This window comes from Sitodiplosis mosellana, unplaced genomic scaffold (assembly GCF_009176505.1).
Source record: "Sitodiplosis mosellana isolate CC-2019 unplaced genomic scaffold, AAFC_SMos_1.0 Smas_scaffold_1, whole genome shotgun sequence".
NCBI classification, from domain to species: domain Eukaryota; kingdom Metazoa; phylum Arthropoda; class Insecta; order Diptera; family Cecidomyiidae; genus Sitodiplosis; species Sitodiplosis mosellana.
In genome coordinates, this window is record NW_022595244.1 from 15,401,316 (window position 1) to 15,464,073 (window position 62,758).

The 62,758-nt window shown below is 37.6% G+C and overlaps 1 protein-coding gene across 4 annotated transcripts; it reads right to left on the reverse strand.

Annotated features, from left to right (window-relative positions):
* Positions 1–18,420: 18,420 nt before the first annotated feature.
* Positions 18,421–60,147, reverse strand: LOC129566790 (uncharacterized). 4 transcript variants are annotated; one of them, XM_055443035.1, is made up of 6 exons: positions 40,133–40,245; positions 39,987–40,037; positions 19,669–19,758; positions 19,511–19,557; positions 18,958–19,230; positions 18,421–18,876 (listed from the first exon to the last, which is right to left on the reverse strand). In XM_055443035.1, the coding sequence occupies exons 2-6, from the start codon at positions 39,988–39,990 to the stop codon at positions 18,499–18,501; spliced, it is 792 nt and encodes a 263-aa protein (XP_055299010.1). In that variant the 5' UTR covers positions 39,991–40,037; positions 40,133–40,245; the 3' UTR covers positions 18,421–18,498. The 4 variants fall into 4 exon arrangements, 3 of the variants coding, with proteins under 3 accessions (XP_055299010.1, XP_055299001.1, XP_055298993.1); XR_008687781.1 differs by lacking the exons at positions 39,987–40,037; positions 40,133–40,245 and adding an exon at positions 59,944–60,147; XM_055443026.1 differs by lacking the exons at positions 39,987–40,037; positions 40,133–40,245 and adding an exon at positions 42,189–42,387.
* Positions 60,148–62,758: the final 2,611 nt, after the last annotated feature.

The window sequence follows — 62,758 nt, forward strand, 5'->3', positions numbered from 1 at the left end:
GCATGTTGATCACAGCTTCTAACTCGGTTGAGCCTTTCTCCAGATGAAAAACTAATGATTCTTCACGCCACTTTTTATTATTTACGTTGCTTTTTTATATATGTTTGTATAGTTTCGATATAAACTGCCCCAAACTTTAGTTGTATCCATCGCAGTGGTAAAACCAAAATTGCTCTTTTGTATTTCTGACACAAACACTTCGTCGAAACGTAAGTCGAATGCTTCGTGATAATCAAGCATGTCCCCAATCGTTACGTTCAATGACGCATGTGGTATTATTGATTCTTTTTGTTCGTGGGGTAGCTTACGATACAGCTCTATAAAACTTGGTTCGTCATTACACTTGGTTAAAATAACGGATAAAAACAGATATTGAATAAAAATGATTGACTTCATCGTTGATGTGTGTTCAAATGAAGACTTCTTTTACAAATGACTTTAATGTTCAAAACAATTCACTATTTAATATGGACAATAATTTTGAATCAACGCGACATTGACCAAAATAAACAATGAATACATATCGGGATTGGAATATCATAATAAAAAAGACGGAAATGAGTGTCAGCAAATTTCACAAGCAAATAAAAAACCGATCCTTTATAACCAAACAAAACAAATCTACCATTTAATTGTTATTTTAGCGCTTCAACTTTTCGGTATAAACATTTTACAACATCTACTGACAGCAGGATGATGCAATTGAATATGAGTTAAATGCAATGACCTATTTATACATATTTATTTGCATTTACATTGTTTTTTATTTGGTTATCCAGCTACTGCAATATAAGCCAAATTAAGAACCCATAAAACTAAACTATTCGTATGATTGGAGGATTTGAAGTCCAAAGCAATGTCTTTTCTTTTGCATGTTTATTTATGCAGATAGTCGAGATGGCAGTGTAACATTATTGGAATGGACGTTTTTACCGAAGCATAGAGTTGGCCATTCAATCGACGGCTTCATTTCAGCACTTCATTGTATAGTGCTTTAGATTTGTTTGCAACAAAAAAAACTTCAATGGATTCGGTGAAATGTGTACACCAAAACATTGAATCGCCGCATCAATTTTAACTAATATTAACGTGCAATATCCAATGTCAAAAAGCTATTGAGAGAGAAGCACTGGAATTTATTGCATTTTGCTAGTTTTTATGCTACATTTTTACACCTGTGCAATTTGCCGGTCACTCCGTTTCGATGTTTTCTTTTTCTCTTTTTCGCTATCGCAATAATTTAATGCACGGCATTAATATTCATCACATGTAATAAAAATAAATGACGTATTACACCGCACACACAGATTTCATATCGTAAGCATGAATGCAGAGAGTGGAGAGAGAGAAAAAAGCATACACAGCTGAATGAAGAAGAGTGCTCGCACACAGCAGTGAGCGTTAGTCAAATTACGTGACGTCGCTCATGTACACAATGTCGTCACTGGAATTATTTTTGCAATGGGGTTTTTTTTCGCTTCGCTTCTCTCTCAATTCACGGTCCTTCTTTTTAAGCCGAAACTAAAACGTTCATACACTTTTTTTTTAGACTTGACATTGTTAATGTAAAATTATTTGTTTTCAACCATTTTTCAATGAGGTAATTTATGTACCGAGTATTGCTACATTCTTCGAACATAGTAATTCTCTGGAATTTCATTGTGCCTCGCAATATTGAAAGAATCTATAAAATAGAAAAATTGTTGGAATAACCGATAAAAAAAATAGCCGACTGTAAAATTCCCAATGCAAACCAAACCAAAACCTGCGGCTTTAATTTCTTGTATTCGAGAAACAAATGCTCAGACGGATCGAAATCAATTCTCAAATCAACATTGAAAATTCGTTTGCTTGAGAATATTCGAAAAAGAACGAACAAAAAAACTCTCGTTTTTACTTCAGTTCAGGTAGAAAATTGAATGTTCGTCAAGGAAAAATCCATCCGAAAGTCGTAACCTTTCAATCACATTTTCATCGAGTGCAATCCATGCACAATTTGAATAATCGAGACGTGATGGTTTCCGTTGCTGTTGCTTCGCCGGCGAACGTCGAATTCAATTCAATTCTTCTATTTCGACGCCAACGTCGCCGTCGCCATCGTCGTCATCGAAAATGGTTTAATGAATGTTTTGTCATTGTCGTCGTCGTCGTCGTCGACGACGTCGTTGTTGTTGATTAAATGTGAAAATGCAATGTCGTAAATTCTATCAACTTTTACAATGCGATGCTTTCTCTCTCATGCTCACTTTTTGCGAATTAAATTCTCCATAAACCATCAGCCACAAGGTAGATTCCCCCCATCCATCACCATATTTCAATCGTTTTCATGAAATTTTGCTACTGCAAACGTTAATTTTCTCCACATGAAAGCGAAAAAAGGGAGAGAGAGCGAGAGAAGAATTCATCACCAGACTAAAATGGAATAACGCACAAAGCAATTTCAATGCAACAACCATCATCATGGCATGTGAACCTGCATGCGACTGAGTTTGAATATACTATGTGCATTTTTGTTGAGCCTCCGGCAACATTCTTGTACTGTTTCGGTCGATGTGCAACGAGAGAGAGAGAAAGAAAACTTCCAAACCGAAAAAAAAGAGAGCAAAAAAGAGATGAAACATGCGGTACTTTGTATTACGCCGATCCATAAGAATTGAATGAGGAAAAATAAACTGAAAATCAGGCCCGATATATACACATACACACTGAGAGAAAGAGAGTCGAGATTAAATATTGTGCTTCTATTATGAATCAAACGAGAGAGAGATGAATGAAATTTTTTTCGAAAAAGCAGCGACTATGACAACACAGGGAAATAACAACAACAATAACAGCAATAGCAACAATGCCGACAATAGCGATGAAAATATAAATTAAGAAGCAAAAAAAAAGAGAACGATGTAGAGAAACCAAGTTCAAACAATGGCCGGGTAATACTATTTGGGTGCTGTGTGAGTGTGTGTGTGTATGTGTGTGTTGCCTCTCTATTCGATGATGTCGATAGTGTTCATTTATGATTCTTGTTTGAGGTTGCATTTTGTTGCTTTTGTTTACACGGAATTCGATTGTGTTCAGACACTCGATTCAATCTGACGAATTTGTTGTGCTCTGAACTAAATAACATTTCTCATTTTTCTTCTGGGAACTTTCAGTTTGTTTAATCTTATCTTGTTGATGCTGAGATAAAGTTCTGTTCGAAGCAGTTCATTTTCGATAAATGTCGAGATGTGTTTCAATTTATACCCGCACCCAAATAAAAACGAGAGAGAGAGAGAGACGAAAATAAAAACCATAACAAAATGATTCTGTCCTTAAAAATTGAAACAGCGATTATTGGGCAGCGATGCGTGGCAACCACAGAATAACATTTTGGTTTCAATGAAATCGTTTATTGCACTCTTGCTGGCACGCGGTCGAAGCACAACCAATCCGAAATAACATCGTTTCTCTTTCGAACGACGTCACCACTGTTTTTTTTTTGCTTAAGCAGTCACATAACAATGAAACGGCCAATGCAAATTTTTGACCATGATTTTATAAAATGAATCTTATGAAATGTTTTAATTGTAAGAAGAATATGGTGGTTACGTAAAATATAAAAAGAAGTATGGAAGCGTATGATAATATCAATGGAAATATGTTGTTTGTGATAGAAGTCAAAACAAGTCAATGTTTCAATGAAGGAAGAGATTGAAAATGACGAACGAGAGTCGATCACGTTGAATAGCTCATTTTTCAAGTATAGAAAAAAGAAACCGACGCATTAAATGTACGCTAAATATAAAAGCGTTAACGAGTTAAAGCGATGAGGTAAATGACATACGGTCGATGGGTATTCATTTCGTGTAAACAACAACACGTAAAAACACATGGAAAATTTGTACATTTGCACGCGCTTCTTCTTGTTTGGATTTGTTTTTATCGCTCTGAAGCATAAAGGAAATACTTGCGGTCGGGCCCGGTTTTGATGATGGAACAATACAGCAACGGAATTATTTTGTCGCTTGTTGAAATTAACAGGCGAAAAAAACAACAACATAACAAGCTAAACAAACAAAAATAGACCTACCAACGCTACAAATAACACGCAAACAACGTCACGTTGAGCCTCACATTGAACTGTGACACCCGTTTCATTTGTAATGCAATGAGCAATTTTAATTTTCGTTACCAATACATTCATTTGAATCGAAATCAACCGATGATGGTAGATAACAGGTATAAAAGTCTCTTCCATATCAATTAAACTGGGTGAATCGTTCGCATTTTCATCGTGTGTGTGTATGTGTGACCACTGACCATTGACCAATGTAGAATTTGCACGCGATTGCGACCATTGATGACTAATCGACGTTTAAGAATTGTCAATGTTTCCATTTTGTACTGCTCACCAAAAAAAAAAGGTTTTCGTTATCGTCACTCTCTCTGCCCCAAAATTCCAACTGATTATTGCCTTTCATTGCTTCATTTCATTCTTTGTACGCAGCAAACAAGCAAAAAAAAAATAAAATTTCATGTTTCATTTTCAACGGAGGATTCACCAAAGAGCATGACCCAGGCGTTGATACATGGAATATATTACATGCGATGGCATATGTTACGTACAAATAATGAACAACCGAAACCATCATATAGTATAACTTACTTTCTGCTTGTTGTTCATCGTGTGCATTTATGTGGAAAAAATGAAAACAAAAGTACTGGCAGATACAACAACAACAACAACAACAAAAAAGTACGTATAATTCAAATGATATTCGATGTTTGGTGTGGGCAATAAAGCACGACAAAGTCTCAATAGCTCAAGAAAAGGAAGATGAAGAGAAGAACACAGCAAAAAGTAATAAACAACATGAATAAGTGCTGAGGTGTCAGTTCTTTTTACGGCTCATTTTTCTCCATCTCTTCGCTCTGTGCTCCCGCCCGCTCAATGTCTTTTCAATGGATTTACTGTAAATATGAAAATTTGTTTACTTCTCAATGTTGATTTCAAATGGTTTTGTGTTCGTCCGGCTTTCAGAGGCACTCATAATAATTATCAACGAATCGCATTACCCAACTCTTTTACCTACTACTACTGCCTGTGTGAGAGAGTTGAACTGGGTCTGACGAAGTAAAAAAGGAGATTTTGGTACGTAGCTAGTCAACACGTATATTTATGTCAATCTGTTGTGGTTGTCTTGTTATTTGGTTCCTTTGAGGACTTAAACATACCCATTCTTAATGGAAATGTTTAAATATTATGAAGAGACGTCTGACACCGATGACGATATGGCAATGGCAAAGGCGATAAAGCAACAAGCCGAAAAGGGAAGCACACACACACTCTTTGTCTTTTCACGTATATACACACCCCAAAATGCAATGAATGAGTGAATGAATGAGAACGAAATGAACTCACAGAATGGAACGGAACGGAACAGAACTACACTTTTGTTCAACGACGACGACGACACCGAACTGTTGAAGTTTGCTTTTATGCATGAATTTTATGACATTTTCGCTCTATCTCTATCTTTGCATTTTATTTTTTTTTTTCCCCATTGGCAAAACAAACGACAAAACACACACGCTCACCGAATAATCTGGCAATCCAAAAGAGAGAAAGACATGCAAAATTGCAGATTTGGCCTGGCTCCGGGTCTGATGATTGTCGGTTATTGTTTTTTTTTCACTCACAGTCCATCGCTTTTATGCTGTGACAAGGAAATTCGCCTTCGGTTGCGATTAGAGCTCAAACATGCCGCCTCATTTTCAACTCAACAGTCAAAATCTTCCATTCGAACACATCGATTTCAGTAAATACTTCGAATTTGCCGATATGTGTCAGGTCAGTTCGGCAAAAATTCAATCTGTTATTGTTTACGTAAAGCTCCAGCAAATCCATTGAAAGCCGACAAATTGAACAGAAAACCAATTGAGTGTTATTACTTCGAAAGCGTTAAACAATCTCATTACAGGCGAACGATGGTTTTTGACCATGCTCTTCTCTCGTATCAATTAGACTTGAGAATGACAAGATACACCCAAAATTATGACTCTGTATTAAATACTGTGTATTTCGAACATTCATTCAGAAGCCACCTAAACTTTGCCATTATTAAAATTAATACATGTCGCTATGGGAGTTCACGCGACCGAAAGACTTTTGAAGAGGTGTGAATTTTTTTTCTTTAATTCCAAGCATAATCTTCGAATAACACTGCTTAAAGGCTCAATATAACAATTTGGAAGAGTGCAATTTTCTTGGAAGCTGATTTTGCGTGAGTTGCTACTCTCGAGATTCGAATACCAATGAAATTTAAGCGCATGCAAACGATGGAATTTGTCAAAACCAATCTCCACCGACGAATACATTCTCGTCGTGTTGAAAACAATTCCAAATATTCATTTCATTTTGTTTTGCCTTATTTCATTCTGTAACGGCGGACAAAAACCTCCCTAATTTGACGGTTTTTATTCTGAAAATTAAAATTTAAAAAAAAAACAAAAAAAAACCAACCAACCACCACTCCAAGCCGATCGAGAAGAGAGACAGAGAGAAATAGACAATTTGAAATGTTAATGAGAATTATGAATTTTTCGTGTTTGTGGTCATAAATTTAAGCGACCGCAAGTTAAAACCGCATTGAATGTCACTTGTAATTTGATCATATTGAGCACTCATTCGGTTTTTAATGTTTGGTTGCCTTTGTTTTGTCTCATTTAATATGCATTTGGGCTGTGCTCGCCACCTGATTCTCTATGACAGGTGCAACGTTCAAAAGCCAATCTTGACACGGCCAATTCCATCGGGTCGCTGTGCACTGTACAAATAGTTTCAACGGTTCGTTTTTTTCCCCATTAGTTTTCATATTCTGGTACTGTTGCTGTTGCTGCTGCTGATGCGGCTGCTGTTGCTGCAAAGGCGCGAGAGAGCGTGATTGTCGGCAAGTTTCTTTTTCACGAGTTTTATTCAATTTGCTTATTGTTTAGACTTCGTTGATATGAATGTGTACAGAAGGTATCGCCGGTTACTAATAATACCAACAGTTAACTGAATAAAAGCGATAAGAAAGAGCAACAAATGGAGAAGAAACCGAGAGAAAAAAAAGCAACACAACGAGCACAGAACAAATGCTGTTGCATAAAGGTACACGAGTGCTGTGTGGATGCACTTCTGGCATAAATTCGAAGCCGGTGAATGAGAAGATGATGATGAAAAACGCGAAGAAAAACTCTCGAAAACCGAAAACATCTGTCGACCAGTGGCTCGAGTAGCAACTGTGATCGCAGTCGTTGTCGACGACTTGGTCGTCTGGATGGTTTACTTGCTTGCATTGCTACTGGCATCGCATCAAATGCATGCATTCACTGCTGCTGCTTATGTTTACACAACGAGTGAGAGACAGAGATCATGAGCGCAAGACAAGGGCACACGACGACGACGACGACGACGATGAACAACATTCTTTTTTTTGTCCGCTCTCATGCCTCATCGCTTTTCCATTCATTCGATTTTGATCATTTTCCGTATTAAATCACGTAATGGAACACGTCGTCGACTTAATCGATTTTTATTAACAGGAGTTTCCTCGGCGATTTGGATACTACTTAATGACAGCAAAGCGCAAGTAATCTTTAAACAGGAATCGTATAATGTTGTTGCGCTTCCGCACCAGACCCAATCGAATTTGATAGATTCGTTGTCGGCAAAGCCCTTAACCGTATTAAGTGAATCGTTTTGAAGAAAGCATCAATTATCTCATTTCCCAATCTCAGCTCGTTATCTATGGATGTACGATCCGGAAGAATTTGCACGATTAGAATACCGTTGATTTAATTGGAAATTTTTTTCTCTCTCTTTTTCGAATCAACTGTTTCGGTTATTAGGGCAAAGTAGTATTCAGACAAACAATCGACAATCGGACACTAATTAAAAAAATTAATACTCATCCATTGAGTGGTTTTCGAATAAAGTGGCATTTCATCTGTCATCTCTCAACCAACTTGAGATGAGATCCGTTCACAGGCTGTGAATCACAGCGAACTGTGACGAAAAACCAAAAACACTTTTGAAATGCGTAAGCACTTTGTTCATTTGAATGGGCGACGCTCAATCGTAAGTCAAGTTCTGTTTCTCATATTGGCTACTTCAATCAAAATGCCAAGTCATAAAAAGAAACCTTCGTATAAAATAATCAATTATCAATAAAAACATTAATTTGTTTGCCAATATTACAGGCATTATAATAAAACTTAATGACCAGAGCGCGTACGGTTATCGATGGTGACGAGGAATCATCTCCGGAGTCATAGTAGTAGCTTGGGGAAAAAAGTGCCGCAAACAAAACAAGTTCGACGGAAGAAGAAAAAAAAAATTCAACGGCAACCGTGTGCGCAACGAAATCGCTTGAACTCATGAAGATGATTGCGAAAAAGAGAATGAAGAGCAGCAAACGAAACGGTATAGAATGAAACAAAATGAAAATCGGACAAAGACATCGGGGCAAACGAGGTGCGCGCGAGGCCATATAAACTCGAAACATGCAAACGCAACAGCAGTAGTAACAGCAAATGTATATTCCCAATACCGATGCGATGTGCTGCGATGTGTTGTATGTGGTGTTTCGGTGTAGAACAAGTGGTCGCGTGACAGTTATAAGCCGCTTACCTTCGTACTTTACCCATATATATATATATACATAAAATGCATGCAGTCAAGCGCCACAGACACCAAAAATATATACATTTCCAAGTGTTATTTATTTCAATCGGAATTATCACAATGCTTTTTACTTCTGTTTTACTACTCGCGGTGCATATTGCATGCAAATGCCATTTAGACTTTCTAGCCCATAAAATTGACGATTTCCTGAACCAAAAGGCTGCTCCAGAATGCAGTTTATCTACGATGTTGACCTGAAATAGTCAGCCTGAAGTGCAATAAAAGTAAAAAAAAGAAACTTCAACCACACAAACAACATTCTTTTGGAGAAAATTTAATCACTTCCTAAGACCAAACCAGACTTGTTCACTTTCAATTTTTATTGGCAAACGCCAAAATTGTGGCAAAGAAACATCGAACAGAGAAACAATGAGTGACGTCAATTTGTATAACATAATATAGGCGAGTGATATAAAACAAGGTGAAGTTTGAGTTCGATAGAAGTGCAAAAGATCATGACACAAAGCAGAAACAAGCCCGACAATACCGAATTGTATGAAAACAAAAAAATGTGTAATGCATATTTACGATATTGTTCGATAAATAAATTTCGAGCTGTTGGCACACCATCATGCACATTTCACGATAACACGCTATCCATGCGCCAATTCTTTTTTTTGTTCGTTCGTTCGTTCGTTCGTTCGTTCGTTTGTTTGTTGCATTCAGCTCTACTCAAACGTTGATTATTTCCATCGTTTCGAGCAAACATGTTTTGTGTGTTCAACATCAATTTTTCATATATTCAATAAATACTCGATGCGGAACCATTTTTTTCTTTCAGCTTCGTGGCTATTAAATAAATACCCACTAAAAATCTTGAATTATTTTTTGTTCCAATTTTTTTGTTCGTTGTTCCGAAGTCACTTCTCTTTGTTTCAAGTGTTTTGGCTTGGCTTGGCTAGACCGCGTTTCACTATCAGCAAAGAGGCGACCAAATGAATTTTCTCGCAATAATTTCGGTTAATTAATCGTTCAACAAAACAACGGAATCAAATGAGGCAACGCCACATCGATTATATTCACACACTAAAAAAAATCGGCGAGCATTTGTTTTTCTCAATCGATAAATAACAAAATCAATTTTTGCCATTAAATTGTGCGCGTCGCACATACACAGTGTGCAACACACATCGGGTGTACAACAGAGCGAGCGAGCGAGAATCACACTATATGTATCAGGGCATGGGCAGCAGAATAAAAGAAAAAAATCCAATTCTATTGAAATGCGCGTGCATTGGTATAAGCAAATGCCTATTAAATCGATATATGTGATACAATAAACCGCAATGAATAAATAAACAAAGCAATAATAATCGGTCGCTTCGTACTAGCTCATAGTGTATAGTTTTTGAAGAGAAAATTGAAATTGGAATTGGCTATCATTCCGATGGAAACGACTAGAAAAATAGAATTAATGAAAAAAAAAACGGCAACAACAAACATAATAAAAACAGAAAAAAGCCCATCAGCTACTTATGGCACGACATACGTACTATATCAGCGATACGATCCGAACCCAAAACCCAAATTTGAAGCTAAAAACTTTTCGGGCCCGAACTATATGGGAATACTTTCCGGTATCAAAAACATGATGAACGCTATCAATAAAATAGGGAAAAAACGGGTGAAGAAAGAGAAGAGACAGAGAGAGAGAGAAAAAACGCATGCATCAATCTATTTGTTTGGAGTCGATTATGGTTTTATGGCTATGGGCGAGTAACAGTCCATCGCTCGCTCGTTCGTTCGCTCGATGATAGAGAGAAAAATGAAAGTGACTTGTGGAATTTGTGAATATATGTATATTTCTATACAAACATCGTGCATGGTGGCTCGCGGACATAAAGTAGGCCAAGCCATGCGTTAGCTTGCGCGAATACGCGTTTGTTTTCTTTTCGGCAGTGCTTCTTGTTTCATCGGCGTGACCGTCGTCGTCGTCATCATCATCGTCGTAATTCGTTCGTGAAATCTTCTGTCATTTCACATATAATTTGCCGCAGTCTCATGTAATTTGATCATCGGCCGAATTTTCTACTTTTTCTGCTAACGTCATCCAAATTACTTTTCATTTGGAAAATTGCCAAACGACTATTATCGCAGCCAACCCTTGCTTGACATTTTTTTGTTCAATTCGATAGCTAGAATTGATTTTCCACTTTCACGCGATGGAAATTTTCCACTTTTCCGACTTGAAGCAGTCAAAAAAAACAAAGCTGAAATAAATGAAGGTAAACCTTCTCACATTTTGATTCATTTTACACCTGTTTTATTGCTTTGAAACTTTTTAACAACCTGCAATTTTTAAGCGTCGCATTTAACCGATAGTTTTTTTCCTCTTCTTTCTTTCGTTGGTCATATCAATTTGTGAATGTCTCTCTTGACGATTCACATTCGTGTGGCAGAGAGCATTAATTTTTGTCTATGCGTTTCAGCGGTGCGCCAGAGTGAACAGTTGTGTATGTATCTGGGTATTGTATGTGCGAGTATAGTTTTGAGTTCGCTATTTTCTTTAACTTGCTTTTTTTTCGTTTGCTGTGTTCGAGTATGCGATGTTTACGCTACCTTAACATCGTTTGTTCGCATTAAACATTTAACGTTGCTTCATTTCGCGTCAACGGTGTCAAGGTCACATTTATTCACACAACGAATTACCACCGAATTGATTGTATTATTTCTTTATTGCATTCTTTTATTCTATGCGACTTCTACGCTAGCGTGAACACAATTCTATACAGCAATGTCTTTATGTGAATTCCGAAAATTCTGCCGCCCAATTATATATTGGATTTGTTCTCATTTATTCCCTTCATCCACTTCCAATCTGGTTGTTATGCGTGTGGTCTAAATAACAGCGAAAAAGGGGCACATTTTGAAAATTTGGTACAAATATTGATTTTCATTCAGACGTACATAAATCTGTCTCGATCAACCTGTCATTCGGATTGTTTGTGTACGCAAAAATAAAAAAGTAGTAGCCGTTGAATGAGCGGCGTCATTTGACATTCAATGGAACGACGACATCGATTGCACCAATGAGCGTCATTCAATGTGTGGCCATAGTTGTTGTTGTTTTGTCATTGCGCAAAAATAAAGCTTCGTTTGATTTGGCTAGCGCAATCGAATGGAGATTCAATTTTAAGAAGTTTACCTTGCTCATGCAACAAACGAATTGACATAAAACTTTGATTCGAAGTTAGAAATAATTCATGCAAAAAAAAAGTTAGTAAGAAATGAAAAAAAAACGGCAGCCATGATATTCGCAATTGGTCTCGCTTTTCGATTGCAGGCGAATTGAAACACTCAAGTGACATATTTTGCAAGTACGGAGACAGAAGAGAGAGAGAGAAAAACACAAAGATAAATCGGTGTCGTGATGTTGACGTCGTCGTTGTCGTCGAGCTTTAATGTGAGTGTATGCGAATATAAACAACTGGTTTTTGAATATGTATCTTTTTATGCGGCATTTTCTGTCTTCTTCGAAAGGTAATGTTATGGTGTTCTTGCTGGTGCTGGTGCTGGTGCTGCAGTCGCTGCCGATTTGTGTCGTTAGTTTAATGTTGTGTGCTTCTCACTTCATTCCTTTTGGTGTGTTTTTTTTTCTTCTTCGATCTTTAGCATGACTTCATCTTCTTCTTCGTTTTTTTTTGTGCACACAAATGTTATTCTTTCAGTGTTTAGTCGGTGAGTCGTGGGTTCATTCTGAACCTCTTCATTGTATCGCTTGCGCTAACTGCTTCGTCGTGATGTTCTTTTCGCTCTGTTTTCTTTGTTCCTCTTTACAAACGTTCAATTTGAAACGTCTCGCCAAAAAAAGCGTCAATGGCACCGCTTCAGATCAGACTTACTCGTTTAATCGCTATACCATCTAATTGTATTATTTGATATCCTCACGTAGAGCAGCAGCGATGTGGCATAAAAGTTGCGTTGCGCCTTCGATATTGCGCTGACAAATGTTTGTTAGCTTTTACATTCGGGCTGGCTCGTTTAGTAATTCATGAAACAAATAAAATGTTTTTCGTATCGGTTTGCCCCGTCGTCTGAGCTGAACGCCGTCTATAGTCGCCTGAATTCATTATTTAACTGTGTAGCATTTGAAGGTTCAAATACTTGGCGATCATAGTCACTGCTTGTAGACACTTGAATAGTCGACAAAGTTTTTTTTCTCTCTCTTCTGTTCTTGATTATTATTCGCAGTATTCTAGTACCATCGCCGCCGCCGCCAATAGTGATATGCGTCGCACTTGATTTATAGCAAAGCCACGCTCACCATTTTTGATCGATTGCAACGGAATGAAGGCACACTTTAGCACGACCGACAGACAAATTTCTCAACAAACACACACATAGAGCGAGCGAAAAACGTCACGGCATTTTGACATTTATATCACAATGAATATGGAATAGGATTAGGCCGTAGTTTTTTCTTCAATTTTTTTTTTGCGTTGTTGCATGGATTCAGTCAATCTGCTTTGTGATTTCATTTTCCCATTTTCATATTCACTATTCACTCACACTAAACGTAATAGACTCGAATCGTATTTTATTTGCCGAGAATTGCTTTTCTTCTCATGGTCAGAAGCATATTTGATTACAACAACAGCAACCAACGGAAATATATGCCAAAATAAACAACCAATTGCAAACATTTCTACTTGGCGCCCCAATTAAATTTATTTTTGGCTTATCCATGTCATTTCGTTCCACACACACAATGTTTTGTAATAAAAAAATATAACAGTCTCATTGAGATCACCTAGAAAGAGAGAGAGAAAGCGAGCTCGACCAGAGAGAAGAAAAAAAAAATCGCCGACAACAAAATCGAAGCGAAAGTGAGCAATAACGATTCGCTATAAAATATCGGGAAAAAAATATACAAAGTAAAGTGAAGGCGATATGCCGAACCATCATCATTCCCGTTTCCATTTGTCGACCATGGAGAGAAGGAGAACGAGTATGTACTTTTCATAGAATAAATGAAATTTTGCTTTTTTTTCCCTTTGGTGTGAGGGTTTTTAACATCGTTGTCCACAGTTGTGTGAGCGTGGCCCTTCAGCGAAAAATTTATGCACAATTTTTGTACACAACAACTGTTTGCGTTTGCACAAACCAAAATCACCAATTCAACAACGTAGTACATATCGAATATCCGGTTCGGAAATTTTTCCCCTTTTTTACGATCACATTTATTTGAATTTTATTTGCTTTGCAGCTTTTATTTTATTCTATAAAATTCCACTGAAGCATTTTTCGGGAGTTTGGGGTTGACTGGAAGAGATGGAGAGAGAAAGAGTCGAATGTTGAATGTTCTGCGCAAAATGCCCAACGGAAAAGAAAAAAAAAACATTGAAACAGAGCACAAAAAATACTCATTATTAGCTGAATTACGGAAAGCATTTTGTATCTTTATTGCATTTATTATTTGAATAAAACGAACTTTTATGGATTCATTTAATTCCATTTTAAAAACCGTTTCAATCATTTTGGCGTTTTTTCCATCTCTCTCTCTCTCTCCTTCTCGTTGTCGTCTCCTTTCATTGAATCATTCGAATGAATGGAAAATTTGGAGTTTTAGTCGTTTTTGGAATGTGCGTAGGTTCCTTGTGAATATTTTCCATGTTTTGTGTGTGTGTGTTGCGTCTATCTGACCACGACGATTTATCCGACGCATCATCTTCATCTCATTATCATTTGCATTAAACAGTTGGTTTCGTTCGCTTTGCCTCTCTGCTCTGTCTGTGCCTTTCTCTGCTCATCTCTCGGGAATCTTTTCTACTTACAAATAAGACACTAAACGTAAATATTCAATAATAAATAAAAGCGCCCAACGGCATCGACACTTTTATGTACGGAATTTATAGAAAATCGGCGCCATCAAGCGTCACACAATAAATATACTACCAAGTAGATACAAAATAAATATAAAAAAAAGCATCCAAACGATATGAAATGGAATGAAGTGTATAAAGTAACTTTTGCTACGAAGGCAAATTGAGTCGCGCCGTACTCGCACTCGTCGTGTTCACTGTTCACTCTCTTGCTGCTGCTTCTACTGCCGTTCATTCTCTCTTGTGCACGCTCGCATTCGATAGTTCATGTGCTTTAGCGTTCATAAGAATTAAATGTGCACACTGGCAGACACACACACTGAGGCGGGCGCACGGGCAAAACAGTGAACGAGCGGACAACAGCAGCAGCAACGGCAGCAGTACTCAGTTTGGTTTCACACAGCCATAAGCATTGATGCGCATCAAAATGTACGTCGATTATGTAGAAAATGGTTTTGTTGTTGCTTTATTATGCTATTATGGTTTGCGATTTTGGCACGGCTTGTGTTGCGCTATGTTCACGTTCTTCAACGACGAAGTAGCTCTTTTCTAGCGTGTCGTGTCCGGATGATGTTTTTGATATGCGACTTTTTTTTCACATCGTTTACAAGAAAATCGAATTACGTTTTGCAATCTGAATGTTTGCTGCTGCTGCTGCTGCTGCTGTTCCCCTTGCCAGCGATTAGATGGTTTCGATCTATTGTTATTTATTTTTTTTTGTTTTTTCTGTACTTTCCACTGTTTACCTTCAATCCAACGACGCGAACGTTGCGATGTCGAACCAAATCTCAGCGAATAATTCTTCAAATTGAACGCAGTCAATTCTTCTAATGGTTGAATAAATGGAAATGAGCTGGGGCAGTTCATTGGCAATTCAAAAGAAGCAGATTCAGATGGATTTTATTAAGTAATCGTCGGCTCAAAGGTATCAGCTTGTCATAAAAACAAAGGAAAATTATCAGGTAAACGATTATCTCGAAGATTAATGCAAAGACCTTTTTCTTTGCTAATTATAATTGTGTATGATCAATTCGCTTGTGAATCCGGCTCTTGTTTCACCGTTTGTTTGTTTTTTTTCTCTTCTTTTCTCTTCTCTTCTCTTCTCTTCTTCGAAAAGTTTTGCCCTTTTTTCCCGTCCCAAAAGACATCTCGGCCTTTATACGAGCCACATGGAAATGTTTTAATATAACTTTTATAATGTACTTAGTGTTTATGTATATGTTTTTCTTTCTCTTCAGTTTCGTCGATGGTGCGACTTTGCATAAACCGAGTTCGGTCGGTCGGTTGGTTGGTTGGTAGATCCGTTTGCTGGATTTTTGCATTTGATTTGCTCTTTGTATTCTTCGGATTCTTTGTTCGATTCACCACTTAATTCGTTTCGACGGTTTCATTTGCTGCTACTTTGCGTTGGCTCTCTTGTCTTGTTCTGTCTCGTGCGCGCGCCCGTACGCCATACGTTTGCCATTGTTTGACGGCGACGACGACGACGACGACGACAGCGGTGGCGGCGGCATTCAAACCGTACACGATACGTACAAATGGAAGAACGACCTAGCCGTTGACCTGTTTTCCAAGGATGAAGCAACGGTTATTAATTTGGATTTCTTTTCTTTTTCTTGCCTCTTCTTCTTCTTCTTCTTCTCTTCGCTCTATTCATCGTTACTGTTGTTACCACTTCTTTTTTCATTTATCTGTCGATTTCTGTATTTCTACTGTGTATCTGCTGTTGATGTTACTCGTGCTCGTGCTAGTGTTTTGAACTTATTGTTCGCGCAACGTGGTGATTTGTGTGCCTTTTACACCAGCGTCGAATTGGTGCTAGTACATGGCATGGAATCAGTCAAAGAAAAAGATGGAATGTCACGATTACCTTATGCGCGAGCTCAACCATCAACGTCGGCCACAATTTCAATCAAAATCCACACACATGTTCCACATGACTAGCGACGACAATCATGTCGAACGAAATCGTGCAATTTAATCGAATCTTTGCATATACATTTCAATTCAATGGAGAAAAATTACGCTCTGTTTTTTTGCGTTGCTCTTGTTGTTGTTGTTGTACACATATTATTGTTGCCATTGCTGGGCTGTTGTTGTTCGTTTTCAACAATAATTCTTTTCTAAAAATGGGTAAACTTAAATCGCTTGTTTCGCTTGAGCGCACGCTTTATACGCGCGACATTATGTGTACATATTGCTTGAGAAATCGGTGGCCGCGAGCTCATACATCCAATAGTATGTGTTAATTTGTCAAATCAACTCATTTGTCGCTAGTGTAACACACCGGCACAATGTCAATTTAGCACATCGCATGTTTCCATTGTGGCAATCAAGTGGATACAACATTTCTTTCTGGTTCTGGTGCGTGTGCCATTTTTACCTATAGTAATACATTTTATTAATCAACTGCTAAATGCTTCAGTACATACATCAGGCACATACACATACACAATTGGCTGGCGCAAATGTGGCGCATGCGATATTCAGTTTTGATTAACAAAACCGTCCAACATGAAAAATGCCATTTATTTGGTAATTGACTTCATATGTTTTGTCAGCTCGGGCTTTCAATTCATCAGTTGACTGTATAATTGATTAAAACAAATGCCAAAGTGCTCATCAAAGCACACGGAAGTGTGACACTCTTAATTGCCAGTGAACGAAAACCAATTTAAAACGAATCATTTTTATTTTAGCTCATTCATGGGATTGAAATGAGATAAGCCAAAGGTCATAGCAATTTTTGGTCAAAGTTCAAATTTGGCTCGAACACATTGTTTTTCATGTTTTGTTTTGATTTCTCGCGAAATAACTCACGACTCTGTCGAAAGAACTTTTCGCGACAGATCGTATTGCAGCCATTCACAAGTCGATGCATGTTTTCAGTTATCAACTGCACCGTTTTTTACGATCTGGAGTTTGTTTTTAAAGTAGAACTCTACAATTGATTTTTATGTCAGTTAAAATTTCTTAGAAACTGATGACTAAAAATGATGCATAAAGAAGAAACAAAACGATACTGCATTGCTCGATGCTTCGCATGAATAAGGACAATGCACTTTGAACACGTTGAAGAGAAAGACCAAACCGCATTTGGTAATGAAAAAAAAACAAGACGGTGCAGATTCTTGAGCGGAGAAAAGAATGCACGGCCGATACGGAATGGATATCGAAATCTTACTGGGTGGGCCGAAATGGTGTTTTATGAGCTCTAAAAAAGGCAAACCTGAAGATTAACACCAAGACAAATGATGCGCATCATCGTTCATTTTAATGGCAACGTTTCGCATTAAATCGGACGTTACTTAACACCACAACTGACATCCAAAGTGCTTTTTGTCCACTGTGTTTTGGTTGAATTTGTTGCTTTATATTTTTTAGTTGACATTCTCACACATGCGAAAAAGTTTCGCAGCTGGCTCCGGAATGAACAGATCAGCTCGGCAACATCGAAACTAAAATGAAATGGACAAAAAAAAGTTGTTCGGCTCACATAATCCCTGCGACAGTATTTTTAAGCCCCTCTCGGTTAAAATTTATTAATTATTCGTGACAATGTGACATCTGACTCTCCTTCATTTTTACACAACGAAATGGAACCGAAATCATTCGGGACACACATAGGTGGACAAAAAAAAAACGTTATTCCTCATCACTAAATCATTAATAACATTTTTTGTTTACCACATGACAAAAAATCATAGCAACTGCATGGTGATGTTCAGTGTTCACTACTTGGATATCCTTTTTTTTGGTTTTCGGTTCGATTTCTTGCTTCGGTCATAATAAGTTTTATGTAATGAAACATTTGTGGAGCATTATTTTTTTTTTAAAGTTTTATTCGTTCATATTGTTAGCTGGATGTTGAGCTCCAATATTAACAGCGGTAATGACATACATTTGAATTTAAGTAAGAAAAAGACAAACGAAATTTCACGATTTTGAAGAATGAGCCTACGGAAAAGTTCAATAATCTTTTGAATCGAACAATTTTTCATCTCCGATTGTCTCATACACCGATTTTGTTTTAATAGCAACAATGTTTTTGTGGAGATTAACTGCTAGCTCGTACTTGGTGAATGGTGATATTTTACGATAGCGAAAAAAACTACAATTTATAATCATCGCAAACTTTTCATCACACATTTTAGATATCGTGTCAAGAGGAACTTGATCATTGATGGAACGATGAAGCTCTGAAGATGATGGGAGAGATCCATTCTGTTTTTCGGATGGATACGTTTTGAATGCAGTGAGATTGAAATCCCGTAGAATAATCTCACGAAATATTTGCACGGCACATAGGTCTTCACACAAATGTAAGTACTCTTGCCAGTCCACGTTCTGCAATAGTTTTGAAATCAATTTTACATTTTGGTTTTGAAGTTTTAGAGTTATCGTATGCATTCAGTCAGTGTTGCTTACGTTGGATGGAGCAGAAGGAATATTATTATTGAATCGTCCATTATGAACAGCCACAAAATGTCCTGCTGAGCCTCCATACATTTTTTCATACTGACGAGACATTTTGTTGATCGTTTCATCATCCAAGGATCGATTTTCATTGTACATTTTGATGGCATTCAAAGTGCTGTTATCTCCGGTCCATACCGCATATGCTTCAATGAATTTACTCAGGCCAGCTCCATAGATAGAAAAAGCACTTACATTGGCCTCAATGGGTGGAGAGGTGGAATCCTGTTTTGGTAGAAAGTAAAATTTTGGACGAATGAGTCAAAATGAATTATTTGATAAAAAAGTATCCTTAACAATGTTCTCCATGGTAAACTGAAACTGATTTTCATCATGAAATTTCTTGAATTGAAATAATTGTACATTCATTTATTCGAAATATTCAACTTTCTGCAGAAAATTTGCAACTAGAACAGTTTACATTATATTAACTTGAAATTTGGATGAAAAATTAACTCAAAATTTGTTAAAGAAAATGAAACAAGTTCATTTGAAACACACTCACTTCATTTCCGGTGGAAGTATATTCCGTACCATTCTGTAGTGCAAGACCTTTAAACATATATTGAAAAATGGTTCGTCATTCACAATTTTGTAAACTAATTTTGACATTGTTAACATCTACTATAAGATATTATGACTGTTCAACAAAATTACACTTACTTGATTCAGTAACTTCGTTTACTTCAGTGATTTCAGTGGAATCAAGGGGTGCAGCTAGAGCACAACCAACAATTAGAAAAACTATTGCCGCTGAAAATAAAATTGATTCCATTTCTTTAGTTTAGTTTGATGTTGCAGCCTCAACGACCGAAAAATACAAATGGTCATTTTCTTCCGGAAAAATATGTCAAAAGTCGAAGATAAAATCAACATGGACGTTAACGATGTCGCCAAAATGTTCAAAAATATCATGTTAGTGTAGCCAGAACGAAAAGATAAACACTCGGTGCGATGTGCAGAGATACTGTATACAAAATACATTATTGGGCTTATTTGTGTTTATTTGCAGCTCTGTGTGTGAATTTGCATTTAAGCTGGGGATTAAAATATTTCATCAGGTAAGAATGTGTTTTCATGCTACTCAACAATTTACCTGTTAAGTGTAGTAAGTAACATTACTTTGCCAATAGTGCACCAAAAACATGATCGATCAACTGTTTTTAAGCACTTAGTCTGAATTATAAGAACACATTTGGTAGATACCCGTGTGCAAATGAAGTGACTGACAGTCATTCAGTTGTATGTAGCTGCAAATAACTAAAACTGGCTAAGTTGATTTAATTCAAAAATGTTGTATAGAAACAATCACTTTTAGTTATTCTTTCAGCCAGTCGTCTAATTTCGGACTTTTTGGCTACTAGATGACTATAACTGAAGTTGACTACAGTCGAATATTTTGTTCGTGATAATCACTTTTAGTCAGTAATAGTCAGCCAAAAAGTCCGAAATTAGGCGGCTGGCTAGTCAGTCACAAATTTTTCACACGGGTATGCATGGTATTTCGAGAAGTTATGCATTCTAGAGATTTACATTCAGAGACTTAGAACATTAGAGTTACTTTATGTTACAACTACTACATGTAATTGTTTCAAAATTCAGGGTAAATTTTCATTCAAAAATTGAAATAAGAATTCAACGAAAAATGGAATTTCACTTGTGCGTCAAATTCACGTCCAGTGTGAGCGTGGGTGAAGCTATGTCGATTGATACAAAAAAGTGGACTCTAAAAGGTGGTATTTAACGTCGGTATCATTTTTCATCGACGTTTACTAATCGTGTAAAGAAGAGTATAGCAACAACACACACCTATAGAATGGCTTCATAAATATCTAGTCAATCCTCATAGAATAGTTTATGAATCAATGGAAATAGTAAGCAATCGCGTGTATCAATCATTGTTCAATCGACATTGGAACCGCTTTCAAAATAACTCTTTCAAATTCCTTGATACTAATGGCTCCTCGAATACGTTTGCAAAATATTTCAATCTTTTCTTTCAAACAAAATACGGTAAAAATCGATTTAAACACATCATACACGTCACCTCAGCTGATGTCACTGATTTGTACGAACATTGAGATCATCTTTTGACGATGTTTGTATATTCAATTTCCTGTGTTTCCGAGCGTTTTGATCAATTTATACCTTTTTCAAACGGAGCCAGATTAATATGGATGGCTGTATGATATTTCCATAGCATTTGCATGAAACAATTACACCGAAAAGAATGATGTATTATTTACGAAGAATAAAGCAGTTAATCTTCAACAATGTCACAACATTCAATCATTCAGTCGATATAGCATATGTTATTATGTCTGTTGTCGTATACTTGTCACATCGAATCATATACATAAGTAAATTATCGTGCTGTAGTAACACCGATAGTGGTTTCCGGATAGCGTGTGTGTACCTTATCAATTACGTTCATGCGTGATTCATTGGGACTGAAAATGTTGAAACGTAAATATACTATGTTTACTACATCGTTTAATGTGATTTGTGAACATATTCGCCCAAGCTATTGACGGTTTAAGTGTTTTTCACAAATTCTTTTCCATTTCATTGCTTAAAAATAGAAAGATGGTTCACTTTTTCAATGGTATCAAGGACAACATGAAATCGATTTATAGACTGTAATAAGATGTTACATGTCATATGTAAATTACGTAACACTTCCCACCAATGAATCACAATCGCTCTCATCGGAATCTCATGTTGTTCCAGGACGTGTATGATTTTATTATCATTATGCCGAACCGTATCAAAGTGAATTCTGAGGTTAAGTTTCTTGCAAAATGCTAAACCAGTTGATCCATTTCTGGGTTGGCTTGCGGTTTTACATATATAATAAATACATTTGATTAACGGGAAAATAATTGCAAATACCGCAATCGAGAAACCAAATAATTAACGTACACGCATCCACCAACCGCGCAAATACTGCTACATTAGCTTTGCTGAACCATCGATATTTCGTTCATTTCCCATCGATATTTTGAAAATGTATTTCAATTTCGCATCAATTAAGCATATTGTATTCATAGATTTTCGGGTATGATATGTTGAGAGGGAGAGAAAGAGAGAAAGAGAGAGAGAGAGAAAAAAAGCCACGAACGAGTATGGAGATAAAAACAAACGAAACCACCACAAAAACCCGAAATAATTTGCTGAAAAATGTTGTGGCACGATATGCTTTCAAATTCTGTACCGTATAGATAGATAATCGTGTAATATGGATCGCATGAGTGGTTTCTGGGGAGAAAAAAGATCCCATTAGCAAGCACATTTAATTGTACAGCTATTGCCACATTAATCATATATTCACAAAATGTATGAAAACCAATAATCGTACAAAAAAAACACACACACACATTTGAATGGCGCATAAAACGTATGGCGTCTGAACGTGTTTATTCATGTTTCATGGAATTATAATGAATCTGTTTTTCTTTCAACACACATATCTTTGCCGTTCATGTTTGTTTGGTGTTGTTCTTGTCGTCGTCATCGTTAGTTATCGCAAAAGAAGAATTCGAAGCACAGAAACCGAAGGAAGATTTTCGGTTTCGCACAGAGAGCATATTTAGACAGGCGCTGTGGCGTTGGCATTGAATTTCCGTGGATACACAAAATTCGTCGAACGAAAAAAAAATACAAACGAACGTTGAGTAGATACGTTCGTTGCCAAGTAGCAAAGCATTGCGTGCAAAGTTCATACACCAATATTCCAAAAATCCATAATACAAAGTTCCTTTTTTTTCCGTCTAGGCTATTGATATACATGCAGTTGGCCCTGTCATTTTGCCACGAAAAATGTTCTTCTTGCGCTCTGCGCATTGAACTGACTGGCTGGTTGGCTGGCTGTGTGTTTAACGTACTCGGCCGCTTTGCGTTCAACATATTTTCACTTTGTATCGTGCGCCACTTCTTTTTTCTGTCTTCGGTTTCATTTATCGTTGTTCGTTTCATTTTTGTGAAATGTATGTCATTTTTCTCTATTTCCAGCTAACGGTTGTACTTTTTCAACAACAACATCATTATTCTTCATGTGTGCGATGAAATTTATGCACATTGGCTACGGCTTATGTAAACCGTTTCAAGTGAAAATCAAACACAATCATAAAACGATCAAAATATTTCGCCCAAAAACAAAAACAAAATATGAGCAATAAAACAACAAAACGAAAAAGAAAACAGTGGCTGTGATCCGGAAGCCAAAACCACACACAGTAATGAAGTCACAATCGAATCAACGCAACAAAAATGTGAACAATTCCACCAAAAATCCCATTGAAGACGCTAAATAATTTACACATAACAAAGATCTTGATAGTATCTCAACGACAGTTTGGACTAGTTTCCACTTTGTTTCTTCCATCATTAATTCTGCGGCTACCACTGCTGCTGCTGTCATGGTATGTGTATGTTTCGATTTCGTACCTAAATGTGTACACATTCTCTCTAGTTAGCTTCTTATATTCTGCGCTTAATCGGCATTTGCTCCATATTCATTGTTCTCTGTTTGGTTTCAATGTTGCGCGCTTTGTTTGACAAACAACTCTATTTTTTTCTTCTGTTGCTGTTGTGCGATATTCAATTTTTTCTTCTCTTTCTCTTCATCATTTGACACGCCAAACACACATCAAATGTCATCACTGCCGCTGTGTTTTTTGTGTTGTGTTTTCATTTCACAAGTAATTCGTCTTTTGCTCGAGCACACTCGTTCAACGGCAGTTCACAATGGATGAAAGTTTTGATGGATGGCGGCATGATTACATCAACACGCCAAATTGATATCGATAAACCATAACATTCAAGCGAAAGAGACGAAGAATGAAAAGCAACAAAAAAAAAATACAAATGAGCAGCACACGAAAACAAAAGTCGGAGTCTCAAGTAAATAAAAATTGAATGAATGTCAGAAGTTTTCGAAATACTTTTAATGAAGTTTGGTTGAAAGGTTCGACGTTGGAATTTTTCAACTTAGATTAAGATTCATGCCAGTTTAATTGATTTAATTGAGCGGAATATTAATTGCTCATGAGCTGCTGCTGCTGCCCAACCAATTTATGCAGTGGAAAAATGAGTTCGTTTTTTTTTGTGTGAAATTTTTTTCGTTTAAGTTTTTAAAAAATGCAACCCTTTGGTTTGGGCGCTCACTTTTGTGACCATTGACCAGGTCCGAAGCCAAAGCTGGCAAAACGTTTGTCAAAACAAAAAATTCGATTTGCTCATGCATACAAGCGTTCTACATTAAACTAAATTCGGTAGTTGAGTGTTCCTTTTTGGCTTTTCAACGTTCGTGCGCGCACGCACGTGCGTTAGCAAGTGAGCACCTCATTCCATTCGCAAACAATGGCACGTATTGTGATTGTAACGGGTGAGTTTTCTTCAACGAGACCGTCATAGACTCGTGAATGTTAAATGCAATGTAAATCGTCACAAGTCAATTGGAAATGGAATAATACAATAATTACATAGATCGTGAATTGATGGATTGAACATGCGGTTAGTGGAGTTTGTTGTGGGTTTGCTTCAATTTCTACAATATACTTTGTTTATTCTTTTATTGCACTTGATGACTCTTCATTACCGTCATGAGTGTGCGTTGTTGTGGGTGCTTCATTTGAACAATCGACCGTAGTATGTTGATGTGCATAAATTCGTACAATGTGCGTGTACCCGTTACACGGAGCGAAAGAAGAGTTGGTAAATGGCTAGCGTGTTCACCAATGTGTTCCGTAATCGGAATTTAAGGTCAGAAGCCACACCGAGCGAGAGCAGTGTGAAGTGAGACCAAGAGAAAAAAAAAGAAAAAAAAGTAATTCCCATTGAAACAACTGAGCGAGCACTGTATGAGAGCTATCCTCGTGTTAGCAGCTATTACATTACATTTCTTCTCTTTTTCTTCTGGGAGCAAACTCGCGCACATACAACACCATGTGTTGGTATTGTTTGGCGTAAAAAAGAAAAAGAAAAACCTGTTTTCCAAATCGACTCAGTCTTTTTTTTCGAAACTAAAAGTCACACAAAATCCACTGAATGTGAAAATGTGCAACACATTAACGAGGTGATATTTTGTTTGATGTGGTTGCTTTGTGTACTTGGCTCAGGAAATACAATTCTTTTATTTCTCTCTCTTTCGCGTTCCGCTATTTTATTTCTCTTGATCTTCGCCAAGCTGTTTTGAGTTGTGTGTGTGTGAGAGAGAGAGTTTTTTTCTCTTCATTTGGCTCTGTTCATTTTCGTGTTCAGTAAAAATCTGCATATTTAGTACGATATTTTAGAGTAACTAACACAATTGCTTCGGTTTTCATGATGGAATACACAAATTGCCTTTCATTTTACATTCACCTGAGACGCCGTTGAGCCATTGAAGTTTATGTAACGAAAAGAAGTGAGCTCAATCAGTTCAATATTGATTTGTTATTAGAATTCACATCGGATTCTTGTAACTGTAGAGGAAGACGAATAAACAACTGTTCAATCACGTTTCAACGGTTCATGAATCACGCTAGACATGACCGCTGTATCAATGGCAGGAGTGTTGCTAATAAATTGATTACATAAAAATTATTTTTTTTTTCTTCATCTCAAGTAAAAGTTATCTTTTTATTTTTGGTAGTATAAGAAATACTTGACTTCTCTAATGTATGAGGATCTTCGTCTCGAATACAGACGGCATTTGATGCAAATGGCTGGTTGATGAAAAATTAAATCCATGCGGATTTTGTTTTTTTTTCTCAGTGGTTGTCTGTCTACTTGTTCTTGGTACGACACAATGAAACAACGGCGAAATGTGCAAATTGTTAAAGAGTAAATTGCGTCTACATAGCTTGGATGCCACTTTCGATGTTGTTTCCTTCTGTCTGTCTGTCGCCCGTCCAAACGCGACTAGACCTCGCTCACCCATACGCTGGCCAATGTAATTTATGTGAGTAATATTTTCTATTTGGGCACGTTTGTAACATGATCGAGCATGAAAAAATGCCAAGACTTTCGAGATATGACGCCTCAGTCTTCAGCACATAATCTGCACCATCGCATGCCATGGCTGATGGGAATGGAGAACGAGCAGGCGAAAGAGCGCGCCGTGCGTTTTCATTGTTTCTTTTTCGCACTTATTTACGACTTTTTTCGGGTATTTAAAGTATGGTCGTTGACCATAAGCCACTCGACTAGCGCGCACTTTGCCTGCTACTTTATTGGCGGTCATTCATTTTGTCCGATGCGTTGTTGGCTTGCTTTTCTCATAACGCGTTTGCGTTGGCTTTTGTTTCAAGAGGGAGGGTTGTTGGTTAGGTTTTCGCCATGCCATGGTATCATTGTCGCCTTTGAGATCGACCAATAAATATTGCTATCGAGAACGAGCTGATGGTGGTGGTGGTGATGATGATGATGGCGGTTACAATGAAATGAGACCCTTACTGCTGATGGCATTTTTATTTCATCTCGTTCATTCATTCTAACGCCGTTATGGTTGTGTTCGGTTGGTTGGCTGGCTGGCTAGCTGGCACAGCCGAACGCAGGGCAAATTTGAATGAAAGAGAGAGAGAGAGATAGGGAGAGAGGGAGCAAGAGAAAAAAGGCACGATTGAAAAAAGGACATAATAAAATATATGCGTAGCTATGCTTTATGTATGTGCTCCACATACACTGTTTTTTTTCGGCAGCGAATCGACCGGAGCCAAAGCCAGAGCCAGAGAATGAGAAAAGGAAAGCGAATAAGATTGATGTTCAACGACCTAACAAATGACATTGCGAAAAATTGAATTAAGTAGACAATCATAAATGCGGGTGAGTGTATGTTGATACGCGATCCACTTTGTTTGCTCACTCATAAATACGCTGTAACGGCAGAATGTGTGTGTTGGGCGGCAGTTCGATGTGCTCATCGTTCAACAACAATGTCAGTTTTGTAGCAGCGCCCAAAAGTGCACAAAAGCTCGTGCTGTTCGACCTTTTACTTTCACACATTCCATCCGTGCGTTTCCGGCGCGCGCTTACATGTACACTTTTTAATACGATTTATGAGGTTTTACTTTTTTTTTCGTTGGATATTATTGATGAGCCGAAGCGCACAAATTGCTATTGAATACACAAACACATGCTTGGGAATTTATGTCGATGGATTGCGAAAAGGCTCGTTTTGCATTGTTCCGAGTACATTAAAATTTGTGTGCGCGAAGGGTGCACCAACAACAACGGCGACGACGTCTTCGTTTATGTTTTTAATGGGCAACAAGCGAATAAAAAAAAAAGAAGAACACATACAACACCATTCAGTGAACGCGGTTCGGCTTCAACTTACAGATTTAGTGTCGTTGATTCAAACGATTACTTACGCTGACGAAGAGCTGCAGAACAACAGCCATTTATATATGAATACATTTATTTAAAATCGTCGTTGATAATTTCTACATCGAAAACGAAGCGTGAACATTTTTTTCCTCCTCAAGCTAGTATGTACATAATAGCGATTCGATGGTTTTAAATAGTCGATCTATGTTGTTATGAAAAATGCGCAATATTTTGAATATCATAATGAATTCTATGAACCTTATCGTATGAATGAATCGAAGATAAAGATTTTTTTTCCGAAACATAAAATCGAAGAGAGGAAAAGGCGACGGCAAATGGCGTCAACGTTGTGGAGTGTTCGAAAAAAAATGGGGTCGAAATGTGGCAATTGCAAATGTAGAAACATTTCCCTCGATTATCATCAAGTGTTTGGCGGGCGAGATTTTTTGTTCCTTGTTAATCGTAAAAACGGTTAATTGATTTGATTATGATTACTGTTTCCATTTGCTTATTCAACTAGTGGACGATAGGCGCCTAGCGGCGTGATACGTGCATTGACTGAACCCATGTTGCAAATTATATCGAGTAAATTTTCGTTCCGACCACTTCCATTCGATGGTATCTCGGCACCGACAACAGAAGATCGCAATTATGGAAAAATGGCCAAAGAAGAGAAAATTGTTTTTTTCCTGCTGCGTAGCGACGGCGGCAACAGTGGCACCATGGCCTTTGAATTCTTGTGTCGGTATTATCTTGCATCGTATAACGAAAATAAATGGAAAGTACGTGAAAGAAACAACAACGGAAACAACAAAAAAACACACGAAACAACTGGAACGTTGACTTGAGTAAGTGAACGCGGTAGGGACAAAAAAGCGATGGATTGAGTGGAGTAAAGTGTAGATTATGCCACATAAAGTTTATTCGAATGTAAGCGTAGCGAAAAGATGTGAATATTCACATAAAATACTCTTTCTATCCTGTGGGTGCATGTGTGTGTATTGGAGATGCTACAAAATTTTTGCGAAATGCAAACGTTGAGTTTTTTTTCTTCATTTCTTTATCTGCTTTCCATTGGAATACATGACGAATGTGGCTGATTTTGAAAAGTCTCAAGTGCCTGGCGCTGCCGGTAGAATAGAATGAAACGAAACGGTCGACGACGGATAGCGAGAATCAACATTCATTTATATTTTAGCATGTTCACATTTTATGGTGGTTATTCATTCAGCTACTACAACTACTACTACTACGTGTGTGTGTGTGTTTTTTTTTCTTCGTCTTTTTCGCCCATCGCTCTATCCGAAAGTATTTTGACTCTTCATTTTATATGCATTGATGGCGCTGAATTTTGTACACGAGTCACACAGAAAGGATTACAACTGTGTGTGTATATGTGTTTGTGTTCGTCTTTAATTCTTTTTTGCGTTCTGTTGTTTTGCTTGCATCATTGACATTGGGTGCGATTGTTTTCATGCCAAAAGCTTCATCGCGCGCGCCACCGAACACAGGATTCGCATATGGATTCTTTGCCAAGCGCACGCAATTGTACAAATCCTCTCATATTTACCATTCCCTGAAATAGAAATGGAAGCAGAGAGCTGAATTCAAAATGATGGAAAATAAGGGGAAAAAAATCCACCATACTCGGTCGAACTTGAAATGTAAGGACTATACAGTCCTGCCTGAAATCTTGTATTATTTTCGTGTTTTTTCCTTTCCATTTTCTCCCGTACTTGACAAATCTCGACTCTCACGTCGATTGAAAGTTGCTATTCACTCGTTTCTACGGCTTCACCGCATAGCACATTTTTAGCTCAGATAGACTTCATGGCAAAATCTAAGTATCGAAACTGCTCGGCAATGCTGGTTGCGAGCGAAAAAAATGCACCCAAACGAAGATAGCCTCTTTGTGAAGAGAACAAGCGACAAAGAACAAATAAAATGTTCGTAATTTAATAGAAATTTATGTTGTCTTGTGTTCTTCGCCCTTCTTTGTGCACAGATATATTCACACAGCTCGTGCTGTTACTACCAATGTGGCAACATTTTTTTCTCGCTCTTTCTTTTGCTTTCCATCCATTCATTCATTCATTCGATTCGTTCCTTCGTTTATTGTATTTGTCGAGTTTCTCGTTTGCCACATTTCAAATACGTTTATCAAATTCACCAGATATACTTATGCACAGATACAAGCAAAAGTATCCTCACTGTACACATGTACCGTACCGACATTCACGTCGAAGACTCCCAAAATTTATTTTAGATGAATTTTATGCTTTGTCGGCTGTTGTTCGCTCGGTTCAATTTTTTCTTCTCTTCTTCTTCTTCGCTTATTACACTTCCCATTCGTTCTCGGAGTTCGCTAGAACATCGAACACAACGTTCATGAAAACGAACATTATATTCATCTATTTTATAGGGGTTTGGTGCTCCCGCTCCATTTTGCCATAACCATTGTTGTTGTTTATACGACGCATGTTCATACAAAATGAAATGATTTGAAAATAGGCATTCACCATAATAGCATTTTCAATACTTTTTAGCCAACATTTTCGGAGATCGTTCGGCGTATAATGGCATATTTTTCCACTGAATATATGCCTCGATTCACTCACATCGAGCGATAAACAAAAAAAAATTGGTGCAAAAAATATTCCATGAAAAAGACGTGATTGTTAAGGTAAGTTTGTCTTCTTCTTCGTCGTCGTCGTCTCATCCCTCTTTGTCGAATCCAACTTTTGGAGAATTCAAATCGTTTATTTAAATTATGTTGTTTTTATTACATTCCGAGTACGCGTGTTTAAAAGCATTCTATCGTTGGAAAAACATTTTGGAAACGCCAAAAATGTGCGATCACAGATTAAGACACGGACCAGACAATGAAATGGGGTTGAAAGAGTTTGAACGTGTCGCTTCGGTAAGTCTCACAAGTGTATGTTTCTATGTGCAAGCAAAGTTTTGCAGCGCCATACAAATGCCAAACATCAAGCGACTGAAATAAGCAAGCGTGACATATTCAAAACCGCAATACGCCAATTTTGCTGCATATCTCTCCCCGGTTTTCATTATTAAATTCGTTACACAATTGATATTTATTACATATTCAACGGCTTGACTTCGTGGTAAATGAGCCACAGGCTATGGAAAATACCATCACTCGACAAATGAAATGTCTTCAAGAATTTTCGCGTTGTTGTTGTTATAAGCCCAGCGAATAAATGCCAAAAGTGAACGAAAATTTCTTTGACAGAAATGTGTTTTAATTTTCATTAAAACTGAGAAATCATGACAACCCAGATAATCGTTTCGATATCGAGTTTTAAAAGTGAACGGCATAATTAATTAGTCCCTATTGAATAGGATTTTCATTGAAATGTTTGCGATGATGTGGTGAACAAATGTTGGTTTACACTTTATTCGGCGAGAGTTTTCGTGCCCCATTTCAATTTCCACTAAATTTAATCGGCAATATTTCAATGTGTTTGTATATATACACAGTTTACATGTGTTATGCACATCGCAGGCAATGCCTATCCCATTGCCTCACATTCAATCACGTGTCTCATCGTAGACTCACGCTTAGGGGTGCAACTCAAAACAGCTTAACAACATAATAGTATACAGAACCTTCCGAATATATATACACACACACACACGTACGTTTCATACACACCGAAAATCTGTATGCGTAATAAAGCGCAGAATGAACTCACAACACCAAATACAGAGAGGAAAAAAAACAAACCTTTGACTGAATGCGGAAGGGCATATTAAAGCAGCATATTATACGAAATGCGAGCAAATTAATAAGAATATGTGCATTAAAAATCATGAATTCATGCATAAACTATAAACAACAAAAACCATGTACAAGCGCCCGCACTTTCACAATTAAATTAAACAGTAAATTTACACAGAATTAGCGCAAGGATAATAGCATGGAAATGGTTTTTTCTACTGCAGTTTGCCAATCGACCGAGAACTTGAGAAATGGAGCAAATTTCACGGCAAAACGATGAATCCATCCAATTTTTGTGTGTATGGATGTATATTCCATGGCTTTTTGTAGTCGCTTTTTTTTTGCCGAGAAGTAAAAATACTTCGATCCACTTCAAAAAGTCAATAATTTAGTCGGTCAAATGTATACATGAACGGAGGTATTGATTTGCATTTTTTTCCTTCTAACTTCGTGCCTGCTTTTAGGGCCATTTTACATTGGCAATCAGAAAAACGAATCTACCAGAAAATGCGTGGAAGCGGGGAAAAACCGCTGTAAATACGATAATCGCATTATCTCACATAAATACAAATGTTATTTCCAACATTTATGTGTGTTCATACATTAATTCGGCCTGAATAAGTGTGTGTGTGTGTGTGTGTTGATATGGAACAAGGAAATGTCAGTGGAAACCGCCCGATTTTCACCGTGTGAATACTTCCCTTGCTGTTGGAAATATGCCCGATAATGAATTTATTATTATTTCTCACACATATCATAAACGTCATTTTAATGACATACAATGTTCCTGTTTTGCATTTTCCGGGCTGGTTGATTTTGTGCTAGGTGGCGAAGCGAGTGTTTCGTTTTTTATTTTGCATGTGCGCAATGGCATTTTGGCCACTGAATAAGTTGCCTAATTGAAATCGTTTCGATCGTATAAACCGTGTTCGTACAATGAATTTGCGGGCCATCCCGTCACTTTTTGTCTGGTGTCACCGCATTTTGCATGCTAAATATCCTATGTATATATGTGTCTCTCTGTGTGTATAGAAATGCTTTAGATTGAAATGTCGAATATCTACGGGCAAAAAGTCGCAAAGCATATTCGTTCACCATTCGAGATGCTCTCCTTCTCACTCTCTTGGTCTATCAAAATCGTTCATTCAAGTCACTTCTTCTATCTCATGCTTGTCTTTGGCCTGCAACTCGCACCGAATGCAATTTACGAAGCGGATGGAAAACGAGCAAAAGAAGAACGAAAAATAAATTTATTATTAAATACATATATAGTATGCTTGCCTTTTCACTCAATGCTCTCTCTCTCTCTCTCTCTCTCTCTCTCTCTCTCTCTCTCTTTGTGTGTGTGTTACGGGGTGAGAGTTTCAGTATGCACAATAATCCACATAAGTGGCGTACACGGAATGTTAAGCATACAGAGTCGCAATATGAACATGAGCTGAAGAGTACAGGTAGAAAGAGAATCGGCACACTTCATTTCTATAGAGCGGATAGCAAAGACGCAACAACAACAGTAACAGCAACAGCAACGACGATGAACGATACAATCTTTGCCAAAACTCAATTCGGATGTGTGCTGACTGCTTATGTCAAACATATACACGTATATGTGAGAAATTCCGTTTGCTTGGTTTGTGATGTGAGCACCGAAAACCGAAGGAAAGCTGATATTATATTCAAAAAGTAATGTTCTTTTGTTCTTGTTTGAATTTGCCCTCATACCATTTGGTCTGTTGCGTTCTGCCGTTTTGCTGCTGCTTCTGCTATTCTCTTCCTCAACTCTCTTTCATTCTGGTTTGAGTATTCAGGCATTCGCACTTTGGTCCTTTTGTTTTGCCATATCATACATGCGCACGTTTACGTGTATAATATGTTGTCATTTCGTCTATTCATTGCGTTCGGATACAAAATCAAGATTTCACCAGCTTCTCTCTCTTTCTCTCTCTCTGGCATCCGTATCTCCCAACAATCGTATCAGCCGTTCGAAGAAATGAGTTAAAATTCTGCTGGCAATATTTTTGGGATGCCTTTTGCTCCTTCGCACAATGTACAAAATGTACACAATCCACTGCAGAGTGTTCGTGTGTGTGTCTTTTTTCCTCTCTTCTTTTTATTTCTGCCATAACTTGACAACCCTTCGTCTTGCCTTGTTATACCTTTTTCGACATGGTATATTTCCATTAGGAGAAGACGAAGATTTGAATATAAATATATCGGTTGCATTGTTCTATGCTTCGGCTCCCTCCCTCACTCTCTTTCTCTTTCTCCGGAATCGCTGAATCACACATTCGGTTATCATTTCAATTTATTTTCTATGGAAATATTTGACATGGTCTGTTTGCTCTACATCCACTTGAATGCTATTCGGTTTGCTTTCAAGTGTTCGGCACTCCTCTCTCACTCTCATTGACATCAATTAAGATAAATTTGATATAATGAAATACATTTCGATTCTTATTCAACGAGAAATTTTCACGGAATGACGTACGGGTATGGTATGGTATGGTATGTACTTACTTTTTACCCACTTGCTCACAAGAGCACATACACAACATCATAAAATAAATATGTAAATTCATTGCGCCATTTACATGGAACGCTACTTTCTCACTCTCCATGTCGCCGTATAGATTTAACGCAGCAAATGCGATTGAATGCGCGAATAAATGTGATAGCACCGAATGCCAATGTTGGAGTAAAGCATAAACATTTAATTTAAAATGGAGCTGAAATATGTGCCAACACGTGCATTCTATCGATGCTATCTCACATTAGAACTGCTCATTATTTTCATAGAATCGGCATCAATAATAAAATTGCCTCGTTACATAGAAATATCGATCCTTTTAAGCGGTATTTTCTACTCACTTTTCGAATTGATTTCCAAATCCAACAATCTGTCTGCAAATGCTTTAGTTGCTTGTAAACATTTCTACCATCCTATAAATATGTCGTATTGATTAAAAGATGTTGAATTTGACTTTCGGTGACCTCATATTTAATCCAACCAATCAGTTGTACATTGTCTTTGGTTTCTACGTTCATTCATGCTGAATCTTTTATATTGCGCGAACCGATGAGGGGCATAAATTTCTCAACAAAAAATGTGTCTTACTTGTTTCCTTTGCCCATTACACCACATTTTCCACGGTAGATTCGCATCTGTTCATCATGAGGCCTTACTCTCTCTTGTTCTCCCTGATACAATATGCCATTCCTGTCTTGTAGTCGATTATTTTTTCTTCCTTTTTACGCACTCGGAATGTGTATTTTTATTGTTATTATTCGCATGTTTGTATCCTGGTGCTAGAAAAACTGGAGTCGTTTCTATTTTGTGATTTTCTATGTATCGAATGAATATTGAGCCTTTCCTGCCGTTCCTTCGTCTGTATACATATACATATTGTGTATATGGTGACTACGTTCTAGTTTCCACTTTTACTCGGCTCTGTACCCATTTCTTCTTCTTTTTCCATGCATAAATAAATGCCTACGAATAATGGATGTACGACCTTTGGAAACAATCATTCGCCTGCTTTTTCTCACTCTCGTTCCATTCTGAGCCCCTGAATGTATTTGACTGTGAACATGCCATTTTCTCTCTCTCTCTCTCTCTCTGTGTGTGTGACTTCGCATTACGGTTGTTCCTCCATTGGCCAAAAGTCTGAAGCACTGCATGTTTTTATGCGTTCACAATTTACGATGATGGAGTACGATTGAAAATTGCACGCAATGGACTGACTACAATTCAACTTGTGAGAATTTGGTGATAATAAAAACAATACTTCGATAGAGAGGAAAATAACCAGGACACTGAAATGAAACGTAATTTGATCGTTTCGCTTGGACAATCTCCACAAAATTGCGAGACAAATAATTCGATAAAATTATAACATCAGAGGAAACATGCGATTGACTTTGGTGAAACGATAGAAAAAAACATCAATAAATAAACAATTGCAAATTATATATTCTAAACTTCTTTGTTTGTATTTGTTTGTGGCATTGTTTGTATTTGAACGCATTTGAAAATGTCATTCAACCAAGATTATCATATCTTGTCATTTGGCTCCTAATAGCTTTTGCATTTTCAACGATTCATACAGCTCATTTCGTATGAAGACACAGGCTTTGGATTTTCTATTTATACTCCACAGTTGTTATTGGGAATGAGGCAGCACAATCGATTGCCACACAAATCGATTTGAGATTGAATTTCGAGTGACGACGTCAACAAATCGAGCGATAAACTAAAATGTCAAACTAATTACAGTTTCAACACCTTGGTACCAATTGGTTGGTGAACGAAAATAATACGGAATGACGCTAATTATTATGATCGACAAATTAGTTGTTCAATTCTAATTGAACGAGATGCGATTCGGTTTGATTGAATGCGCTTAATTTCCATGCACAAATGACACATCCATCAAAATCAATTATTAAACATAGATGTCGAGCATGAACTCGCGCCACAATGTATTTGTGATTTAGGTTTGAAAAAAAACAACAACAAACCGCGATCAAATCATCTGTTTTGAAGTGAGAGAGAATGAATAATACACAAAACCAAAACCAATAACAATAATTGATTTGATTACATATGAGTGCGTACTTTGTGTGTACTATTTCGGGCGATAACACGCAATTGATAATAATCCCTACCTAAGGAAAAGTGACAAACATCAAACGAATACGGTGAAAGGGAAAGACGAAAAATAAATGTTCAAAACAGAAACCATAAAAAAAACGAAATGATTATTTAAGTAGTTCGCACCAAATTTGCCACGAAATTATCAACAATGAAAAATAAGAGCAATTTTCGGGCTTATATTTCCAGGCCGAAAGGAACAGCCAAAAAAAAAAAACATATGAAACAAATGTTTCACACCAAACACCCGCCCGACCAAGCAAAATATATACACCTCGAAATTGGTTTTGCCACCACATAAAAATAAACATATAACAAGCGTTGCGATAGGTTGTCGGTCGTTGTGTGTTGTTCGACTGAGATGCACGACTCGAAATCGCTTGTTGGAATGTATTTATCAGCCGCAATGACAAAGACTATCACACCAGTGCCACCGATATGAAATATCATCATTCGGAGTGAGCTCGCGCGCGCGCTCACGCAATTTCTTGTACGCTTTGCGGCCGTCGTCGCCACCGCCTGCCGGTTTTTTTCTTCTTCTCTCGCTTGTTGAGGTTCACGCTATTCCATTGTGTTATATTGCTTGAAAACCTTGCGCGCGGTTATTCACTTCAGCCAGAATTCGACTGCTACTACTTGGGCTAAATTTTATGGTTCAAATTTATACATCGAATCGTGTAGAACATATATATATTTGTTTGTTGCTTGTCGCGATTACTGCCTCAATTTTTTACTTCTCTCTTCGTTCTCTCCGCTTTTCTTTTGGCATCAGTTTCGTCGTGTGGTCTTATCGTTGTGTATCATTTTAAATACAGCGCGTTCATACACAGCGGACACATATAGGGAACAAAAACGTCCTCAAGACCATGGTTGTTCACTCTCTCTCTCTCTCTCTCTCTCTTTCCCTCTGTGCAACAAAGAAAACCAAAACAAATCTTCCATCGATCCTACTGTACCGACTGCATATAGGTATGGTTGTAGACACAAACGTACGATTTATTTATGCTGAGACGTATCTCGTTCGGGTCATGTTAATAGATAGCTCACTCTTTTCATTGTGTGCAATAGCGGTGTCTAATCGGTAAAGCGATTTTCGAAAGAAAAAGATGCAGAAAAAAACGTAAACAATTAAAAAATGAAAAACGACACCATCAAGACTATCGAAAAAGGGGTTTGAGAAGGCAGACGAAAAAAAAAGCCGAGACGAGCGTAATTGTTGAACACTTATTCATTACAATGCTCTCCAAATTATTATTATTTCGCAATTTCAGTATTAAATCCATAGTTGGAAAGGAAAAAAAATGCGCATGGTCTCAAGTTGCAAAGTGCGTCCGAGATGGATGGAAGAGTTATAGTCTAGGCAAACCGGCAAGCGGTGGCAAATGATGCGTGACACACAATATGTGTGCGTATGTGTGTGTGTGTGTGTGCCAGTGTCGATGCCTATTTGTGCGTCCATCGATAACACAGACACACATCGTGCCGTATCAATTCATTTCAGTTGCTCTTTTTTCAGGATCAACGCGCGACGTATGGTTTTACATAATACGAAACGGTAACCACACACATGCTGGTTAGCGACAATAGGCTTGACGCAGACCACATGAACTCATTGTATAGTCAATTCTCGGCTCTTTTTTTCCCTTTGAATTCGATCGCCTTCTTGAGATGTGTTTTTTTTCCTGCAGCCCGTTTCGATTCGCGTTGAATTTATCTGCATCTCACGAAACAGACAAGTCGAACATCAGGCAAAGCTAAAAAAGACCAGCGACATGAAATAATGCGCGTTGTTATTTCTTCAGACTTAAGAGGCTAATGATCTTCTGAGCTTTGTGTATATATACAAAAGAGCAGAAGGTATTTGATCCGAGTGATTAATAGTTTTGGCTGAATCTTAAATAATCCTCCTACTTGAGAACGAACATCAGTTATTTGATGCCACAAAATACATACAGACTACAAAAATGGTGTGTATTCGATTCTCTGGTGTGCCCGCGAACGCTGTATGAATTTTGCACAGAACGGAGAAGAAAACGACGCGAACGAAAGAAAAAAAAAGATGATTATTTCGTTATGAGTAAAGTTTTTAACCGATTTTCATTTGACATTTTATCGATAAATTTGCGTCATTGTTCAAGGTCTTTTTTCGCTTCACTTTCGTTACCAAGCCACACACCAGCGAGTGACTGGCAAACTCGCTGCTTGTTGGTTCGTTCGTTCGTCGATTGCGAGAGTTTTTGTAATATAAAAACGCATTTGCGCTTTACCTACACGCTTCCAAATTGATTGTGTCATACGTCCAAAACATCGACTGGCTCACTGATTAAAGTATTTCGTTTTTTTTATGTAAGCATTTGTCATCGTAATATCTGTCTAAATTTACTCTGCCGCGTATACAAAACTCATTGGTATTTAAATACACCCAAACGACTATGCAATGCTAAACTTCGCCGGTGCTATCAGTCTAACTGAATTCGTTCGCTTATTCCATGAGAAACAATGACGCAGTTAGGGCTCATTTGAAAAATGTTCTGCGACATCAATTACACTCACAACACAGAAAACTTATCAGACACGCTGATGTGAATCGACAGCCAACAGCAGCGACGAAGTAATAAAACGCAATGTTTGTTTAGTAAAGACATGTGAAAGTTCTTAAGCCGATTCATAATTTTTTTTTTGCTTCTGCTAAATTTTAATCACTTTTCCAAAATTGACTTTCGCAAAGTAACACACATTTCCATTGAAATGATTTACGTAATGCACGGCATTTCGTTGGCATTGTCATTGCCGTTGCGCTTGTTTTTTTTTCTTTTGTGCTGTTTAAATTTTTTTTATCAATGGTATGTTGCTTCATTGAGAAATGACATCGACTGACATTGACCTCAATGAATTTGTCCGCGGTGCGGGAGCTTGCGGTGTGTGTGCTTGGGAATGAGAAGAAAAAAAGTTTTGCCGCTAGCAAAACGCTGCTCTCTCTCTCTCGTATTAAAAATAAATAGCAACAATTCTTCCTGCACCGAATTCGCTAAAGTGCTAACCCATTGAAAATGTGAATGCGATGTCGAGCGATTTCACAAACAGATCCGATTTGTGTGTACAAACAAGGAGGTGAGAGAGAGAGAGAGAGAGAGAGAGAGAGAGAGAGAGAAAGAGTGAGTTCAACCATGATTCGCACTCTCTAATTAGTTAATTTACTGTGTATTTTCGATAAAATCGCTTTTTCAACAACAAAAATAACACAACGACGAAAACCCAATGCAGATCGATTGAATGGCGCCGATTCCGAAAGTCTTTTGTCGATACACGATTAAATCACACACGAAAAAACCACGAGCCCACCGTTTCTCACTGGCTACGTAATCGAATCAGTGTGCGCGCTTCCGCATTTGAACATTTTCATGCTGTTGGTATATTGTGAGTGTTTGCATGTGTATGATAAAGTCGAAACGGCTTTTTCGTCTGTGATTTTACATGGCAATGCATTGAGTGCACTTTAGTTTCCATATCATGAATAACTGAAACTTGTTTTTGATTAACAACATACAACCGAAAGTTGCAGCCGACGGAGATAAAGATGCATTCAGCATGTGCCAGTGCATGTGGCTGTTTCGCGAGTAAGCGAGTGAGTGAACGCTCGCGCCAGAGACAGAGTATTCGAGTGTGTGCTCATGTATGTGAGCATGTCAATGTGCATGTATATATATGTGTGTGTGGAGTGTGTACGTTCCTTTTGTTTGAATTTACACAATGCATTGCGGTGCACCATTGTACACCCGTCGCTGTTGATATTTATGCAATCGTTTCTCCTATGCAAATCAAAATATGCTCACAATCAATAAACGGGCGCGCACTTCGTGCCGCCAAACAAATTTCAGCCAAATCATTTACCCCGAAATAAATGAAACGAACAGCGAATGAACGGGACAGAAAAAAAAAACAAACTGAAGAACTATAATGAACGCTTGCATTCTAAAATTAAATATGACATAAATTATTATGAAATAAATTATGGTGTCGTTTGCAATACCCGTGCGTCACACAACACTTCACCGACGACAACGATGTTGTTGTTGTTGCTGTATCTACTCTTTTCGGCGTTGTACTCGCCTTAGTAACAATTTGACTTATTACATGCATCGTTCTTTTCAAGCCGCTTTCGATTTAACAACTCTTTTCATCAGCCCATCGCATTGCCAATCTAATTTGTGCGATGAATACCGCTTAATAAATTCAAAAATACATTTTGTTTGATGCAAAAATAGAATCAAACACACGTACACATATTGTTGAAGCCGACGATGCCTTCACGTTGACAGAGATGCCTCCAACCTTTTTCGTGTGGAGACCAAAATAAATGCAAATAATTACAATTTACATGTAAATTACACTTGAATGCTAAAGATGTCATCAATATATATTCTCACATTGTTCTGTTTTGATGCCGCTGATCTAAAAGTAGTTGCGAAGGCTTTGCTACAGAGAGAGAGAGAAAGAGAGAAAGAGAGAAAGCGATCAAAAAAAACACGACGAGTATAAAATCCACTCAACTCAAGATTGATACGTCTCAACAACGTATTATACACTCAAAGTGAGGAGCCACATCCAACTTCTTAAACGCTTGAAATGCCGCAAAATATGCAGTAAACAAAACTCACGAATTCCAAAATAAATACGGCAAAAATATCGGTACAATGCACGATGAGTACAGCGTCTAAAATTAGATCGTCAAAACAAAATTGGATCCAATCGTCGTTCAATTTTCAACGTTCCCAACGTACTTTTTTTTTTGTACGATGATTTCGCTTCACGCAATGGGCTGCTGATAATAATAAACGACCAAAGTGACAATCAAAACAAATAAATAAACGAAAATGTTAGCACGAATTAGCATGAAAATTGTCACTCATCATTCAATTTGATTCGGGCATCATAAATCGTACGATATAGATTCAAGTGGTTTGTGCAAATATTTTGATATTTATTTTTCTCTCTCTATTCAGATGAGAGTCCAAAAATAGAGTACACATTAGCCATTTTTACCGGCTTACTCAATTGCTTTTTGTTATTGTTGCGATGCCTCAACTGACTTTAGATGATCTTTTCGCGAGGCAATTTTTTTTCTTCACCAACACGTAATAAAAGAAGAAGTAAATAGATTGATGATACGATGGCGCTTTTTCCTCTCTGTAAAATAGAGAAAGTGATTGGGTTAGCAACATACAATCGCTTAAAAACTCACAAAACGTAAATGATAGATTCGCGACGATGTCGACAACAAAATTACCGTAGAAAAATTGATGCTTTTTTTCTCTCTTCCTCTCAACTTGTCACGTATTCTCTCGTTTGGTGTGCGCTCTCCGATCAAACAATGTTAACAATAGAAAATCTATTTGATGAGATGTGACGCGTACCTCAAACCGTTTTTTTTTCTTCTTCTTTCTTTTGCTGCCGTTGGTGTTGTTGCTGTTGCTGCGTTTGCATCGTGTCTATTCATGTACGATTTAGACTGTCGTTTCGGTCGATTTATTCAACTTAGGCTTTTGTTTAGTAGAAGGCGAACGAATGGGCTGCTTGGTAACTTTCATGGTTTTTCTATTTTTATCGCGTTCAACTCCAAAAATACATTATGCGTACAACGAGATAGAGATAGACGACGAGATAATCAATCGCGTAATTAAAATAAACGGTACTCACAAATCTCAGACAAAAATCACGAATGCCAACCAATTTTATTTCTTGTAGAATACACATTGCGGTGGCAGGCAGCAGCAACATTTTCGTTCGATTCATCAAATTGTCGATGTACACTTGAATCGACATGACGATTTGTGCTCGTCTTAAAAGAATATGTTGCCTAGCTGATTTTACCGTTTCACGCAATTGACTTCTGTTCTGTTTTTGTTTTATTTTTTTAACCAGATTTTGTCTGAGAGATAGAGAAAAAGAGAGAAGCTAATTGCGCACCAAAGAATCAACCTCAACGCAAATTACAGCAGCAACAACAACAAAAGACGACTTGAACTAAAAAGTATGCGCATTTTAATGTGAAATAGACCGCATAGAAAAAGTCGCTTGGAACAGCGATAAATTAGCATTTAGGAAGCAGCCAATTCACATTCGTTCATCGTTTTACGTCGCTTTTGCACACATAAAATGTTTGCTCATATGTATTCGGCCACAATGCATAAGTCATTTTCGATATTTACTTCTGTTGATTTGATGACCGATCAAAGTGATGATATTTTCTCTCGCAGTGATTGATTTTCTCTCGCAGGGGAATTGCTTACCGAGAATACGAATGCGAAACGGAGAAACAAAAAGACAGATAAAACTGCACACTACGCACACTTCACTCACTTCACACAGAAATGCCCAATGCGATACTACGTAATAGAATTTGTTCGGCCGAAACATGACCGCTATTGACTAGGTCGAAAAGGAAAAGTTGTTTATTTCGGTTTAATAGACGATGATTAAAACCTTTTTTTCTTCTGTCGTTGTCGTCGTCGTGGTCGTCTTCCATCCAATTTACTTTCTTTCACTGCGTCTGCTCAAATGTTTTTTTCAAGTGGCTGATAGAAGCAGAAGAACCATTTAGCCGTCTACAGGAATCCATATTTAGCACACAAAAAAATCGACAAACAAGAACAGAAAAGCCAACGAACACACAAAAATCCTTGGAAACTTGGACGTTTTTATTTCTTTTTTCAACACCTCGACTGGTTCTCTACAATTTACAAAGTTCATATTTCTACAGTTAATTGTGCCAATGCTTACTAAAACCACCAGCAAAGAAGAGTCTATTTTGGCGGCGCTTTGTTCATTTGCCTTTGTTTACACACATGGGGAATAATTGAAAAAAAAAAACAAGAATTTTAAGTTTGATGCAAATGTATGCACAGTGTGTGCATTGCACACCATGCAACAAAAAAGTCTACCAACTTGAATGGTTACACTCTCTACTGATAAGACCTTCGTACGTATCACAATGTGATACTATCAAATCCAACAGCGAAAGCAGCTTTGACATTTCTTAAGATAACAGCTTCGAATTGTTCGGTGGATTAAAACTTTTTTTGAGTTAATTTTCAAAGATTTCCCAACTCATTCGATACGTTCTCCATAGAAGCACTATCATTCTCACTACTACCAGAAAAACGGAAGTCATGATTAGAAAAAAAGAATTCATTTTGTTTGATTCACTCTATAAACATGAGAAATTGAAATTGATGAACACCGAGAATATTCTTCACCAATTTATTCGGAATTTTAGACGATGTATAAAGCCAAAACATGTACAATATTCTACAAAATCATATTTTTTGCCAAATGCGTCATTGTGATGGCTAGAATGACAATTTTTTAATCTACTAAAAAAAATGTCAATCTACTGGTGATTCTTGTTTTCCTGTTATCTATTGTATTACTTATTAAGAGACAAGAAAAAAATACAAAACATGCAACATAGAGATAATTTTGGGAACGAAAACGAAGAAAGTGTGTATGTAGAGAAAGAAAATGAGCGATGTGTACCGACTTGTTGAATCTTGAGTCTTGAATGTTGTGTGATGTGTGAGAGAGAGAAAAAGAAATACATGCGCACACAGTTCGTTTGAATGTGTAGCTTTGATCTTTCGTTCCGAATATTTTAGGCAAAGAGAAAAACAAATATTTTTGTTCAATTTTTGCTCTTTTTTTATCGGTTCATTTTTGCTGACTTTCTTGTTTGACTTTGTTTTTCTCCATCTCTTGCCCTCGCTTGGTCAGCTACCGTCGCTGCTGTGTTGCTAATTTTGTGTGTTAATACGTCTATACATTTAGTCTGGTCTACTTCTCTTTACACCGAAAATGTTTGATTTCATTTATTGTTTACAATTCTTCTGACAGCAATAAAAAAATGCTAACCGATTCTCTGCTAATTGCGTTCAGCAAATTTAACAAAAACACTGAACATTCCTTTTTTCGGTTGTTGTTGTTGTTGTTGTTTTATTTATCATGGGTTTTAGTCTGAAACAAACGATATTTGCGTTGACACAATATCGGCTCAATTTGTTTCTTTTTGAAAGATGTGAACATGATACACACTAATTTGACTACAGTGTCTTTCGTAAAGTGCACAAGATGAAAATGAAATGTCAAGGGAATAAGTAAGTAAAAATAGAATGAGAATCGGAGTGAAAACGAACGACACAGCGATAGAAGAGGTCACTAAATAGAATGATAGAGAGTGTTTTTGGGTTGAAAAGTTTTATTTGATTTTCAATTAGCCCGAGAAGTGGTGTTTACCATTGCTCAAAAACAGTGTAGTACAACTCATATCAGCTGCTGATATCCATTTACCATTTTTTTCACTTTTTTTTTGAGAAAGTGGCAAAGTTATCGAAACGCTACAATCAAACTCACAAGCCAAACAAATGAAAATGAGGATAGAACACAATTGTTAATCTTATTTAGTAAATTGATTTTTTGAAGAAGTGAAAACGAAAAAGAAAAAAACCCACTACGAATATAACAATACAATTGAAACAAAGAGAAAGAGAGAGAGAGAGAGAGAGGGAGAGAGAAATTGTAATAGACTGAACTGTGTTGTTGCTTTGTTTCAATCAAAGCCATTGTACAGCCGTTTGTGCTCACGTGCTAACTTTGAAACTATCAGAATGTTTCGTGAGTCGTTTGCTGTTTTTTTTTGCTCGGTTGTAGTTTCCAATAAAAAATGTTCAAGAGCTTTGTTTATAATTGCAATTAGTTGTGTCATTTTCGGCCGTATTCCACTTTACGAACGAATTTCGAAGCGCTCAGCTGTTTTTGCACATTCACACAGAGCTAGATACAGAGAAAGAGATACGCATTCGCATACGCACACAAACGCGATGCGCATACCAACGAAACGATCCGCTTCACAACTTGTTTTCTACCTAAATGGTATGCGCTGTACGCTTGTTCGTTGTTTGTATATAGTTCGTGAGCGTGCCAATTTACAGATTAAATCAGATCGCAAACCAGATCGCTGATCATTTTCATTCGTATCATTTGAGCTTGTTCGCATGTTGTTCACAGCTCTTGATGTGTCTGGTGTGTCGTTAATGAATCGAATTTTTCGTTGTCAATATTTTCGAATAGACAACAACGAAAAACGCACAGTAAGACGCTTGCCGCATTCGTTGCGCTGAACATAGACATTCCAACCGAGTGTGTCGCAGCGAATCCAGGCAAAGCAAAAGAAAAGAAAAACTGTCATTCATTATCACATGCGTGAACGAATGTAATTGATTTTGTTTGCTTAAAAAAATACATAATTTACATAATTTACGCGATTGTTAAATTTTCACTTCCAAGCACTGTCTTTCGTTGTTGCTGTTGCTGTTGCTGTTGCTGTTGCTGTTGCTTTTGCTTCGCTTCGCTTCATTACAGTGTTTTACTTCTGTTTGCTGCTCAGTCTCACTATTATATTTTTATGAGCTGACTAATTTTGCTTGAAAGCGGAAAGAAGAAAAACGTCAATCGACCGTTATTGAGTCAGTTTCTTTGTTTCGGCAACATAAAGTTTCAGCGGAATTTCATTGATTTTTTTATGTTTCGTCAAATGGAATTCCGCTGTTATTGCGATAAAAAAAATGTAATCGTTCAACGAATGAAGAAATTTTGCGAACGATATGCGAAAGAAAAAGAGAGAAGTATAACGTAGTGGAACTGTTGATAATTGTATCAATTTGTAAGTGATATTTGAGCTGTTAGTCATTCAACAATTTTGCTCGCATTCCCTTAAACAAATGTTTGCAACTCAATCAAATTTACGATCATAATAATTTATGGATCGCACTCAAAATGAGAGATAGACCCAAAATATGGTCCAAAGAAAACGGTGCTTACATGAATGTTAATGCAAAAACAACAATATCTCCAAAAATAAATAAATAATTTAAATTTATATTGTAACACGACGGCGAATTCAAGTACACCAAAATCCCCCTTCACAATAACAACAGCAGAAACAACAACAAAAATCGTTAAGTACAATACAGAGTCGAACTCGAGGCAGAGTGCAATACGAACACGAAAATTGGCATTTGTATTTTAAAACTTCGGTTGGTTTTTTTTCTTCTTCTTCGTTCATTTATTGGTTGGTTCGTATTTATATTATGCATTATGAGTTGAACGTATCTGAATCTATTCCGATTACATTTTTATCCATATTCACATACACACATTCATACGAAATATGCACAGTCGTTCCGTGTGCCTCATGCGCGCGCTCGTAAGTTGCTTCACTAGAAAGAAACTCACATTCGGAAAAGAGACGACGACAACGACGAAGAAGAAGAAAAAGTAAAGAGTAAAAAAAAAACCTAAATAATTTGAAATGGTACACATGCAACAACAGCTCTATGAACACTGTCGAATATGCACTGTTTGCAGAAAAGCCACAAAAACTACACAACATACACACACTCACTCACACACATTCAACGAGAGAAGAAAAAAAGTGAAAAAAAGCAGTAATAATAATGAAATATTCAAAAACAAGGGAAAAAAAGAGAGAGAATAAAATACGCGATACGATGTGAAATATATGAAGAAAATGCACATTGAAAAAACATCAATTCGCGAGGCGAGTGTTGGAAGCGAAAGAGTGAGAGACGTGGATTGCGATTTGTGTGCTCAACGGACAGAAATTGTAAGCATTTGCAGAAATTGTACGATGTCGATGGTGAACGAAGGCAATGAGCACGGCGACAGCGACAGTGGCAGCAACGACGACGACAGCAGCGGAGAGAAGAGCGCACGGTAAAACTGCCGAAGCAAAAACAATAAAACAGCTAAACAGACTATAGTCAATGCCACAGTACGAAAGCAATAAGAAAAACGGCAACGATGACGACAAAATGCCAGCTAAACAACAAAACAGCAACGAACGAACAACAAAGAACAGCAGTAACGCTCTCTCTCCCTCAGATCAATGTGTGTACATTTTGCGTTTGCGATCGCATAACATCAACATCGTATTACATATTTGATACCGAGCAAAACCATGCCAAACACACACCAAAACCGATCTGAAAAAAAGCAACGGACCCACGGAACGAAGTGGTCGATACGATTTAAACGTTGGAACATAGACGCTCGGTCTCCCGTTTGTTTCACTGCTCGAAAATCGTGTGTGGCATGATCTCGGCACTTCATCTATTTCCATGGATTTTCATGAATCTCTCTCTCTCTCTCTCTCTCTCTCTCTGTATCGCTGTTCATGTTCACTCGTTTCATCCCAGCAGCATATCTTCTTGAAAATAGCGTGAATAAATTTTTGTATTAAGCAGAATGGAATACAATCGCCTATAACTTATCCCGATTCTATTTTTCTACTTGCTGATATTCTTGTTGCTGTCCTGCTCTTTTTTCGTTCTATCTTGGGTTTTTCATTTTGGATTGGGATTCCAATGAAAATGGAGATTTTCGGTATTGGTCCGGTTAGGTTTTTTTCTCGTTTCTTTGCATGTGTGCGGGGGCAGTATTTTCTGCAGGACAGGGAGCTATTGGATTTTCCAGTAATACGCAAAACCACAGTCGACCCAAAAGCACATCAAAATGTGTGTGTAGAAATATGTTTTTACTTTTCTCGTCCGTTTTTTCTTCTTCTTCTCTCTCTCTCTCTCTCTCTGTTGTGGATTAAGGCGAGGAAGAGGCGATATTTATTCTACATACTTGTTTCTGTTGGCTTATGTTGTATATTCCGAAAGTGCAATATAACACAATGGAAACAGTTAACCAATACACCAAGGTGCTTGTTTTCGCCTCTTTCAACGCTTGCAAACATTGAGTCGCTTCATGGAAAACACATTCATGCACGCAATGTTACTACACTAGTGCCATTACTGTTGCTGTCGCTGTCGTCGTCGTCGTCGTCGTCACCGTCATCGTCCTCGCAGAGAATGTGTTTGTGGGCTGTAAAACTGTAAGCAAAGTCTGAAATACTCTCAGTTGACGAGGCGAATGCGAGCCCAAACTGCAAATTCAAATGAATTTTTGCATGTGTGAGAGAGCATTGTTGTCGGTCTCTTCATCCAAAGTGAAATTCACAAAAGGACCACAGAACAAAATCCGAAACAACACATAATCACCGGGCTGCTCAAAGTTTGGCAGAGTGAGAGGAAACAATCGTTTTGGCTTGTCCCTCTAATGGTATTACATAAATCATCAAAGAAATTATATTATTATGGGCTTTTTGTTTGCTTCGCTTTCTCACTCATTCCGACAATATTTGGATTGTTTGTGTATACGTATGTGTGTTGGGCGCGCGCGCGAGAGTCGAACAAAGTCTGCACATACATAGCGAACGAGTGAGCGTCCGACCGACAGACCGACCGACCATGGATAAGTTAACTTGGGCAATGCGTGTTTTCGTTCGCATCGATTGGCCGGAGTGCGGAGTGTTTGTGTTGTTCGCTAAAATGCGACAACCGACACACATGAATACACACCATCCATAAAATTGAGTGTGTAGTTCCATCGCATCGCAACATATTCAGTTTAAATGGATACGGTAGTGCATTCAATAGCAAATCCACAAAACATACGAAAATTCGATTTTCGCCTCGTCGCTGTCTCTCTCGCTCGTTCGCTCGCAATGGCTTTATAATATGCGGCCCATTTAAATAGCTCTTTTTTCTCTTGGTGCGCTTGTCTGGCGTGTGCGTTTTTACGTTTTATCTGCGCTCCAACTGTCTTATAAATTATTGAATATATGATATGGTGTTCGCGCTATATTATTAGCACAATAACTGTCTATATTGTCTGGATGGGGCTGCGTGTTTAGATCAGAAACACATTGTCATAGATTGATAAAACATGGAATGACGCTGCCGAGTGAGTAAGTGAGTTAGCAAGCGAGTGAGCGTATGCAATTTAATTGCTCGCAATTTTCAAATGATCAAATGTTCGAATCAAACAAACAGACTATCCACAACCGCAAACGCTGCATGCAATGAAAACGTAGTCGTGTTTTTTTCTGCTCGTAATTAAACGATGCAACGGATGAATGGCAGCTGAAGTGCTCTCTTTATTTCAACATTTTTGTCACTTTTATTCGCATTCTTTTCTAAAAGTGTTGTAACATTTTTCGCTCGCTCATTTTGAATAAAAAGAAAGTTGAGCATTGTGGTCACTGGTCATTACATTTTTGGCTCGCATATTAATTCAATTTGAAATGAGAGAGCGAGCGAATCGCGTGAACGTTCATGTTTCCATTGGGGCCACATCCATGAGCTATTTTCGTTGCGTTGCTCATGTACTACTACTCGAAGTTTTCTCATTTCTGTCAATTCGCACAAGCTACTCGACACAATCCAGCTTTGCGATACTCTTTTTACAAAAAAAAATTTCCTCTGCTTTGTGTTTTCATGTTTCTATGCACATACAGTTTCTCTCGTGTATGTTGCTGCTGCTTTTTTTTACTTCTTTCATTTTGTATTCCTCGTATGTTTTCGCTATTTATTTTTACCATACAAAACTGTAGATGCGATGGTTATACACAATGTGTATTACACATAGCACATGGTATTGACGCCGTGAGATGCGCGAGACGATGACGATTCATGTCAAAACAGTAACCGAGAGAGCGAACCGCAACAATAATAACACTTTGCGAAAAGAGCAACTCACGGAGATTGTGCTTTTGATTTTCCGCCTGTGTGAAGCAACAACAAAACAACAAGAAGACAGTGTAATCGAGAGAAGACGAGCGCCGAGAGGGAATATGACTTGCTTGTTGGCTCGCGCTCGTTATACACGTATACACAATCACACATACACACCAATACCAGAAAGAGAAACAAATTGAAGAAATGAACCGCAAGCTATATTTGGGTCACTTATATGTTACAACAATATATCGCCTTATTTGATGTCATTTATTTTAATGATTTTATAGTTTTAGTTCACACTTGTATCGGGCTTGCATGCGCCTTGATCATATCAATTGCATTGGCGATGGCTGAGCTTAGGCGTGCTATGAATGCTCGCGTCTGTTACAACCTTCGATTCGCATCTAAAATGATTACCATCACTAAATCTACCACAATATTTATGATTCGAATAAATGTCCGGGCAGATATTGTTGTGTTTTTTTTTCTTTTTCATTTCTGTTTTGCAAACAAACAAAAAACGAAAGAGAAACAAGCATTTATAATGAATTTTCACTCTTGTGTCGTTGTCGCCTTCTTCTCCTGGCGCTGCCGCTGCCTTTTTTGCTGAAGCAATTTTTCTATTTCACATCCGCTTCGCAAAAGTATGTGATTAACAACGATGAGGTCAAGCATGAGCTCGTGTTCAATGCTCGTGTTCAACGAATTGTGAAAAATAAATATGAAAGATTAGAGAAACAAATACTATACACGCTTCGCACTCGACAATATGGATCTTTTTTTTTCTTGTTAGTTCAGAGTTTGGAAAATCGTTGGTGCTGCTGCTGCTGCTGATGGTCACTCATTCTGATGTGACTCGTTCACAACCATACGTGGACACTTAGTTAAGCATACTCTTTTCCAGCAAACTACTTGGAAACGGGTATGCAAGCAAAACAGCATAAACGGATTATGTTTCCGTAAACCCAGAAGTCGAATGGCAGAAGGGAATGAAGGATCGAAGATGAGAATCACAACAATTTAAAAATTCATTTTGCTTTCAATTCCGCTTAAGGGTTATTTTCTTGGGATTTTTTGCACTTTAGAAATTCGACCTCCTTATCGAAGAGATGATTTAACGTAATTGTAGAAAAGCGAAACGATTGCAATGAACGATATCGATATACTCATCTTTTTTTGCATACATGAAAAGATGTAAAAAATCGGCAAAGTAATGAAAATTTATGAAACGGACTTCAAATCGTGATCAGCATAAAAAAAGGAAGATGATTTTTTTTATGTAATGCTTTGAATACTTTCTCCCTATATATCGATGTAAATTTTTTCATGCATTTTTTGGTATTTTGATTTTTCTTTCTCGACTCGATACAATCAATAGATAAATTTAGTAATTAGTGAGAATGCTACCAATTTATCTGTTTATACAATCTATCTAGAATGTTTGAAATTTGTATTCGCCGTTTGTGACTTGGAATGCAAATGGTGTTTCGGCGCTTTGGTGTATGTGTGTGGCACTGCCGCATGATAAATGTATACGAATACTGTGCTGAAAACATAAGAAATTATTATCTAATTGATCTGTCTGATGATTTGTTTGCACCGCCAAATTGACAGGCCTTGTCTGTTCGATAAGTGGTAGCCGAACGAGCAACGCCACGATTGAAACAATGAAACTGAAGCAGCGGCGAGCGAGCAGAAAGTACACTTAAAGAGGTGTAAATAAATGACAGCAATAAAATTAAACGCTCATGACCAATGTATAGAGAGAAAAAAGCACCGAACACGAAATCGAAATGCATTCACGCTTTTCAGTGGTTCGTTGTTCACCATGCGTCGACACTGGCTGTTAATGTATTCAGCTTCGATGTTCAACTAGCTGAATGTTTAATATATTTTTTGCTCTCTCTCTCTCTCTCTCTCTCTCGCTCTCTTCTTTTTTGTCTAGCGGCGATTTCAAAACATCAACGATTGAGTTGAACATTTCGAGAAGAAGCTCGGAAATTACTTTCTGGGAAGTGATCAACGGTCGATGAAAATAAAAGAACGCAATCAAATTCCCTGAATGCATCGACGCTAGAGTGCGATAGCGAGAAAATGGGAAAAAAATGAGTCGATTTTCGGAAAAAAATAGCAGAAAAAAAAATTTGATTGAGTATTAATGTTTTTCAAATACAATGAGAGAAAAAAAAACTCACTCGCACACATACATACAACAGGGATAGCGAAATATGTCCATGGATATTCAAGTATAGTTGTCATTTGATTTTCGGTTTCGTTTCGTTTCATTTCATTTGGATATTTGAATTGTAGTTTGTAAACTACTGAACGCTGAAAATATGACACTCAAACCAACACAAAAACCGATTCCAATATACATATTTACCGCTATTTGCTATGCATACGGCTATAATATTGTTATTACCCAGTATTTGTGCCTACAAAAATCTAACGCCGATACACAGAGTTGGTTTGTGTGTGTGTGTGTGTGTGTGTGTGTGTGTGTGTTCGAGAGAGCAAGAGATAGAGCCGGTCTCACTGTTTGTTTGTTCACAATTCACTTGGTGTTCGGCTTTATAGTTCCCATACGGAAATAGTTTGGTTTGCTGCGTGCTCAACACACACAGTATGCAATGCTACGATTTTGTATGCCGATATAACGTGATATAGTATAATATGTAATAGGTTTCATATGCTTGCGGCGCAGCTTGCATGCACGAGAAGAGATAGCAAGCGACCGAGGAAGAGTGAACGAGAGGCGAAGTGACGTTGAACAAACGGAGAAAGAGATAGCAGGCCAGTTTTCATAACACATAGCATTTCTTGTTTGGCATTGTGAAGTGAGCACTGAGCACTTTATTATTTCTATTTTAATATGTACGAGCATTTTTTTTCTCTGTTGTTCATTCGTTCGTGCGTTTATTCGTTCGCCTCTGCTATCTTTCTTTCATTGGGTACTGCTTTTGTTTCATTCCATTTCTCTTTTCTCTCTCTCTCTCTCTCTCTCTCTGTGTGTGTGTTATATTTCTCTTGACTTTGGTTTTTCGAATTAATTTCCATTGCGATTAAGTGTGGTTTACGTTTTTCGTTTATGCTTTCATCGAATATTCGATATGAAATGGAAATTGCGCGCACACTGTGCAAGAGTCCGACCAAAATGAAATATCGCAATGAATAGGGAAATGCGCTGGGGATCATTTGAAAATTAAAAATCATTGAAAAATTCATTACATTCGAGTAGAAACAGCGCGAGTTCCATGATTGCAATCGCATTCTACTGCTGCTTTTCACCTCTCCCTCCCTTCATTTCACTACTCTTTCTCTACTTCGGATGAACATTGAAAAATTTATAGCGAAAAATCGAAGTTTATAAATGAAAAAAAAAAGACGTTTTTTTCTGTTCTGTTATTTGCCAAATTATAGACAGTGCCAACATTGGAATCCTACGTATTGATCGGAATAATCGTTGGCGCGCGAACGTTCGACGAATTGACTGCGCCGCAAACGAGCTTTAACATTTGTCGACAAAGATAAGAACAGAGTGTGAGGTGAGAGAGAGAGAGACAGAGAGAGAGAGAGCAGAAACGAAGCGAGAGAACAATCGGGAGAGAGATCTAGCAGCTGCTTTATTGTACCGCATCCAATTCAGATAAATTCGTTATCTGATGGTCGATTACGTCGATTAATTGAATATATCAGCGTTGTGCACGCAAACGACGTATGATTACGTGTGTTTATACTTGGTTGTGAAAACACGTTCGTTCACATTTTTTTTTGCCACTTGTTGTGTTGAAGTAATACAAACAATAAATTTACGACACACATGAACGACTCTATAAATTCAATCGCGCAGAACATGCCACATTTGCCTGAATCAATAAATGCGAAATCGGGTTTGCTTTTTTTTTCGTCGCTCTCGTGCACATACATACACAGATCTCGTTATGTGTGTATTCCATGACCTCTACGTACTGGAATTCCACCGTACGCTCCATAAATCTATTCCGTTTTTTGTCTTTGTTTTTCGTGGTTGTCGTTGTCATTGCATTTCGAATTATCTTGTGCTTTGTCTCAGGCTCAATCGATCTCTCTTTTGTCCACTTGCATGAAAGCCAAACCAGAATTATTATTTTATCAAGTGATTTGAGTTCGATCTCGATTTCACAACGAGACACGAACGATTAAGCCATCGATGCAACATGGAAGATGTATTTGCCATTGGAATCGGCTTCATGTTGCTGATGGCCGTCAGTTCGTTTTATTGATGCGGTTCAACCGCGGATGCATATTGTACTAAATTGTGTATGTGCTGCTTCTGTTCAAAATGCATTTATTGTGTCATTTTGAGAGATGCCGGAATTGGGGGATGGGTGAGGTGCGGAACACACAAAGCACGAGAGAATGAGAGATACATAGTTGGCATTCTTTCTCTTTCTCCAATTTCAACTTAATGTGTGCAAATGCATTCGACTTGATAATAATAATGGCACAATGCCAACCGAACGAAAAATGTCTATGAAGAAGAATATTATGTGCTGGTTGTCGCCAACATCATCATCGTCGTCATCTTTATTCGGAATTTTCCATTTTATTTCAAAAACCCAAGTTTCATATTTTCCTTTTCGCAAATTCTCCCAACGCTCATTTCTTTATCATTGCAATTGAAATAGTTCCAAAAGACGAATACACACAGAGAGGAGAGAGAGAGAGAGAGAGAGAGAGAGAGAGAGAGAGAGAGTGAAGGCGAGATACATGTGCCGAACAAGAAATGCAATCGAAATATTTTCAAATATCTTTTGTTTGTTTACTTAGTGCACTTACTTCCGCGATGGAATAAGATGGAGAGCAAACGAGATAACGATATAAAAAAAGGAGAGAATGAGAAAGAACAAGATTCGTATGTTTATTGTTTTATTTATTTTTCTCTCTCTCTCTCTCACTCTCTCTCGCTCGTTCGCTGTTGACGCTAGACATGGCCTCTACTATTTGTTCTCGTTGTGTGTGTACGTATGTGCACAGTTTTGTTCAGTTTTGTCGAGTTACAATGACGACAACAACAAACAACGCAGCACTAAATATTTTCCATTCAGTCGCGTCGAATTTGCAAATAAAATTTCTGCTAATAAATGTGTGCTTGTGATGTAATTGCGCATGAATTGAAAACTATATGTTTTCGTGGAATAAATTGGCGACATCACAGTTCATTGTAATGGCTACAATATGTATAAATAAATGCTTTTAGATTAAGCGGGTTCTTTACTGCTTTTTCGAATTCTTTCTAATTTGATTCGCTCTTTTTCTCTCTCTCTTTCTCTCTCTCTTTCTCTCTCTCTCTCTCTCTCTCTCTCTCTCTCACTCTGTTCCACTTGGCTGGATTGTTTCGTTCAGCATTATAATTGCAGTGGATGCGAGCAGCTCAAAAATGAAGTGCTAACAAATACCCAACAGCATTCCACAAACAATGAATTATTTTATCAGAATTAAAGTTTCTGAATAGCAGGCGAATCTGCATCAAAATTTCGCATACATTGAGTGGTCAGGGCAGAGGATGCAGTGTAGAATGGCGATGCCAAAGTTAATAAAACTGATAGCTAAATGTGGTTAGTTAGTGCAGATAATAAACTAAATCAACGCACACAATACACAAAACATGAGCCGGCGGCACCGGTTGCGATTCCACACACTCTCTCTCTCTCTCTCTCTCTCTCTCTCCATCGCTCTCTCACTCTTTTCGATCGAACAGCGAGATTTATTCGCACGTGACACAACAACGTGCCAAATCTACTTTAGCCGAACATCGTTTTTATTTTAAAAACATAAATATTAACACGATTTATATTTTCGCTGCTAAAAAATATATTATTTTAGCTATTAAAACGACATTGCACATACATGCAGAGGCACAGTACACACACACATAGCCACACATAAACCATGCGCTCGATATAATACTCGCCATTTCCACCCTCATCGCGTATCGTTGCCGTTGCTCGTCTGCCTGCCGCAGACACCACACCGACACATAACAATCCCAGCAACAATGCACACATAATTGAAAATTGGATGTATCGTCATAGCCGCTGCTCATCATGGAAAAGTTTGTATGATGAAAAAGAGGCGAGCAAAAGCCAACAATAATCGCAGTAATAAACAATTTATGCAGCACACAGATAATTTTATGCTCAAAAAATCAAGTGAATGCCAACATTGTTTCCCCTTTCGGCTCTGGGTATCATGTGAGCGCTTCAGTTTGTTGAGCTTTTGGGCCATGAATTCCGAACGAGAGAGAGAGAGAAAAAACACACAGCAAGCAAACAAGGGAAAAAATTACGATTTCAGTTGGCTTTTCATAACTCTGTTCAATGTGCATTCAGTTGTTATCTCGCTGGTTTAGCTTTGTCTCTCGTTTTTGCTTGTGACTTTGCTTCGCTTTTTTTCATTGGCACACGCATAAACGCTCTCACAAATGCATTTGCATACATAATAGCTTTTTGTCGGCATTTTTTTTCCATTTCTAGTGCTGCTGCTATCCACATTCTCTCTTTGTGTGTATGTGTGTGTTGTGTCGGGACGGGTATCCAGAAGTTTAAGAGTGAACTGTGTTGTACATCAGTGTTTATTTTATTGTGGTGAAGCTAAATGGAGAATTGATGATGCGATTTTTCGAAGAGCTATTTTGATATGTTCACAACGTACATTTTGGCATATTGTTTTCGCTTGTGAAATCTGCATGTGGAAAATATATGCGCAACATATAAGTTTTTTTTGTTCCTCAGCTCAAGCTTTTTTTTTCTGCATGTCGCATTGCTTCTGTTTCTTCTTCTTTTTTTCCACCCAATATGCATATCAATATAATATAATGCGCTCTTCTCGTTCCATCACAAAGTGAAATCGTTTGCTTGAATATAAAATTATATTATTGTATTTTCTGGTTGCGTTTAGTTGCTACTCGGTTTTGATTTTTCTCTCTTTCTCTACGTAACTTTTTCCACACGGCATAAATATCGTCATTGTTTTTGCTGCTGCTGCTGCTGCTGCTGCTGCTGTTGTTGTTGTTGTTGTTGTTGGAGCCATTTTTTGGCATGCGAGGTGATTTTCCACACCAAAACTTCAATGTTTGTTCGTTGATATTCTGAATGAATTCTCGAGCACACAAACACATACGAGTGCGGAAAATGATGTGTTTCTGGTATTGGTTTGAAATGCACAATGATTGTTTCGTATGCAGTCATTTGCACAACATAAAATCCCATGCATATGGATTCTCTGTCTCTCGATAAATAAATCAAAATTCTACATTAGCTCAATCGTTTATTTAGTAAAATTCCGATTGTTTGTTTGCTTTTCGACGTTTTTTTTCTCTTCTCTTTCACTCTTTCTCTCACCCACTCCATTCTGTCCCATTCTATCACAATGCGTTTGACTGTTTCATTCTGTTTATTCAAACGATCGATTGCCAGTGTTAACGTATTTCGAAAGCAAAACAATGTCACATTTTATGGCATTTGGCAATTTTTGTAACAACTGTATTGAAAGCGGCAACAGTGTGTGTCAGAAAAATTGAGACGTTTAACAGCTAGTGAACTATTAAATGTCAAATAAGCTTTACGAATCAAATACAATAACAGAAAAACACATCACATCAAATAAACAAATAAATAAATTTTCAGAGACTCTCCGTTGCTCGTAAAACAATGAGCGTGCATTTTCCTCATTTAAATCACTTCTCTCGCATGATCCTCCTCTTCGCATTTCGGAATTCCATTTCGAAAACAGAAGAGATATTAATGTCATCAAATTGTTAAAACTATATGATTAAGTTATTTGCAGATTTTGTTGTGTTAAATGGGCCGGTCATTTCACAACGAGCACGGTCGCGTTTGTTTTTTTTTTCTCGAGCCATGACAAAGGAGATTTTATACGTATCCGCATTACTCTCGGCCACTCGACACTGAAAATTAAAATGTGGATTTCAGTTTTATTTCTTTTTTTCTGTTTATGCATACATGTGGAGATTGCATAAATTCGGGTCTTATTGAATCGACCTGATATTGCAACAATGAGAGAAATCGAATGAAATTGATACGTTTTCAATGACATTGACAAATTAAAAATTTCAATCAAACACATAATCGCCTAAATGAAGACGATTAATCGCATTCATATGCAAAGCAAAGTGATGTCGGTGTATTTCTCTAAAAATGACAACAATAAAACATAGCACTGACGTTGAATAGTAGAAGCAGAAGACAGAAACAAAAAACCAGCGAAACGATTTGTAATTGGGTACAAAAAAAAATGTGCCGTTGTTTCTTGTAACAATGAAAAGAAACGCGACGAATTGGAGAAAATGCCAACTTCAGCTGAAATCACTACAATTGAATGATACCTACTTGTTGGGAACACAAGCGCGAGTGTTCACTGTTCGCTGCTCGCACTTTGTACGGAGTTGAAACGAGAAATGAATGAGAGAAGAAAAAAAGAAATACAAATGAAATTGAAACATACAATTTTTTCTTGGTTTCAAAAATACAAACTAACTTGCGGTACGATGGTCGCAGAGAGTTGGTTTCAATTTTCAAGCTAATTTCAACGGAATGAACTGTAAATGTTCGTCGTTTAAGCGTTACAAAGAATTCGTTGTGACTCTATTTATCTGTTAATGACGTGATTTACATCAGAACGACAGAAAAAAAGCGGAGAAACAGAGAGAAAAATATTAATATTCAATGTAATTGATATGATTTGTATACATTGATGAGTTTAAAAGCGTTGAAAAGGCTGCAGCTCTCTTACAATCCATTGGAGTTCTTTTTTCCTCTTTCACCCTCTCCCTCTCAGCCTGTCTCTCTCTACGGCAGTTATTACAACGAATTGCGCATATTATGTAACACAATAAAAGCAGCGATTTAAATTATTGCTCGTTGAAAAATGAATTAATTAGTAAAATCTGACACAAGTAATTCATCATTGTTTGCTGGATGCGTGTTTTTGGCACAAGTGTTACGACGATGGGGTCATTTTTCTGTTGTCAGATCGTCGAATCCATTTACTTGAATTAAAATTCAGTGAAATAAACGAAAAAAAAACACACTCGGTTTTTGTTTGCGCGTGTGTGTGTGGCCCAAAACAGATAATCAATTTAAATTGTTCAATGAAGTTCATCCGAAAATGTGCGATGGAACCATGAAAAATGTGTACAGAAAACGTTCATTTGTCGCAAGTAGCCTTCATCGCTTCGAATCAAACAAATGCGAATGACATACACACACTTTGCAAGAAAGAACACGAAAACGCGAAAACCTTCAACTAGAGTAATTCCCCCCATGCAGTTCATTTAATTTTTATTCCATACACCATAAGCGTTAAAAACGCATTTAAACGCCAAATCCAACAGTGTACAAACGAAAGAAGAAAAAAAAGAGAGAAGAAACAATAAAAAAAACAATAATAACAACAACAAGAACACAAGAGAGGAAAAAACCATACAAACTTGTCATCATTTACAATGCATGCCAGTGAACGAATGAGAAACAACAACAATAAAATAAAAAAGATAGAGGCAAAACGAAAAAAAAAGAATTTGAAATACCAGCGATCGATTCGACGACGATGACGACGACGACGGGAGAGACTTGACTCGATTTTTCTTGGCATTCGTTTATCGTTGCAAGCAAATGGTATTCCTGGGTTAAGTATGGGTACGGGTGTCGCTTGAATTGTGCTCTCTCTCTCTCTCTCTCTCTCTGTTCGTTGATTCTTCGCACTCAAAAAAGTATCAAATGACAGCCGAACTGAACGTAATTATTTTGTGCAAATGTCTGTGTGTGTATAAAATCTATGAAAAATAATTTTATTATAAAAGTTTTTCAAAAGAGACGAGTTCAAGTTCAACGAGGCTGGACTTGATGGAAGCAACGAAATTATGAGAAAAAAAACTGAATAAAAGAAGCAAAAATCGAAAAAGCGAATACTGACAAGAGTGACGGCGAGTGAATTCGATCGGCTTGATATGAAATTAAAGCATAACCTCCAGTAAATTCAATTTCACATTGCCTATGCATAATATCGCGTTGAATATTCTATATCACTTTGAAGCATGCACAGTGGAATGCACGTAGAAAACTGTAATGTTTGACAAATAAAGAAGTCTAAAAATAACAAAGAAACGAAAAGAAGAGGAAAAAAAGAGTACGACAATGAGCGAGACGACAAGAGCATACCAAATACATTCATGTACATATTTACGGTTATTCACAGTGACTTTTTTCCCGAGCGCTTAACATTTGGATATTAAGTTTTATTTTGTGTTTATTGTTTGTTTGTGTATATATATATTTTTTCACTTTACTTTACTTGGGCAACGAATTTTATTCTTTCTTTTTTCTCTGTCGCTCGCTCGCTCGCTCAGCTCTCTCAGTTGTTTAAATATTAAAATTGAAAGCGATAAATAGCACAAAACAGTCATGTATTGCTTTCGGAAACAATTAATTCCGTGCGGTTTTTTCTTCTCTCCTTTAAAACTCATTTGTTCACTTTGTTTTTTGGGCTTTCATTTTTACATTGTTTGGTGTGTGTGTGTATGCTGCTCGGCTACTTACAATTTTTATTGTCTGATTCCAATTCAGTTTGTGTCTGAATTCAATTTTTCTTTCGAGGGTCTCTGCACAATTTCACTCTTTCTGTTTCTATCTCCCTCTCTTGCTCGCTCGACATTTCCTTTCGACGACAAAATGTGTTATGAAGAAAGAAAAAAAATCCAAGAGAATTTCTATTTTTACAACAACACACATTTATGTCGACTTACCCGTTTCCATTTGGGCAAATACGACCGACCAAAAAAAAAAAATCCACGCGAGGGTTCAATAAATATCGCCCGCGGTGCATGCTTCGAACCCATATTTTAAACGTTTCACGTTTTTTTTTTGGCTCACAGTTCGAATTAGCGAGTGGAATAGAAAAAGAAACATCATTAAAAAATGCACCACATTTTCCTTCATTCATAAAAAGAGTATTACACAACAGTCCGAGTTCCTATAGCTGAACCAATTAATAAAGTGCTGCTGGTACTTCCACAGTTTTTTCACCCGTTGCCAAAGCAATTTCAAACCGTTTATCGATTTCAATCAAAGTGGCATTTTAGCTTTCTAGGATTCGGTTGCGGTCATCATTCATGCCGTTGTCAGAAGCCAACAAATACGATATCACCCCGTTAAACGTGAGTCAAAGAAAAAAAAACCACTTCCAAATCATCAGCAGCCAAATTCGATCGGATTCGATGGTTGAAATTCATGCTTTTGTTTTGGATTTTTTCGATGACTTTCAAGCGTGGCTGTGGTGCGGTGCAAGCACAAACACGAATTCACCTTTTTTAAAAATAAATCACGCTTTGATGTACAATATTTATAAATAAAGTGATTAAACACTGCAAACATCGACCGAAACTATGAAAAGAAAAAAAGAGGCAAAAAGCGGCCAATTGTTAGAGCTTGTCGTATATTATGGCTAATCCGATGCCGAATACATTGAAAGTGCAAAGCTGTAACCTAGGGATAAATGAGTGTTATGAAGTCGTCAACACCACGTGAAAGTCAAATGCATGTTTCATTTTCCAGTAAATCCATACCATTTTAATTTCGGTGGAACGAGTGCGACAGACTACGTACACACTGTACGTGCTGTTGCACGTATGGCAAAAAGAAGTACGAGCAAAAAGAATTCGACCCAAGGCAAAGTGAATAACAGCAATTTTTTTTCTTCTGGTGTTGCTGTTGTCGTTTGTGTTGAAAATATTGACCCGTCACTGTCATTCATCACTTCAAGTATATTTATATTGATCGTTTCATGAATTTCCATTCAAATTTCTGTGTACAAAGAGCAAACATGTATACGAAATGCGATTCGTTGGGTTGTTCGGAATGGAGCGAGTCGATTGGTGTTCGGGCCGAAACGAGAGCCGCGCGTCTCAATATTAACAATCACAGCAGCAGCAGCAGCAGCAGCGGCTCCATAGTCCGAATTTAAATGTGCGCGAATGACGCGATTGAGCCCGAATTGACAAGAGAGAAAACAAAATATTCATAGTCAAGTTGAAAAAAAAAACCGAATACTAAATGGGCTAATTGCTAACGAAACATCACTATTTTTCTTGATATTTTCTTCGTTTTTCTCTTCTTTCGAATCTGTTTCTTGTTTTCAGCTTCGTACATCGGTCATATATCGTATCTGTGCGCTCTCGCTGAGTACTATGTATATGCCTGCGCTTTAAACAACAAGCCAAGTTGAGTTTTTTTTTGTGCTGCCATGGAATTCAGATTTACAGCTGAAACGTAGAATATAAAAGACACATGCTCGCACTCACATACACACACCGTATTCAGATCACTTTTCGAAGCACACTCCGTGCGCTGTATACCGTAAGCTTGCCGACAAAACATGATTGACCTGAAAAAACGAGCGATGAATGCGAGCAAAAAATAATAATATGTGCTATGTGTTGCTTGGAATAAATCAGCACATCGAAATTGTTATGAATCCATCTAAATATTCGAAATCTGTGTGTGTATGTGTGTGTTTATTTATTTATTTGTTTAGATCGGTTTCTCTAATCCCGAGTAAGAGCTGCTCTGGTGTGCAATATCGATTTGTGTGCATGACCGAAACAATTTTCTCCCCTATTTAAAATGAATTTAGTCAATGATGCCATTGTAAGTGCATTACCATTTGATGAAAATTCAATTTTCCATTTCTGCCGTTTTGGCTTGACACTCTACACTCAAGACTTGAGAACAAAAAAGAGAGAAAAAAGAAAACATTCAACAACTACCGACAGCTAGTGAGACGCGCGTGTGAATTGCTGACGTAGATCAAAATCGGAAGCATTTTCACCCCAAAAACAACATTAACAATCATAACAAAAAAACAAAAAGACACATCGAGAATGAGTTCACAACTGTACTGTAAGGCTCGTTCGGGTTCACCGTGTGCGTATGTATGTGTGTCTGTTGGTGTGCAGGCGATAGAATGTTGTAGGGAATCGAGGAATCCGGATGTCTTGGTTCGTTGAACTCTCAGCAAATACACGCAGTTCAATCCCTCTCTCAATATTGTCTGCCAGTTTTGCTCGAGAAATTCATGCATCGTTCGGTTCATGGTTCATTTCCAAGTAAAACTTACAATGATTTTTCTATCGTTGTTCGCTCGTGTGCTCGCAATTTTCGTCATCCCGTGAACACACACTGAATTGATGATGATGGTACGCATCGACCATCGTTCTCGCCAGCACTTGTAAGATAAAACTTAAACTACGAAAATTATTCGAAACAACAACTCTCTCACAGCCACCACACACAGAGACAGACAGACAGACAGAGAGAGAGAGAGAGAGAGAGAGAGAGAGAGAGAGAGAGAGAGAGA

Bases quoted from the DNA above. Each gene is read 5' to 3' on its own strand.
- LOC129566790 (XM_055443018.1), bottom strand. From the start codon at position 42,122: ATGTTTCGGCCGAACAAATTCTATTACGTAGTATCGCATTGGGCATTT. The intron at 19,759-41,995 runs GTAAGCAATTCC...TTTTATTTTCAG, and splicing joins GTTTCGCATTCGTATTCTCG to CGGCAATAGTTTTTCTAATT. The intron at 19,558-19,668 runs GTAAGTGTAATT...ATATGTTTAAAG, and splicing joins AAACGAAGTTACTGAATCAA to GTCTTGCACTACAGAATGGT.